This window comes from Ammospiza nelsoni, chromosome 6 (assembly GCF_027579445.1).
Source record: "Ammospiza nelsoni isolate bAmmNel1 chromosome 6, bAmmNel1.pri, whole genome shotgun sequence".
Lineage (NCBI taxonomy): Eukaryota > Metazoa > Chordata > Aves > Passeriformes > Passerellidae > Ammospiza > Ammospiza nelsoni.
The window spans coordinates 46,907,122-46,968,069 of record NC_080638.1 but is presented as its reverse complement, the minus strand read 5'-3'; the positions used below and the strand labels follow the sequence as shown (position 1 = coordinate 46,968,069).

Genomic DNA, 60,948 nt, shown 5'->3' with positions numbered 1-60,948 from the left:
GTTTCCCCGAAGGCCCCTGACAGCTTAGGGCAGCTTCGAGGAACATCCAGCCTCCTGCCCCCTCCCTGCAGCCTGGCCGCATCTCTCAGCCCCGCTGTGCCAGGCACTGCCTTGACGCCAAGTGTCTGTCCCTGTCCACAGTGCGGGTCGGGGACAGAAAGGGTGCAGGGGTCCCCTGGCTTTCGGGGTACCGTGTCTTGGTCCCCAGAGGCTGCGGGCGATCCCCTGCCCTTCCCCTCCCCCTGCGCTGCAGAGCCTCTGGATGCTGCCGTACTCCTGCCATGTGCTGCCGCCGCCGCTACTGCTGCTCGTAGCTTATCCGAGCGTGTCTCCGGCTGCAAACTCCGCCAAACAAGGCTGCATTCCCCTCCCGGGAAGGATTCCTCGTGAGTACCAGCCGGAGCCTGCCCCCTCCCTAGGCACCCGCACTGCCTCTTACAAAGGGACTCGCGGACTCTCCCCACCCCCTTTTTATGCCAGCGCAAAGAGGGGCTCCGTGAATTCCCTCCAAAGCTGTAGGGTGGCTCCCTCCTCCTCCTTCTCTTCTTCCTGCTCCGGCTCTCCTGGGCGAGCCAAGCTGCTGCTGCATTGAGCCGGGGTGGTCCCGGCCTCGCCCCTGCCTCGCCCCAGCCGCGCTGCTGCGGCTCCCGCCCCATGGCTGACTTTTGCTACCCCTCTAGAGCCCGGGGCTGAACCGAGGTGCGCTCATTTTTGGGGGATGGCTGGGGCCAGGGAGCTTGTGCACGTGTGGGAGGTGTCTCTGGGGCGTGGGGGGCTGGACGAGTCCCCGATCCCTGCAAGCCTGCGTTGTCTCCAGCCCGGGTCCCCCTCGGGTGGGCGCAGCAGAGGGGCCGCGCTGCAGCGGGGACCCCGCCACCCTGACATCTGCAGGTGGACGGGGCGAAACAGCTGCGGGAGCCTCCCCAGGAGCCAGCAGCGCCCTGGGCCCGCTGCCTACCTCAGTCTGCTCCGTTCCCGCTCCTCCAGATTCTCTCCTGTCCTCAGTCCATCCCTTATACGCCTCTCTGTGCTGGGGTGCCTGCAAACCCCTCCACTCCACTCCCCTGCCCGCCCCTCCCCACCTTCTTCGATTTATTTGTGTATTTCTTTCCTTGGCAACCACCAGTTTCCCTCTGTCAAACAGCGCAGGCTCCCTATAATTTGAAATTAATTTGTTTGACTGCAGCATCAGACAGGAAGGTTGGGAATTTATTTAATTCTTTTTACTCCGTTTGCAAAAAGGAAGCGATGAAATTTCCAATTGAGACGCCAAGAAAACAGGTGAACTGGGATCCTCAAGGTTGGTGATTCTCTATTACTATCATTACTCCTGTAATAACAATTATTATTATTGCTTGTGTCTATTGACTCGTAGCAGACTATGTGATTCCAAATGGGAGGAGGTGTTGGATGTTTGTCTGCTTTCCATGAGCTCTGCTCAGTCTTTCTTGCTCAGTTCTATAGCAGTGCATTAGAAAATGCTGCTGAGATGTCGGGTTGGGTGGCTGCATGGCTAAAACCTCTTCTAGATATAAGTTTTACAGTTTTATATTTGATATCTCTCTTGCCTCGCCCTCTCCCTTTTTCTTGAGTATTTTCAAGGCAAACTTGGCTGGCATGTCAGTGATCTCTGGCTCACAGCATTGTTTGTTTTATCAGTGGCTCCTTTGTTGTTTCTAGTGATCATTGTCTCTGCTAAATGGGTGGTACAGGAGTGGACACAGATGTGAGTGCTTGTTCAGGGCTCCTCGATGGCATGTGTTAGTTGGCAGGAGCAGAATGCCGCAGCAATATCACCTTTAGTGTGGACAGAGCTTTAGTCTAAATGGTATAAAATGACACATTAAATAAGGGAGCCCAAAGGGACCTTTACACTCTTTACTGTGTCCTATTAACAGCTGATCAGCCCAAGTGGACAGTTTGATTAACTACATTGGTACGTTTGGACTCAATCTTAGGAAATGTGTTTGTGTGATGGTGGAATGAGATTTACGCCAGTGCAGTGGTTTTCAATAAGATGATCCAAGTAGTATTTAAAAATAAACCATAGTCAAATACTCTCCTTGCCTGACATGGGGAGGAGGTTCATCTGCATCCTACAGAAGTGACTGAAAAAACTCTTTTGGTAATTTGTACGCTGGTGTGTCATATTTCTGTGCATTGGTACAGGAGTAGAACAACTTGAAGCCATTGCTCAGGTTTGCAGCAGAACTGCTGGCAGCCAGTTGCTGTACAGCAGTGCTTGCAGGAATTATGAAGTGATAACATGGGCTTTGATTACTCCTCTTTATTCCACAGGTTTGGTTTTAGTGGTCAATTTGCCTGTCATCCTCCATGCCATCACATTTACAAAATGAAACATTAGAAACAGTTTCTCATGTTATAGAATGAATACAGCAGAACAATCTGCTGTACACACAATTCAGGTTTACTTTAAGCCTTAGTATTTCTTTAATTAGGTGAAGGCTGAAATCTATACATCAGCCTCCTCCGCCCTCATCTTTCTAATGAACACATGGGTATTAGTGCTAACAGAGATTTGATTATTTAAATAACAATATATTCCTTATGCTAGGGTCTAAATTCTTTGTGGTGAAAACTTGGTCTACCCAGGTGCTTTTCTAAATGTGTGTTTGCTGCAGCTTAATTTAAATCCATTTTATGAATTGCAAAATGTCTTTTAATGAAAAAATCTTTTTCCTTCTTTTCTCTGACAAGGCGCATAGGAGGATGTATGATGGCATTCTGTGTGCAGCTTTTTGCTTGGCAATCAGCTTTAAAGCATATGGATCCAACAGGTGGTTGGCCACAATTTACTGATGTGATAAAATCAGAGTACTGTAGCAGTTAAAAGACCCAAACCCAGCAGGTTTCCACTCCACCCGCTAAAAACTTCAGAATCCTACCAGTTATTTCCCCTCAGTGTATTGACTTTGTTAGGTAGACAGGAAGGATGCTGATGTATTGCTAAGAAGGAAGCAAAAGAAGTTATTTTCTAATTCTCCAAGAGACTCAGAGAAAGTAGATAAGATTTGGCGTAATAGAAAAAAGGCAATTTGGCAAGAAAAAGCTGTCAAAGTCCCAATCCTTTAACCAACAGAGGAACAGTGCAGTGACATTGTACTCACATAGTCCCACTGAAGAATTATGAGTGTAGAAGACAATGTAGATCAGAATTCTGTTGTTTTTGAAACAAAAATATATTTACGTAGATATAAATGTTACCAATGATCTATGTGAAATAAGTAAAAACTCTAAAATGAATTTGATTTACAATCACAATTATAGTCTGTTTTCTGCACATACAAGAATGATGTTATGGTTTGCATCCTGTGTGGTATCTCTGGAATTAAGAGCTGAAGTAGCTTTCCTCAGATACAACAATCAATGTGTAGAAAGTTGGGGGTGAAGGGATGCAAAGAGCCCTAAGTATTAGAGCACAGCTCATGTACTAATACCAGGCTCATTTCAGAGCTTATTTTATAACAGTGCCCTGTTCTGTTTGTCAGCCAGAGAACATGCAGTTTCCATACTTTTGTCTGGTAACTCTTTGATAACTTGTGCTAACAGTATTTGGATCAACTGATGCTCCTGGCAAGCAAGATAGCAAGGGCATAAGTGAGGGCTATGGCATCTCAAAGACTGTTTAGACCTGATTATTGCAGGCAATATTTTCTAGAAACTATCCACATTTCTAAACGTTGGGATTCTTTCTTTGGAGATGTGGCTGGCTTAGAATTGATGATATTGCTGGTTTGAACCCAGGTCAGAATGATAGTAATTGAAATGAATTAATGCTCAACGCCATAGTGCTGACTGAACTATAAATATTTACATAGATAAATAGATTAGGTTTTGCTGGTGACTGTCTTCTGGCATAGAACTGGTATTCTCAGTTTGTATCAGATCAAAGATCAATATACCATAGGAAGACATTGTTGGCCACAAAGTCAACAAAGACTTGGAGAGTGGAGAGAAGGTGTTTAAAAGAATATAATTGACATGAAGAATGGTCTGACATACAGCTGATGGGACACTGATCTCTTAGCCATTAAACTGGTCCAAGCAGGGCTTGGAGATGAAACTGTGACTTTATCATATTGTGTATTAACTTCATGTGTCTTGGCCATAAAGTATATCTCTGTGTTGCATGTAAATGCTGAGTGTGTTTTATATATAAATCAAATATTTCATAAATCTGGAAGTGTTAAATCTGGATTCCTACAGTGAAGTCCTCATACTAAATCAGGCAATCAAACTATATGAACCCTTTAACAAACAGATCAAACTAAATCACAAAAATCATTGGGACTTGGCCTCAACAATCCAATGTGAAATATGCCCTAGAATTTGATATATATTGATTAAAATCCATGTAATTCATATTCAGTGAATGAATAGGTTAAGAAATGACTAAAAAAACCCCAAGCAGGTACTTCAAGAATGTTTTAGGGAGCACTGGACATGTTGAGTAGGAATAAATGTTATCACAGTACCTAGTCTTACATTTTAAAAAACAAGCTTGCTATTTTGTGTTACTGGTGGAATCAGCATGTATGTACTCAATCAGAAAACATTTGATCTGCCAATATCTTATTGTCACTTCTCACATTTGGTGCAAATCTCATCTATACTTTCCAGAATATAAGATTGGATTTATAGCAGCATATGAAGACTTCAGTTCTCATAATTGTTGTTCATATCTCTCCTTTCTTGCAATCCTCCTGATGTTTGTTATACCCACCTGTTTTCTGTGCTTGAATTAGCTCATGTCTTCGCACATGTATTTTTATATAGTACCTAAAACAAAGTGTGTCCCTCATCCTGTCTGAGACAGCTGGATGTTACAGAAATATAAATTTTTTTCCCCCTGAAAATTATCTGCTTAAAATTGGTGTTTCTTTGTAGGAAAAAAATATAGATGAGACAGCTTCAAATATGCTTAGAAATTATCCCCAAGTGTGACTATCTTTTAGGGTGAGGATGAGATGTCTTTTTCAAGGGAAGGATGTCTTGTGATTCTCATAGCAGGGAGCAAATGGAATTGAGTCTTGTTTGTTCCTTTGTGCCTGCAGTTTCTGCTCTCATTGTAGTGATATGGATTGTCAGAGCTTTTTGGATATCCAGCTCAATGTTCACCTCAACACTAAAGTTTTGGAACTCTGAAGTTTGCATTCAAGTTCCTGCATCCTTTCACAAATGCACTGTTTGCAGTTTGAAACTCTACAATCATGTATTTATTACCATCCTTATATTTAGCATGGGAGTTAATGGTCTGTGGGAAATAAAAACTGTGGTTGAGAGTCTGGAGTTCCTCTTCAAATTTTGCTACTGACTTACTGTTTAACCTTCAGGAAGCCACTTACCCTTTCTTGTCTTCCCTTTTTCCTAGACTGGAAAACAGGAATATTAATACATCCCTAATGCACAAGGGTGTTGTGAAATATAATTAACTTGTTTGGAGCAATCTAAAATCTGCTATTGAAAGAAGAGCTTATGCATTGCAATTAAATGCTAAAACAATTAGGAGGGAGCAAAACAGCCTGTCATCATACACAGATCACATCAATTAAGAAATAAGGTTGTCTCTGCACTTTACAACTAGAGGAAACTAGTATCATTTATGCCCCATTAGAAGTACCAAAATACCTTTGATATTCCCCAGCTGCTGCTTCAGAGAAGCTCAAATCTTCCATAGGTCGATCTTGGGATTTCTCAGATCTGATTCACCTCAAGTAGCAAAGGACACCTATGTGTGGGACAATGAGCTGAGTCTCAAATGCCTTCATGCAGGTATCAGGTATCAAGATTGGACCATCCCTTGATGACTGTTTGAAAAATCTTCAACATCCATACTCAGTACAAATTAAATTGATGCTGCTGGTGAAGTGTTACAAATTGCTGCAGTACCTGCTTTTTCTGTTCTTTTGTTTGAAGGGACCAATGAAGAAAGTAAAGTTGATTAGAAAGGCAGAGATGAGTAGAATAAAGGTGCTTGTTTTTGTCCTCTGTTTTCAAGGAGAGATGTAAAAAGGAGTAGAATGCAACTGTGAGTTAGACAATATCCTTCTGCACTAGCAAGTTTCTTGTTACTAGCTCAGTAGATGAAGGCTGTTCTGGGAAGATGTAATGTATGAAAAATTAGGTCTGATCCCTGCTAATGACCCATGGTCAGAGGGTCCTGACCCTGTGCTAATTGTGCCACAAAGTCATACTGGCTACTTACCCCCCCATCTGATAGACTGGGACTGCTGTGCCTGGTAAGTGTGGATTGTAGAACACTGCAGGGAGTTTATTTAAATGAGATATCTGAAGGAGGATATAAACTGGACAAAAAGGAGGACACCTGGAAGTGCAAGGTGTAGGCACAATAGTGCCAAATACAGTAAGGTGGAAAATTTGAAGAGTTTGGAAAAATAGAAGAGAATAAAAAAATCAGAACTTTACTGAAGGCTATGTGGAACCTGCCGAGAAGATGGATGAGTACTGTGGATGCCAGTGTAAGATAGAAAGATACAATTTAATTATGAGGAGAGAAAGAAAGACAGCAGACAGCTATTAGTTTTCTCATTGTTGTCTTTAGGGTGCCCTGGTAATGGTAAAATGAAGGATTCAGAAAAGTTAAATTAGTAGTAAGAAAGTGACAGAGCAAAAGACTTGACAGTAGCTTTCTCAGAGTAGTGAAGAAAGACTGAACTCTAGTCAAGGTAAGAAATATGGAGGGTAGGGTATCATTGAGACGTCATCTGTAGTGTGAGGAAAAGGGAATGAAAAAATCAAATGCCATAGGAAGCTGTAAGTCTAAGATAGGAAGAGCAATAGAGTTGTCATCAGTGGGAGAGGTTAGGACAGGCTTTTGATTTCAGTGAAGAATACCAATGCTCTTTTTTGCTGTGTACGTACAAGAGTAATCTGTTAATGGCTTTTGGACAGAAAAGTCCCTTGGGCAACTCTTGAAAAAACTGATGCTACCTGAAGTGATGGAGTTTGCTCTTAGGATGAAGATATATGATACCAGTTGTAATTGGGCAGGTTTTGGTTCAGCTTTTGGCATTTATGTGGATTTATGTAGCTAGTGTGTGGACTATATCAGCTTCAGACAGAAGAGTGCATATAGATGGCGATACAGTTTAATTCTTACCCTCCTTATTTTATCCAGAGCTAGGACTTCTACCGCTCACTTCAGTGTGAGCAAAATGCAATTTTTCATTTTTAAAGAACTGTGTTGTTGCTGCAGGCTACTAAGAGTAAGGGAGTGCCTGGAATTACTGGGAAAACAGAGGCCCTAGATTTTGTGCTCTAAATAGGATAAGCACCTGGAGTGCAGAAATGGGAAGGGAAAAATGAAGAGGTCAATATAAGAAAGGGATAAGCAACACACTAGTATTCAAGGTTGATTATTAAAGACCTCAGTGTGATGCAAGGGCCTAACCTTTATTTTATAATAATCTCAATGTAATAGCAAAGGCCAAAGCAGAGAATATGAATGCTGAATAGGTGTCTGTTTTTTATATAGAAGTTTTAGGTAAAAGAAGTGACATTCAGCAAAAGGCTAAATAATACCTTTAAAAATACCTTTTTCATAGGAATATTTCTGTTCTTTGTTTTCTGTAGGAGTTAAAAACATCCTGGGACCTGGCCTTTGTCAAACAGAGGCTGCTTATATCCCAGTTCCTGAGACATTGGTAATACTTCTGTAGTTTGTCTATTATGTAATGGGAAACCTGCTCTAAGATGAACGTGCTGACTTTCATAAATGATGTGCCATGCAGTTCTCACTGGTTACCCCAATGAGATAAAATAACAGGTGAGAACAGCATATATCCTACACCCTTGTACTTCACTGTGGTACTCCCAATCCTTTTTAGTCCGTGGATCACTATTATTCTCCAAGCTTACTTTCTGGACTGCTTTTCTCACAATCAAATATCAACTCAGAATATTCAAACAAAAATATACTTCAAAACTGAACTATGTATCTGTTATGACATTAGTGAGTCACAGAACTTAAGGACTGTTTCCTTGGTTTGGGAATGATGAAACCAATAATTCAGATATCATCTTTTTCTTTAATTGCTAATCAATCCATATGCTATTACAAATCTTACTATTGGCAAAATGTCTCAAGTACATGTGTTAATATGTGTTATCCAGTTGTCCTAAAATATGATGAGCATAGGAGAACATTGGTGCAATTTTGAGGTTAGGGTAGAAATTTCAATGTGGGTATATCATGGTGTTGGAAGTTGAAATAAAAGCTAGTAGGGTGATAGAATATGTTATCAAAATCTATATGAGAGAATAAAAAGATGGAAGAGAATGCACAAGCCTGGCTTAGTTTTATTTTTATGCTTTTAAAATGTAAAGGAAACATCCTGCTGGAAACTGGAGTTGTGACAAGAGGTGTGAGATATAGCATATATGAAAGGGATTGAAATATGCTGCACTTAGGATCTGGAGTCCTGAAAAGGACTAGTAATCTGTTGTAAAATCTGGGTGTGGTTCAATTTCTTTTGTGAAATCTAGACTTACTTATTTCCAGCATTTTGTGAGAGTTTACTATTTGAAATTTTAGAAGGTATTTGAAAAGATATAAAGACCTAACAGGGAGAGACAAAATAAGTTGCTTCAGGAAATATGGATTACAAAAGAGTGGGTTCAAAGTGTGACAGGGTCAAATCTGCTGACAGAAGTGCAGAAAATGCTGAATGAACAGAGTGTATCTGTGGTAAGGCTGAAAATGCAGTGAAAAGAAAATAAATGTGTAGACATAAAGATGAGTTTGTCTGCTTTCAACTAGAATTCGCTGTTTTGAAGCACATGTTATTTCTGACTTTTAGAAGTAAGCATATATCATAGTTCATATTTTAAAAATCCCTGAAATATCTTTGTGTTCTCTATTGGTGCCACAGACATGTATCAAGCTCTTCTGTGACTCAAACTAAATCACATTACAAATAATCTCATGGACATATTACAAAATATTTTTAGCTCATGAATTAAGTATCTGTCTTAAATGATGATCTGTTTATTTCACTAGTCTTTCATTGGAGAAACATGCTTAATGTGTCTTCCTTTTGTTCCTCTATTTTGTCCCCAAATGGATGCATTTAATAGAACTTTAAATTGCCTCAGTTCTTTTTCTAGTAATCTGTGTATTATGCAAGAATGTGTGATACTTTTTTTGCTGAAGACAATAGACTGTTTTGCTAGCAGAGGATGACAAAAAACAACACCCTAAAAAATCTTCTTGGAAAGCAATACAAGTTATTATGGTATCGCTGTCCTACAGGATCATCACAGTGCCTTAAGCACCAGGCTTTGAGTACCTAGGTTTGTTAGAGCCATATGTTCATATTTCACCAGGACTGACTCATCTTTTCTTCCCTGGGAAGAAAAAACAACATGCCACTGACTTTACTGGATTAGAATTTTGGATTTTGGCAACTTCAACTTGTGCCACTGAGTTTTTGAAGATTCAGTGATATGTTGTTGAAGGGTGTTTGAATGATTTCCTACTTGATACTGCAATATAATAATATTAGTGTGATTTGAAAACAGAAAATACATACTGGCAGCTTGTCCAGGGCTTTTAACCTCTCAAATTTAAGCTTTTCATCTTAGAGAAACAAAAGACAGTCACTAACTACTGTGTGTGAAAGACCTCATTGATTGAAAGAATTATGAAAGATGGTACTGCAGAAGCTCCGAGCTGAAATGAAGGAAGCAGCAGGAATATCTCAAAGATGTTCTTCTAGGTTAACCCAGATCTATCACTGATCACTTAAATGTTAACATTGCTAAGTTTGGATTGCACAGGAAAGCATTGGGCAGAGAGGCCTTGAGTAGCAGCAATCATGACAACTGCAGAAACCACCTCAGAGTCACCTCTTCATGATCCTACAGCCCGATTTGTCTTCATAGGAAATAGAGTCTGTTTATTGGGTTACAATGATGAGCTGACATGTGACTTGTGACCTGAATTTTTCATTGCTACCAGACATTTTTTTCTTGATTCAGTTTTCTAGAAATAGGCATCTGCTCATATTTAAGGGGCTTTAAGGTAGCTGACATATTTGTATAGGCCTGGTATACGTGATAATAGACATAAGGGTAGATAATAGACTTCTGCCCTTCTGGAGCACAGCTTAAGGCCAGTTAGATTATCCCATAACCTCACACTTGGTTGTCGTATAGGCAACTGAATTACACCATTTGAGTGTGACTTAGTTGGAGAATAAAACAGCTACATATAAGTAGGTATCTGAAATTCTAGGGTATTCTAAGTTTCTAAGGACCTTCTATGATTTAGGGAGCTACAGGCAAATCTGGTTATTGGAGCCATGAGAATTTTCAGTTAATGTCTGGTTTAGGGTCAGCAGATTCTCTCTGGGCTGCACTGATCGATTTGACCACATCTGTATTGACAGATTATTGGCATGTAATCCAAGTTACAGACAAGCAAAGAAATGAGACAAGGGTTGCTTCTGTTGACTAATACACTGAAAGTGTAAAAGAAAAATGTGTGTATTATAAAGAATATAGAATAAAAGGATATAAAAATGCCTATAAAAGGATATAAAAATGCCTATGCTGAATAAATATGTTTCAAGCAGCAACTTTTTATTCCTTGTGAAAAATGTTTTTGGCACAGATTAATCTTGTCCCATCTATTTTATATGTATTCTTCATCCTGTTCCAGAATAGGTTTTTAAAGTATTGGGAAGCTTTCATTCACTTTAACTAAGAGTATTAATGTATCTAAGAACTTACCACCACAAAAGAGATTGAATCCTCAGGTTATGCAAATAGTATAACTTCAGTTAACTAAGATTTCAGACCATTTCCACATGGAAAGATTCACTTTTATTGGTGTTGCACAGAAAATTTGAGAAATTATCACTTAATTGAAATGCTAATGAGGTTTGCTTGAATTGGAAGTATTTTTCTATAGTTCCTATGCAATAGTCAGACTGGGGGACATGCCACTAGCCTGATGTCCAGTCAGGGATGCTGCTAAAGTCCTCTTCTCATGACTGAGATGATAAATAAATTCCTTCACTCCACTGTAAGGCTGTACCTCTGGCAGACAGCCAGTGTTAATCATATTTCAATGTAGATAGTTTAGATAGCTTCTTTCTAGGAAGGCCAGCACGAATCTTTGCTTCTTGTCTCTGACACTTGATTGTTTTACCCCTAAGTTTCTTTTAACAAGAAAGTCCCTCCCTTTGTACACAGGCCTTCTTATGCTAAATTCCAAGACTTAGGTTTCCTTGACTATCTGGTCTGGCCATGAGACCATTGGCTGAATTTCTTTTCTGACTCTGTGAGACAGAATATTTGGAAGATTCCAGCAAAATCCCTGACCCTAGATCATCCTGTGAGTACTTTGAAAGGAACACACTGAAAACCTGTGATGGGAGATTCAGACTCTTCCTAAATGTTGCTGGAATCCTGGGACACTTCCTATTGAGGAAAACTAAACAACTTGTTTCATACAAAGCACATAATGGTGTAATGAGAAATTTTGGTTTAGGCTGTAAAAAGAAGTTTATGGATAAATAGCAGCATCATATTCAATCTGTCTGTTGTTCACTGAAGGGTGAAATCTGCAGAGAGCCAGAGAGCAGCTGTTTATTCTTTGGTGCTTGTACCATACTGACAAAAAATCAGTTTTTCTATATGTTACCTAGTGAGGAAAAACAATGGTATAGTAATTTCTTTTAACAGGAACTCTTTTTCATAAAGTCATCTCTACACCTCAAGATCTTGAGCCAAAAGCACTTGCTTCCTGTTTGGCAGAGCAGAGACCTGCGTGAACTAGAACACTCAATTTTAGCAGGAGCAAGAATTACCAATCTATTGCTAGGGAAACAAGTTTTAGCATGATCTATTGGTTTTAGTCTTATTTCAAGAAGAGAAAGGTGAGAATTTTTCATGGGTTTCTCTGTATTCAGTTTCTCTATAAATAGCCTCATAAAGCTGATAATAGCTCTGCTGCCAATGAGTGTGTTGGAACAAACACAGTCACCAATCTTGAAGCAGGATGGTTCCATATTTGGGACTTGCCCTGTCAATCACTTCTAATCTCCCCTCAGCACTTCCTGTTCCTCACTGTAATGCTCTTATGCTCAATTTTTCATTCTCCTGAAGTTCATTGTCACACATGGACATGGGCTCAGGTGTTGGGGGCTGTGGGAAGGGTAGTGCTGAGAAGAGGAACTGAACAGGGAGGTAGGGGTGTGCTACCTCCCACGCTGCCAGCACAGTTGGAAAGAAGTGAGGGACAAGAGCAGATGGATGGATTTGAAGCAGGGCAGGGTAGAAGAGAGGTCAGGAGAGAGAGAAGGCAAAAGCAAGGGAGACAAAATCCAAACAGCCCTCCAGCAGTGAGTGTACAATCCAGCACAAGACAAACCTCTATCAAGTATTCGTCTGGACTTGGCAGCTCTGTAAGTAGTGCTACAAATGGTGTCAGCAGCAGTGCATCTTCCTGCAAATGCCAGTGCTAGCTAGGATCCCCCTGAGGACTGCTGTCCTGAAGCCAAATGAGAAAAAACTCTGATGCTTTCAGCTATTCCTGGAGTTCATGTCCTGCCTTAGCACATCCATTCTTTTGACCAGTGAGCTGTCACGTATGCGTTAGAATAGTGCAGTGCCTGGGAGAGGGAGGAGGGAGGGGAAAGTATCCCATGACCATGACTTTTGCAGATTTTTTTTTAATGTCAGTGGATAAGTCCTGGCAGATACCTGCTCAAGCCAGCCTAGGGCTTCCTGTTGTTTCCCTGACATTTGCATAGCCTCAGTAGCAGGAGCTCTAAGGCTGTGTTTGCAGAGACTAACTCTTGGGCACTCTGTTTTCAGTTCACGAGCACGCTCAGACTGCAGTTCTGACAGAGGAGAGGCTGGTTCAGAATCTGGAAGTTCTTGTAAATAATCATCTAGAGCAGCTTACATGTGGTCATCATATAACCAACAAAAGAAATAATCTGGTTTATGGCTGTCCATTAATTTTGTAACAGATAGAACGGCATTCTGTAATGCATAGTGGAAAAGAGGACATCCGCTAAAAGAACTTAAAAAATTTGCTAATACATTGATGAAAAATTGTTGTACCTTCTTGATGCACATATGAAAAACAGCTTGTTTAATCAGCTTTTGAAATAACTCTTGAATTTAATTAATTTGCTGAGTTCTCAGTGGCAGTGTTTATGTGAGGCACACAGTGTTGTTTCTTTTCAGTGTCACAGGGGTTTATCTATTATTTGTGAAATGCTATGAGATTTGGCACAACTGATACAAAAAGGAATGTTGAGGTGTGATTGACTATCTTACATTGAAGGGGAGGAAAAGGATTTCAAGAGCATTTTCCTGCTAGGAGTTGAGATGATTGAAAAGATGAATTATTTTTATTTATTTATTTTTAATATACCTTTAACGTTTCAGTAGTTGGGGGGTTTTAACAGATTCTGGATGTTGAATATGAAAATATTAGCCTGTTTTTCTCTGTTACCCTTCACTGGTAGCTTTTCTTCTTGGATTCACAGGGATATGCAGGACATGAATAACACTGACAGTTACTGGCAGGTGATTTTATGCCCTGTTCTTAGATACTTCCAATAAAGCTCATTTCAATATATTGATGGCTGTTCCCATGCTTAGCTCTCCTTGTAGCTAGACTTTTTCCTAATATATATTCCCCTACTTCCTTGGTACAGATTAATCAGTTATTTCCTGCGCTGTTCTTAAGAGATCTAGGAAAGAATTTATCACTCTCTTTAGTTACTCAGTGTCTTATTTTTCTTATTTTTGTGAGATTACACTTCACCTTTTTACATATAATCTAAACAGCATTTTCATTTATGTTAAGCAAATACTTTGGAAGCTGCAATGGAAATTGATGTGGGATGTTGAGAAGATGACTGCATTGACTATTAATAAGAATGTATACAAAAACTAATTTAGGAACAAACTTATTGGCATAGTGAGATTTTCTGGTGTTTATATGATTAAGGGCACTTAGATTTTAGCCCTTCAGACTTCTTATTTTCCTAGACCGCCACTGTGAGTTTTTCCTGTCCCTGTTTTGAAAGCTCCTGTGAGATGCTTGCATTCTTCTGTGCTTTAAAACATTCACAATTAGAAATGACACTGTCTTTCAGAAATAGAATAAGCATGAAAATGGTATTCAGACCCTCCTCTCTCACTACACTTTCTTGACTAAAATTAAATTTGCTGATGCATACATTTTTCTATCTCTTTAGGGACAGTAGGTTCAGAATTGCTAAATTATAGAATAGCAGAGTTTTACAACAGCCTCACAAAGCACAGGGACATGGCATAGCTCAGGGGAATGATAATTGCATAGACTTTTAAATCTTTTGCATACTTTTTAAACTGATTACAACTAGATTAATAAGTAATCCAACCTGTCAGGTTTACCCAGCACCCAATTTCAAGCCATTTAACATCTACAAGAAGACTGAGGTTTTCTTACACTTTTTTAGGATTTTCAGATGCATCGCATTGTATTGGTACCTCATTGGTTACGTATGCATGGGCTTCCTGCCAACATGAAAAATTTAATCAATTTGACATTTAGCTTTATGTGAAAATGTATGCTGCTGGCATCCATTTTTCTTAAATGTGTGTAGAAAGTGAGTGAACTAAAATGCTTATGTTTGAGAAGGGAAAACTAGAATGAAAGGTAATAAAAAGTGAAAAAATCCAATCCACTCAACAAGACAAATGAATGTTTTTGCTCCAGATTGACCCAGCTCCAGTAGAGAAGGACAAAAATGCCTTATTGTTGGAAGGATGTTTGCTCCCTCTGTAGCTAACTCCTGTTCATCATTGTTCTTTAAATCCTGATCTATACATTGATGTTCTTAGTGCTTGGACTGACGACTTTTTCACAAAATCCATATGCAAGTAACTGGTGGGACTCAGAGGAAAAGCGTTGCTGAACAATACAGTCTGACTTGTGTCCTCATCTTTATTTGATTTGTAGCTAATTAAAATAGATCTGGGTGGTAAGAAATAAAGACAAAGGTTAAAATAACCTTTCCCTGCTTTACGTTTTCCTAGCAACTTTATTGCTTTGTTCCTGACTGTTCTTCATCCTCCCCACCTCACATGGTGCAGGGGGGATAGGGAGTGTGGGTTTTTGGTGGGTCCATCCCCTCTAGACTGCACCTTTCTCCTTATACTTTTTCCTTGCTCCTGCATGAGTCCATATCGTGGGGCTGCAGTCCTTTAGGACAGACCTCCTCCAGCATGGTCTCTCCACAGATAGCAGCACTTCAGGAAATATCAACCTGCCCTGGACTGGGATCCTCCACATACTGCAGTGTGAATATCTGCTCTGGTGTGATCCTCTCCATGAGCTCCAGGGAAATACCAAATCCATCATGATCTCTTCCAAATCTCACAGGCTGCAGGAAAAGATCTCCTACAGCTCCTGGAGTGCCTCTTTCTCTTTTGCTGACCTTGGTGTTTTTAGGATTCTTTCTCACACTTTTTTCCTCACGCTCCAAAGTCTGCACAATGTTTTCCTTTTCTAAAGTATGTTTTCACAGAAGTGCTACCAGCTTCCCTGATGGGCTCTGCTATTTTTTGTTGTGGGTCTGTGGGAATCAGTAGGAACTGTCTGTGTCCAGAAAGGGTCAGCCCCAGGCCTTCCACAGAGACCACCACTGTAGCCACCCTGCTCCCATCACCTTGTCACCTAAGCCAGGTATTTTTTTCTGTCAGGCACTTGCTGCACAGGTAAGTAGGAGCAGTATGTTCTGGTAGTAGGACAGTGGAAATTGGAGAAGATACCCTCAAGATTTGTTCTTTGGAAAAAAATGGTTTCAGATAGGAGTGATATTGTCCTTCAGTGGAAGGTAAAATTCATTCTCATTACTTACTGCATAGCTAAGTTCTTGTCTGACACTAAAGAAGCTCTTTGGGAAGAGACAAGAGGCTTAGGTTCTCCTTAGTTCTGATGATTTACAGTGCCACCAGCACCACCACTTTGTGAAGACTCTCATCATTGGAAAGCTCTTTCTAAAGAGATAGCTTAGCTCAGACATACTGATTTCTTAATTTCTACCATGTTCCAATTTAGGCTGCTTAGTTTTTTTTTTTTTTTTGCCTAAACTATAGTTTTCTAATGAAAAAGAATGAAAAACATTATAAAACAGTGCCTTTTTGTTTTCTCATAACAACTGTGTTCCAGATTAATTAAATAGCTGGGGTATTGCAAGAGCTATTAATTTGTAGGTTTCATTTATAACTGATACAGCAGCATTACGTAGATTTTTTTGTAAGCTTACCGAGAATCATTATTTTGAGCACTAGATGGGAATATATGACAAATGGTACAGAAATTACAGAACCCTTTTGGTATGACATACTTCCCAAAGCTGCTGCCAGGGATGACAAAACAATGGCCAGATACAATTCCCTCTGATACATAGTGCTGACATTTCTCTCCCATCAGAGACAAATCAGTATTTTTTTTACTATTATGAACTTTTATTCTATTTCACTAACATTACCCTATAATAGGAAGAAAACAGTGCCTTTATTCCTTATGCAGAATTGCAACCTGACTTACTCCCCCTTTTTCACCACCCCACTCAGGGAAAGGGGCAACTGGGAGGAATCAATGCTACTTTTCTTCTAACAGCACATCCAATCTATTTTGTTTAATGTGCATTGCCCTTTCTGCCTTTACCTGTCTCTCATACTCCATGTAATGCCTTGCTGCTGATGACTGCATTTGCAGCAGACAGCTGAGATGTTGCTGAAGTCAGCAGCACTAATGCTGCATTAGAGAATCCTCTTCAGGGAAAACAGTGTTAGATTTAACCCAGGGGGCTGTTGCTGCAGTGAAAAGCTCTATGCTCGGTGTTTTCCTAACAAACAATATGTCAAGCTTTGCTTTCATGAACAGTAAATGCAATAGTAATGCTCCTTACTTGAGTGGCAGTTCTCAGCAAAAGGCTGTAGAAGCAGTAGGGTGAAATTCCCCTTGTGTGGCAAGCTTGCCATGACTTCCACTGCTCAATTTGTGTGCCTTGGGGATAGGCAGAAGGACCAGGGCCAAGCTGGTGTAAAACATGTCAGCACTGATAACAGTTTTCTTGATCCATGACAGTATGAATCCCATGGTCCCCAGACGCAATTCTTTTTATTCTTATTCCTCAATCCAGAAAAACTGCCACAGGGATACCAGTGTTCTGTCCCATATGTGTAATCGTAGCCTGCAGGCAGGATTCTTCTCCCATTTCTTGATCACAGCTGTAATGTCACCTGTTAATTAGCCCACATCATGCAAAGATGCTGCACAAACACAAAGGCAAACATGATCATTTTCTACTGGGATTTTGTTCTAAACGCCAGACTTTCTAAACCAGTATCAGATTTTTGAATGCCCAGTTATAAAAATTCAACATTCACTGTGCTGGTTAAATGGATGGTCCCTACAAAACCTGTTAGAAAACACAACAGAAGATGAATAGGGGATGAGGGGGAGTGGAATAACAAGCAAATCAGGTAGTGGAAATTATTTACCATATCTTCAAAATGCAAAATTTTGATGGTTTAATAATTTTTTGGTAACACATGGATAGAAACTTCAGTGTTTGAATACTTTCACCTGCTTCCTGTTAGACCATCCAATTCCCTTCATTCACTGATCTGCATGCATTTTCTGTAAGTGACATATTCTTGAGATGTTCCTATAGGTGATAGTTTAATACACTGATTGCCTCCACTATTTCTCTAACATACTTCTTATACTTGCTATGATGTCCAAGCACAGCCCTGCTATCCTAACTCCAGCAGCCCTTATCTGAAAGAACCTGGGGAGTCTGTGGGAAAGATTTGAGATTGGAAGCAAATGCTAGATGCCCACATCCCCCAGGAATTTCTGTTTGGAGATGAGCAAGAGCCTTGGAGTGAAAGATTAATATTTTATCCACTGGTGGGCTGCTCATTTCCCTGCCTTCTATATTGTTCAGTCAGGAAGTCTTTTAATCTTAAATTCAGTGTGTGGCTATTTCAGAAGAGGAGCTGGGGGAGGAAAAACCCCTGTCCAGTTTAATTGAAATAAATGACTTTAAAATAATTATGGTCAGTGAGGTCCCTTCATCCCCCACTCCTTTATGGTCCCTTCTAAAGAAGGTGGATCCACCTACTCTTAGTGGTCAGTTCAGGGAAGCTGTAGTGGAGTTTGTTAACACCTCACAGACATTTCTGAGCTTTGGTGCATGAGTGCTCTGTCCTCCAACTTCATAACTTGACAAAAAAATCGTATTTCTATATTAGTTCAGGAAGGAATGCTGGCTTATTAAGTAGTGCTACAGGAAGGATGTAGAAGTGCCAATGACCCAATGTAGGATCTTGTAAAAGCTGTAGGGAAGACTATTTGCTCCTGAATTTTCTCAGTGAAACTGGACTACATGATGAGATTATTTTATATTCTAACTAAATTTCTAGTTTAATATAAACATAGAAAAGCTTCATGGGAAATTTTGGATGTTTGGCTATGAGCATGTCTGAAGAATGCATAATTTTCTTTCTTTGAAGAAACCTCCAGTTGTATTATGAGAATTTTGGGAAAAAAATGTTGGTACGTACCCTTAGACATGCATCAAAAAACCTTTTTACTTGAGCTATTTTATTTCCTTCCTTTGATGGCACCACTAAAATAGGAGATGAAATGTTGAGTTTCATTTTTGATCAACTAATATTTCAAGCTTAAAGCCTGGGCCTGAGTTTATGAATGTGTAAATGCATATGCCCTCTATGTAATTCTATGTTGAATCCTATGAAAGCAGCATTTTTATTAGATGTGTCATTAGTGTCTCATTGAAATGCACATACATTGCTGTGTGCCTGTGCAACACAGGAATGTGAAAGAAAATGAGGTACTAAATAAGACACTGTTATACCTGACTTACATTTTTTCACAATAGAAATTGTGACACCAATAACACAGAGAAGGGTGTGTTTATTTTAAAAAAAATTATTTGGTTTAAACTATTTAAGAAGCTCTCCTCCAAAAACCAGGTTTCTTTGTATCTTCTATCTTCTTAGCATATTGAGTAAGATGGTTGCCAGGACAGAGGTCACTGTGGCAATGCCACATTTTGATATTTTCACAGTCAAAAGTCAGTGAAGACTGAGGCAAAAAAGTTGTTGAGTACCCCAGCTTTCTCTTCATCTGCTGTCACCAGTTTGCCAATGTTGTTTATCAGGGGGCTTGTTTGACTTTCCCTTTCTGGTTAACATACAGGTAGAAGCCCTTCTTGTTATTATTGGTGTCCCTTGTGAGGTTAGGTTTCAGCTTTGCCGTAGCCTTCCTTACCCCATCCCTTCATCTCTGTACTTTTACCAGGTTATGTGTCCTTGTCTCCACTGTCTGTGCATTCATCTCCTTACCTTTAGTTCGACCAGCAGTTCCCTACTCTGTCTTAGCTACACCAGTCTCTTGTCTTCCTTGTCCAATGTCTTGCTCCTGGGGATTGCCAGGCTGCCTTCCTAGAGGAATTATTGCTTTCAGATATTTCCCTGGTGTTTCCCTGTGGCTTCTTTTAGGACTGCCCGGCTCATCTCCCTCAGACTGCCGGTATGGTCCAGGATGGCTGGCACAGTTCAGAGTCACTGCGAAGAGCTCTCCCTAGCACCCTGTCCCTCCATCTGTCTATTTTTATATCCTCTCACGTTTGCCAGGGACAAGCCTCACATTGCATCTCTACCCCCTCACATCTAGTGCAAAGCCTTGCCAGTGAGCCCCACTATTTCCTGAGCAAATACTCTCTTCCACCACTGAGAAGGGTGAATCCTGTCTGATGCCAGCATTCCTGGGGCTGTGTAGAGCCATTCCATTGCCAAAACCCCCAAAATTCTGATGATGACACCAGCCGTGGAGCCCCAGACTCAGTTTGCCCATTTCTTCCCAGGTTGCCGTCTTCAACTGTAACTAGAGAGCAGACCATAACCCCCACCCCAGATTGCCTCACCAAACGTCTGAAGGCCCTGAAGTCCTGTTTGATCACCCTTGGACCATGTAGGGGTCCATTTCCTCACCCCTTCGGTGGCAGAGCGGGACGAGCAGCAGTCTGAGGGCCGTGCCAGGCTGGAGGTGCCCCGGTGATGGCTGAGCCCCAGGCCTCAGGGCCGGTGCGCCCTGCCGTGGGCTAGGCCTGGTCAGCACCCTGGGCCCTTCCCAGGAGGGAATTGCCTGCAACTTTAACCAGTAAAGATGTACTCATCTTGATGAGGAGTGAGAGTTTTGCTTCCTCAATTGCCACCAATTTTAGCAGAAATTTGAGGCATTTAAGCTCCTGACACGTGAGACCTAGCAATGATGTACGCCAATAGAAGAACAGGTAATGTGATGATCTCAGATGTGAACAACTGCATAGATCCTAACATTGCAATTTCACTTGTAACGTTAATATCTTCAGTTGTTTAATTTTGAAGGTTATTAAAAAAATCAAGAATACACCTTTCTTTGCTCCTTGGCATCCTTTTACTGGGATAAGGCCTATTTTGAAACACTGGAGTGCTCCTTTGAGGGTTCTTGTACCTATGAGATTAGCTGTCAGCTAATATAGTGCATGCATATGAATGGATATCTATCATGGCTTTCACTGGGGCTGATTAAGTCTTCTTTGATATGATTTAACAAACATATGGATGAGGCTCTGTTTGGGGAAAAGCCTGTTCTGATAGCAGCTTGTTTTGAAAAAACATGAACAAATGAAGTAGGGATTGTTCTGCATTTATTGTAAACATGTCCTCTTCTCTTTTGCTCTATGATTGTCCTAAACTGTGGTGTAAACCATCTTTACAAATGCAAGAGTTTATGTAGCCCTTTAATTTTTCAAGCTTTAAGGTATAAACCTCTGCACATTGTTGAATTGCCAGTGTAGTTAATCCTTTCACTTTAGTAAAACTACCTGTTAAACTTCTGGAATTTTATGTAGCCCTTATTTTCAGAAATGGACTCTCCCAGGGAGCTTGTAGAAAAGTAAGCACTACTTTATCTTTTTGCAGTTGATGACAACATGATTTAAAGGTAAATGGCAGCACTTTTGTGAGAGTTCAGGTTCACAGAGACAGTGTTCCAAATAGAAATTAGGATTTATGACTTCTTACCATGTACTGAACTAACTAACTTAGTTTGCAAAGAGTAGGATATGATTTAACAAACATATGTGAACTAACTAAGTTAGTTAGTGCTGAACTAACCCCACTGTCTTGTAAAGAGTGGGATAGCTCCTAGATGGAGTATCTACAGTGTTCTTCCAATATCTAACTCCTGCTTAAAATCTCAGCAGTATTGACTGCAGCTGTGCTTTGTGCATTGGCTTTGTAAGACCATTTCTGTTACACATCAGTTGCTTAACTAGCTGCTTTAGCACAGTCTTCCTGTGAATTCATTTACATAACATAAAATACTTTAGGATCAACAGTTCTACATTCACTTAGGATAGCTATTACTAATAGAAGAAAATGAAAAACTGAAACAGTTCTCTTCTTTTTAGAGATAAGCAGGCTGAGCACAGTAATCCACTAAGCTCTTTAAGTGACAAAATATTTATAAGAACGTTTTGTGTTCTCTACTGTGAACTTCCCATCTTGTTCTTAAATTAGTACAACACATTCTCCTTAGAAGACAGAATCAAACAGGCCATGATTTTACTGTAAGGCTGTTACTAACACGTTGCCAGAAACATTATTTGAATAAGAAAAACTATTTTTACTAGCAGACAGAAAAAGGAAACTCACTAACACTGTTTTAATGGTACCAGCTCTTTGCTTCTGTCTTCTTGACTTCCTTGTGTTATATTAAAGGCAGGCACTGCTTGCCACTAAGAGGCTCACCCAGTTCTACACTGGATTATGCCAGTTGTGGTAAGGTGGATATCTGTTTAAAAAAATCGTAGCATTGTCACATGAACTCTGCTCTCTTCTTGCCATGTGAGCCTTGGATCCTGATGCTGAGTAATCTGAAGTGTGAAAAATCAGTCCTCAGCCTTGCAGATTTTGTGTTGGTTTACAATATACACAGTAGTTATGGGCTCTAACTAATTAAATGGTATGAATTTTATGGAATCTATGGAAGCTGTGCTACACTGAGTTACATCAGCTGAGCCACTTCTGTGAGTACTCAAATTTAGTTCACTAAGGAGATGCTGTGACTCAGGTTTAGGATACTTGTCTATGGAGAAAGGGTAGTTCTAACTGCTTCATGCAACCTCAATATTTTATGTTTCCTCTGCATACTTTTCTGGTGTTTCCTGTTGAAACTCACTGTATTTATTACAATAATACTTTCAGGAGACTTAGAGAATAAATATACTGAAATTCTACAAAAAATGTGACTTTTTTCTAATACTGTCACTCCTCTTCCTATTGTCACATAAAGTTCTTAATAGTCACATGAAATACATCTGGAGGTAAGAGAAAATATCCTTTTAAGTTTGATATTACTCCATCCTAGTTAATAAGTGTTGGGTACCATAAATACCTTTTGATGGTCAAACTGAACAGCTGTGCCACAGGGTGTTGCAAAACAAACAAAAAAGGAATCAACCACAAAGGCTTTTGCCCTGATCCTAGATCCTTTCTAATCTATTTGGTGTCTGGAACCTCTAAATCATATATGAAATGAAATATTAACTGTAAGTATAACTATAGATTTCTGTAGTTTATTGATTATCAAGTAAGCTGGAAGCTCTATCCTCCATGCAATGCTTCAGAGTTGTATTGCTTGCAGGAAAATACGACTCTAGTAAATGCCCAAGTCCTGAAATTATTCAGGATCATAAAATGGTTTCTGTTGGGAAAGAGTTGTGGCCCACCTCAGAATCAAGGTATAATCATGTTGTATGTTTAAATTTTAGAGAATGCAGTTACAATGCCACTCTGATGGGATGTTGTAAATCTCTCTGCTTTAATTTCTTAGTGAAACAGCACAGACACATTGTGAATAAGTTCAGAGAATGAACCTAAAGTAGCTGTATTTTAACTGTAATCTGATTTAGGTCTGATATGCGAAGAATTAATCTAGTTTCAAAGAAATAACAGGCCAGTGGCAGCTGCACCATGGTAAGATTACACAGGAATTTGGTTTAAAATGAATCCAGCATCTTCAAATCCCTTGTATCGGTGGATGCTGAGGAACCTGGCCTCAACTTGCTATTGGTAACACTAGCAACACAGGGTGGGGAAGTGTGATGATGGAACACCTGAAGTATTTGGAAGTGACTGAGCTTTGATTTACCTGCCTTGGTAGCTTGACACAGTGGTTGGGCTGTTAAGTCCAGCTGGAAGTCAGGACTGGTTAGCTCTGATGTATTGTAGAGGTCACCTGGGCTTTGCAGTGTCTCAGTCCCAAGGTGAGAGGTCCACGTTGTGCTTGGCGTGTAACTTTGACCTCAGACATCTCACATACTCTGACACATGATTTATACTAAACTTTGTGAAGTTTCCAGGCTTTAAGGACATTTTCATGAGTGATGCTTTTGTGAATCCAGATAAATTGTATGGGCCACTTTATGTTAGAGCCAGATAGCCCTGTGGTTTGCAAAGCATTTTCCATTTCTGTCAGTTCCAGGTCAGGTGATGATCAGTGTTCATTAGCAGTTCAATTTCTTAGTGCTATGAATACTGTTAGAATTATGATTTAAGTTTATAAATCATTGCCTGGGTCCTTCACCAAACACCACCATGTGTAATTTATATGCTAGCTGGTCAGAATTTCCATGTTCATTTTGCATAAATGGTTTTCTGCATATTTCTGAACTTTTTGCACATGTAACTGGCCTGTCCAGTTCTAGAGGTAATGGGTAAAGTTCTAGAGGTAATGGGCAAAGCAAACCCTTGAGGTGTCCATTGAGTAGAAATAGACAAAGAAGATACGGAACTTTCCAGATGAGAAGAATCATATCTATGTGAAGAACATGATTTATGTAAAAGTCTAGAAAATATTATTTAAGATTTTTTAAATGTAAATCAAGGTCATACCTTAAGAGCTTTGATTTTGAATAAGGTTTTTTGCTTTTTGTTTCAGCGGCTGTTCCCCCACCTGTTCCCCCAGCAGTGAGGGCTCGTGAGCCTGAGACCAAAACTATCAGGCATTACCCACCTTCAAAAATCGCCGTTTCCACCCAAACCTCTGTTGTTGCTGCCATGGAAGACACTTCTCAAAGCCGGCACGCAGTCATGGATTGGAGAGCAGTGGTGGCCATCTTTATTGTGGTGGTAGTTTACCTGGTGGTGGGAGGACTCGTCTTCCGTGCCCTGGAGCAGCCCTTTGAGAACAGGCAGAAGACCAGCATCGCGTCAGAGAAGGCTGTGTTTCTTCGGGAGCACCTTTGTGTCTCCGAGCCAGAGCTGGAGAAACTCATTCAGGTAGGCCATGTGAAGAAGATGGTACTTCTTGGAAGTTGGGAGAAACAGCTCAGTGGTTTATTGACCAGCTGAGTTGGTGGGGAGCAAAATTGTTCACAGAGACCTTGGAATGGGCAGTGTGAAGCAGGCTCTTTCCCAGTAATTTTAAGGTCTGAGAAGCAGAAACTATGTGTCCAAAAAGTTGTAAATATATATAACCATAGATTCATAGAATAAGCTTGGTTTGGAAGGAACCCATCAGGATCATGGAGTCCAAGTCCTGACCCTATGCAGGAGACTTGAGAGCATTATCCAAATGCTTCTTGGACTCTGTCAGGCTTGGGGCTGTGACCACTGCTCTGGATATCTTGATCCAGTGCCCAACCACTCTCTGTGTTAAAAGTTTTCTCCTGATATCTCTCCTGACTCAGATTCAGGTCATTTCCTTGAGTCCTGTCACTGCTCATGAGAATGAAGAAATTGGTACTTGTATTCACTAGAATTATGAAAGGTGTGCAAAGAAAAGCAGAACCTAATATCTGGAAAAAAATTTGAGAGAGGTGATAGATTTGCAAGACTTATGCCCTCATCTCTACAAATTTTCAAGTAGTCTTAAGTTCTTAATTCTTTCTTCAAAATTAAACACAGCAACCAGGAGGGCACATAGAACATGACAGGTGGGATTTTTGAAATAAATATTCAGCCAAGAATTCTGAACGTACAGGTTTACTGTTGTAATTTTTAAATAAATTAAGGAGGATGAAGTATACAAATCAAAAAATAACTGTCATTTAAAATCTTTGGAATTTTTAGTCTGATGTAGTATGAAAAGTTTTAGAATCAATTTTGAAGGAAACAATTATCGAATATGCAAGGATAAGTGGAAAATATATTAACATGCAAGAAAGGTCTGTCAGGGATAGATTTATCTATCTTTAATTGATTAAAACTCTAGACAAGGAAAGTAAAATGTATCTTACAAGACTTCAGTAGAGTTTCTTTTGGAATTCCACGTAGAAGCCTATCAGTTAGCCTGGATTTATGTAGTCCTGGAGAAAACAAAGATTAGATAAGAAATGCAACATACCTAAGGAATATATTCAAACTTCAGCCTCAGTATAGGTACATAGGTAGATCACTTCCAGGTTGACTGGTTCTTAAAGTCCTTTGTGGTATAGGTAGAAATATTGAAGGAATGGACTTTGAAAGTTGTTACTTTTGATTAAACCAGAAAAAAACTGCTGGCCTTGGTCCTTAGAAAATGCTGTTGTGGAAAAGTGAATAAATGTCAATTTATAATAAATGTCCTAATGTCATTTTTTTGATAGAAATGTCATTTTTTTGATAGAAATCTGCTTGGAAAAATAATTGCAGAGGGAGATAATAATTATTGGATTAGAATGATCTGTGAAGAGGAATTAATAGAGCTAGGCAAAAAAAGGACAAGAATTTTCTCTTCCTACCAAATTCCTATCCTTGATAACAAGTAGAGAAGATACATCTTTGACTGTCTCATCACTTGAGAGGGATATTACCCTTATCCTTGAAAAATATTTTTCTTCTTTCTACTTGGGATCTTACTGGAAAAATTACAGAAACATGAACAAATGAAGCAGATAAAAACCTTTCTTCATGGAGAAACCAGAAACAGTCTGTTTTGCTCTTCTCTCCTCACCAGCTGCACTGGCTTCCAGCTATCTTGTTGCTTATGTAAGTGGAATTGATGAAGTGTACTTCAGACTGAGATGCAAGTTGGTTTCACTCTCTTTGGGAATACAGGACTCAATTGTCCCAGTATCACCACAAATGCTGGGCTTCTGCTCTGGGATTTGCCTTCAGTCCCATGCAGATCGTGTCACCACACCATGTCTTTTTTCTTCCAGAAGGATTTTACTGTATTGATACCAAAGGGGCTGAGAGTAAAACACACATCTATGCAAGGATGGAGAGAAAACCAGAAAACTGTGATCAAAAATACATGTTTTTAAAAACAAATAATATCAAGTAGTTTTATTTACTTCAGTACTTTTGTCATTCTCTTCACTCCTACCTGTTTGCTTTAGCATTATTTGAACATCCAAAAGACAATTTCTGCCCTTTGAGGTATTTCAAATTATTGTCTTCCCTGAAATGGGTGGCATTTCAAAAGAAAAAGTACAATAGGTTGGTAGTCATTCAGTAAAGAAGATTGGACGTTCAATTTATAAACTACACTGAAAAAAATACTGTGTACTTTTGTACTGTACTTGTAGCTCCTCTGGAGAAGGAAAAAGAGATGGGGAAAGGAGCAAGTGTCAAACAGCTTTGGGTACTCTGATGACCTCTCACTCTCAACAATATTTCAACTATAGAAGTAGCTGAAACTACTAGTTTAAAATATCTTAAATATGTGAGGTTTGTTAGCAAAGTGTTTAGCACTCTGGAAATTAGCTTTTTTCCTACTCTGAGATAACCTGAGGATGCCTCTCTTCAGGTCATTGCTGGAAAACCAATCTGAAGTTTCAGATGGGAAACTTGTAAAATTTCGTGGTCTGTGTGAACTGGGAGAGTCTTGCCAGTAATAGTATCATTGTTTAAATTTTGTGTCAGTTTCCATCTAGCACGATAGTTCTGTGTGGGAGGACTTGTGGTGGTAGTAGTAAGGCATCCTTTTCTCATGCATGAGCTGAAATTGGTTGTTTAAATTCTGTTAACTGCAGGCTGCCGGCTGCTTTGTTTTGCTGCTCTCTTTTTGTCCTCCATCGCTGTATGCAAAATACAATGTATTAAAAGACAGCATTGGGATAGTTGGATATTTATAAATGAATGATGTCAGTGAAGATTTAAAGAAAAAATGAATTTTTTCTGGATGAGAAGGGAGTGTGAGAATCTCAAAGCTATCTAAGGCAACCGTATACTCCTTCACTTCAGGGGTTCGTGCTTGGCCCTGAAAGACTTGCTAAACTGTGTAAACTCAAGTGTAATTTAAGTGTAATTAGCTTGCTGACATTCACATACTCATGGGGAGGGCGGACAGCATTCTTTGGCAGAAGTAACCAGGGTAGCTGACAGTGTGTCATGGCCTATATAAACGGGCAACCTGTCTGTTGTGCTGATTTATGCTGTTCTGCATAAACCAACAAATGATCTCTGCTTTCACACCACCTGCAATATGCCAGCAAATGGTACAGAAACCCTTTCAAAGGGTTTGGTCTGAAACACATCCATTCCCTATATCCCTGATTCTTGAGGTATGGACATGTGCTGAGGAGCCCTGGCTTTCTGCCCACATGAAATGAAACTGGTCCAGCCTGGAGCTTGCTTGTGCTATAGTTTCACAATCAACTTAGCCTGGCATGTAGTAGCTCTACTTCTAAAAAAGGCTGTGCCATACTGATGTCTTTAGATGTAGCTGTCTCTGTTCTTGCCCATATACCTCTTCTCCCACTCCTTTCCCTTTTGTGAGGCAATGTGATGAATAACTAAAGGCTGGGAAGCAGATTAGCTAAAACTTGCCCAGGCTAAAAAAACAGTAGAGGAACATTTATGACCATGAAGTGAGTTGGAAATACAGGCAAAAAATGAGTGAGAAAAATGGAAGTGGAAGTAAGAATGTGGTAAATAAAGCATTGGTGGAAAGAGATTAATGAGGAGGAAAGTTTATCCTGCAGGCTAGGGAGAGAAGGTGTTAAATGGATGTTTAAAAGTCAGTGCTAAATCCATAAGAGAATGTGAGGTTTTAGAGAAGATTAAGAGATAACTCGTAGGCATGACCAGGTAAGAAGTGGGGCAATGGCAAAATAGAATGGCTAAACTTGCTTTGCACATGGACAGTATATGAAAAGGTGAAATAGAAAACCACCCTGACAATTCATAAATCATGGAAAAGAGAACTAATTAAAGAAATGCAATAAGAAAAGTCAAATCTGTGTTGATAGGTGGAAACTCCATTTTGAACATGCCAAAGAAACAGAGGATGCAAGAAGTAGCACTTTGCTTCACTTGTTGAGCCCAGCAATAAGTTCACTGAAACTGCCGAGGCTAAAGATTGGTGGCAATATTTAGGAGGAGGAGCAAATAACAGAAAGAGAAGTAGAAGGTCTGGCAGTAGTGTGAGCAGCTGATAACAGCAACATGAAGTGAGGCTGGACCAGAATGGGAGAAAAGCAAAGAGTTGGAAATTTTAGGAGGAAGAAAAAAAGAATCTTGGTTCCTCTGCAGTGGTTTTATCAAAATTAGACTTGGGAACATTTGAAAGGGAGAAAGGGAGACATTGCTGCTGCTGTTCAAGAGTGAGGTCTGAATTTCTCTGTGATGAAGAAGACCTTGTATGAGATCTAAAAGCAACTTGAAAATACCTGCTGAAGGGCATCTCAAAAGTCATCTTAGAGCAATTCAGGTGAGTATACTGGATGCTGATGAGAGATTTATTTCTGTACTTCATAGGCTGATGTGTTCAGCTCTGTCTTCCTTTGGACTGTGAGGCTGCAATGAACAGTGAATGTGTATGTCCCCATGATACAATATGGTGCATTTTTAGAAATTCCCAACAAACATTCAGGAGGCTGATACGTCTGCCTGGTTTGATTCAGTATTATGTGGGACACAGGACAGTGACCAGGAAGCAGTGTAGCTACCTCAGCTTCTATCCAGAATATACTTCATTCAAGCACTGTCTGGGAGCCTGTGTATCATGTTGTATTTGTGGACATGAGATCATGTGTAGTGTGGCAACTGGGAAGCTTGAGCTGATCACAAAGTTTATTTATGATGTTTCCATAGATACCTTATTTGTTAATTTCAAACAGGGTATATATAGGCCATATTTATTTCTTTTGTTTGCATAAAATATAAATTACTTAATCAATTACTGATTGCCTTGGAATTTAAATTCTTGGCTGACTAGCTTCAGTTGATTTCACAAACACTATTTGTATTTACCACCTTTCTAGCTGCTTCTAACATAACTGTCCCCAATGAGGAATTTTTCCTTTGGCAGTAGTGGCTACAAGAACAATATTTATGGAAGAATTTATGGTGTTGGTCCTTTACTTCCCAATTGCTTTGTATCTTTTGTCATTTGTTTATGCATTTTATCTTTCTTCTACCTTAATGGGTATTCAGTTCAGTCGTGTGTTCAACTTATGTGTACAGAAGAGGCTATTATACTATGAACAAATATTAAAAACTTAAATTGAGGCTGTTTCCACGGTCCTAGAAGTTTCCCTTTGGAGCCTATACCGACTGGCATAGGATACAGTAAGGCATGCATGATGCTGATTCTTTGTGTTTTCTTTGCAGCATGCTGTTGAGGCTGAGGACTCAGGAGTCAATCCCGTTGGAAATTTCTCTAACAAGAGCAGTCACTGGGACCTTGGAGGTGCCTTTTTCTTTGCTGGAACAGTCATCACTACCATAGGTATGTTTATTGTTTATTTTTTAAAAAGACACAGTCACACTGAGACATAGATAATGAAATAAATTTGAGGAAGGTAGGCAACAAGGAAATAAAGTAGCTGAAGTGTATTTCTCTGTTAGCAGAAGACATGACTCCAGCATGTGTCAAGGGCACTGAGTCTTTTAGTAGGTGTCAGAAGTTGTCTACATAATTAGGGTAGAGTGGAAATGCTGAGCTGAAAACAGGTAAAACTCATGCAGGCTTTATAACTGTTCTTGATATAGATTGAAGCAATCTACAAGCAATTGCTTTAGAACAAGCAATTCTTTTAATATCCTCCTCCTTTCCATAACTGGAAATATATTCTGATAACTACTACACACTTTTAAAAATTCTTACTTGCTTTCATACTAACAATTGAAAGGAATTACACAAATGATACATTGTATAAAAACCTCCCTTTTTTCTTTCTAGAATTCATGGCCTTGATTATGGACACATTTCTCTGTATTAAATGAAGAGTACACTGAACTGCTCCATTCACTTTTCTTGAACCACTTATTTTAACAAGATAATTATTCAGGCCCTTATCATCTCTCTCCCTATGCATTGTGTCCAATATATTTAGTATTAGATCTCTGAATGTTGGTCTTAGATATACTAAGGGTTTTAATCCCTCCTCTATAAGCCAGTTCCTCTTAAGAAGGATGTTCAACAAGCTTGGATTTCAGAAGATGGTCTGAAGGAAAAAGAAAATAAACCAACGGCATTGTTGATATAGTTAATCTGTAGACAATTATACAGTAGTTTTATAATTTTAAGCTTGATTTCAGTGCTGCCATAACAATCAGATCAAGAGATCTAATTATTTGGAAATCACTGGCAAATTGTTGATTTTTATTTGCATTTTCTATGAGTATTACTCTGCTTTCAATATTGTATAAATTGCTTCTCCACATTACAGCTGTGGTGCACACACTGGTGACTGTACAGACAAATAACTTGATAATCACATAACCCTTCAATAAAGTATGAGAATCTGACTAAATTCTGCAGGCTCTTAAAACAGGTAATACAATAACAACAAAAAGAATCCTGTGGCAGTTGAAGACTTGCTGTGGTGATCATCTCTAACAGTAGAGTTAGAGATGTCTTTGGCTCTGCCTTTGCTGTCAGAGTGAGGGGGAAAGAGTGATTGTATAGAGTGTTTCTCTATATTAACCTACATTACCACGTATTTTTGATGGTAGCATGAAACCAGAGGGTGGCAAGAAAGAAAAGATTTCTGATTCGTATGTAAGAAAACACCCTCCTTAATATTTGTTTGCTCAATAGACCCAAATGACAGGCTTTTAAATTACTCATTAAATAAATGCCATTATGTAGGCATAGTTCATGCAGGCATATTCATTGACATCTGCTATTTAAATAATTTTGAAAAGACCTTGTATTTTTGCCCATATTTATTGAAATTCTCCATGAATGAGATTTTTATAAATCTCATTCTGCATAAAATCTGTGTATTGTGTCAGGGCATGAACATGGTTTTGGTTTATGCACCAGAAGGCCTGTTAGGCCTCCTCTTAGGCAGAAACTCAGATTACCTGGTCAACCTCAGTCCAGTGGTCTATGGAGCCTGGACTTTCTTGGAATTTTAGGAGACATCTGGGATGATAGATGCAGTCTGAAAAGGACAGTAGGTTATGGGACATGCATTATTGTGTGTCAGCATAGTTCTTTCAGCATCCCATGACAGAGAGGTATATCTGGTGCCAGTGATGCCAATCCAGTAGGAATAGGACTTGACACTTTCATAGATTTCCTCCTCTCTGGATGCTTTATTGATGCCTTAAGATTTAGCTTTCATATTTTCCAGATTCTTTACTGCATTAGTATGTAACTCTGAACTTCATTTAAAGTGCTAGCAAGTTCCCTTCACAATTCAGTTAGGCAAAACAATCCTTTTCCATCCTGAGAACCAAGGACACCCTTGCAGCTTCAGGCCCAAAAAATATAAACAACAGTGAATTAAGGAGAGCAATTTGGAAAGATAGGACTTCATAACCTGAAGCTGTAATTGGACAATTAACCCCAGTATTAAATGGACCAAAACTTATAAAAGTGTGAAAACTCCTGACTCAGGGTCCATCTTGGGTGTAGCCATGGCCAGGCTCTTGTACTGCCCAAGGTGTATCCTTTGAAGGCCTTTTAATAAATACTTTATTCCTTTGACATGGTCTAGCCTCTGTTCTAGGTAGCCTCTCAAGGCATCATTATTGCATCAGTGGTTTGTGATTATATGGTAATTTTTAAGTAATTATGTATAGTGAAAATCAAAATCTCTATGACATTTCAATTAAAATAGCTGATCTTAAATTAAAAAGGTGCAAATATGACTGTCACAATTCTTGGGGTTTTTTCTCTTTAACATTTTAACAGAAATACCATGTCTACTGGAGTCATAATGCTTTATTGAAAAGAGTTCAAGGGCAGATTTGCGTGGTGTGGGTACAGTTTGGAGGCTGCAGTGTAATTAGTCAGTGTGATGAGGGGCTGAGGAAAGTACGAGCTAACCACTGAAAATGAGCCTTGTTCACTGAAAATGAGCCTTGTCAGGTGAATCACACTCCTGTCAGGAAGCCAGTGGCACAGGCCAAGGGGAGCAACAGCATGCAGGCACCAGGCCAACATGGAGGGATTTTTGTGCTGTGGCAACAGCTAGGTTAATTAAGCAAACAGCAATTTTAGAGATACAGAATCTATAGAAAATATGGGTAGCTAAGGCTTCAAGAAAAATGGAATAACAGAGGGTGGTTTACCCAGGAAATGACATCATGCCATTGAAAGTCTATGGATAGGAATTATAGATGAAACAAAAATATGCCTGCAGGAAGACTAGTTTTTTAAAACGGATTAGTTTGTTTTCTAAAAAGCCATGTATAAGTTCTGAGAGTCTGACAATTGTTTTTCTCCTCAGGGTATGGGAAGATTGCCCCAAGAACTGTTGGTGGCAAGGTTTTCTGCATCTTGTATGCCCTATTTGGGATTCCGCTGTTTGGCTTCTTGCTAGCTGGGATTGGAGACCAGCTTGGAACCATCTTTGGGAAGAGTATTGCAAAGGTGGAAACGGTTTTCAGAGTAAGTTCACTGACATTTTTTTGCTTGTGTTGTATAGCCTGGTCTTAATTTTGTTGCTATTACCTGCAGCATATTTTTTACATGTTGGACACATGTAAAATGTGTCTTAATTTTGTTGCTATTACCTGCAGCATTTTTTACATGTTGGACACCATGAAACATGTTGAGATGTTAGTTAACATCTGTAAGGATCTGTGGAGAGAAACAGACTTCTCTAGATGATGATGCAGGGGGTATAGGTCAGACTCTGAATCTCCTTATTGAGGGTGTTGCTGGAGAATGTATCTCCTAAGTTAGTTTCCTGACAAGGAATTGTTGTAAAACAGTCTTCAAAACACTGCAAGAGCTTTAGATATATACATCTATTCACTGAAAATGGAAAGAAGGTAATTGTTCACTCAAGGAACAGGGATGTGGTCCTGATTGTGTTACTGATACAGCCAAAAAGAAAAGCAGGAAAGCAGGAAAGCAGGGTTGCTGTTGTGAATGTAAACCTGGGAAGAGAGATGGTTGAGTGATGTGCCTTCACTGCAGGGCAACAGATGTGTTGGTGTAGATCTGCAGCTCAACCACAAAAACTGCTGCAATGCCTCTGGCTGAAATCATGATCATTCTCTGCCCTGCCTACCAGGAAGACATCCTATCTTAAATTTTTGTGTAGACTTGCTCATGTATAATTTCCTTTTATTTTGCCAGTACCCTCTGGTTTTGAGTTTGAATTGCTGTAAGCAGTTCTTTTGCAAGCAGCGCCACAGACCTGGCAAATGCTGTTTTGCTAACTTGCTAATGGTTCACTTCAGGGATTCTCTCTTTGAGGCAGAACTTCTAGAGGTGACCTGTGTGATACTTCCCTTGGAAGTGGCTAATTGAAGATAAGTCTGTCCAGGGATGGAGTGGACGAGAAGCTGTCCAAGCTGGTTAGTTTAATAGACATCTATTTCTAAAACATTCCCACAGATGAGAGCAAATTGATTGTAACTGTTTTTGGAAGGAAGTAATTAAGTATTAGACTGAAGAATGAACACTTTCCATTTTGATTAAATGACTTTTAGGTGTCCCAGACCAGACATAAATAGTGTATCAGAATAAATGTAGAAAAGTGACTAGTGATTATTGGTGAGTAAGCATGTACATTCCTGTCTGGAGAGCACTTCAAAAGGCTTATATTTTCATTTAATAAAAAGAATCTTATTGAAAAGTGTCTCAGTTCAGTTTGGTGAAAACACAACTAAGATCCCTAATTTTTTTTGTCCACCTTTTTATTACACCTGCTTCACTTCAGTGGAATCTCTGAACATTACAGCCTGCTTCTGCCCAAGAAAAATTACAGTCTTGAAGTCATGATATGGACTGAGAGTCAGGAAATCTAATTGTCAGCTGAGTGTTGTATTTCTGAGTGACATGGACAAGACATTAAACTGTTGATATGATAGTTTATGATTAAAATAACCAGAGAATCACAGAATAACTGGGGTTGGAAGGGATGTCTTGAGATCATCTACTCCAGCCTCCCTGCTAAAGCATAATCCATACTCAAAGTATTTTAAGATTCACAGATGAGTGCTGATAGTAATGCTTCATCCAGAATATATCCAGTTGGAACATAATGTGAGTTCTTTTGGTATTCAAAGTATTCCTTAATTTTCTTGAGTCAATTGCAGTTGCTTGTTTCTTAGAGCCATCCAAAGTATTGGTTTTCCTTCTTGGTATTTTGTCAGCTTCAAAGGAATTTGGAGATTGTGGTCTTCTTGTTTAGCCAAGATGTGTGTTTATTCCTTTTCTTTTGATTGTCATAAATCCATTACATCTACTATTTTGTGGTTTGGTGAACAGGGCTATACATAATTTCCTTCATTACTCTTACTAATAAGTTTCAGCTATTTCAAATATTTCTGACAGAGTTTAGAATTTACATGCATCTTAGTAAATAGTCTTAATACCAGTGGTTTCACTTCAGGTGATTATTTAGCATTTGACATATGCAGAATATAATAATCATGATAATTTCAGTAATTGTTTACTTTATTATCACATTATATTTACATTGTTAGGTTTCATAAATGTTTTTACCTAATCAGATGAAACCTCAAGTAGAGTAAGAGTTCTTGATTTAATGCTGAGCACTGAGCAAATTTTAACTCAATGTGTAACTCTTGTTTCTAATTTTATAAATGTCTCCTTAATGAACTGAAATTCAGCATATTTGTGGGTGTAAAACAACCTGTTACCACCTGTAAAGAGAGGACATAAGAATTAGGAGAGTAGTTATTCAAGAAACTAAAATGAGCAAATATAGGCTAAAAAGACATTGAAAAACATAATAACATGTTGGGTGGTGTGCCTGACAAATCTGGAAGTAGCTGAGAAGTCAATGAGTGCATCAGTGCTCTAGAGAGCAATATCTATCTGTATTATTTGTCCTCGCAGGCAATTTGGGACGGTCCAGTTTCTTGTGGAAAGAATGGGAAGAAACTTAGCATGTGTGTAATGCATCAAATTTCCATGTTCATCTGCCTTAGCACTCTGCTCCTGTATGATCCAGTTGCCTCTGTTTATGGCCTTCACTCTTAGGAATGTTGCAGGGCTGGTGTCAGGGCAGTGAGAGTTCTGGAAATCCTTACAACTATGTCATTGCCTGAACAGGCTGAAGGGACTTGAGGGCAGCTTGATCTTGCATTGTGGTTAGGATCATTTTTGAAGCTAGGTAGGATGCAGTATGCACACACCGACACGTGGGAAGGACAGGAAGAATTTTCTGTTGTCACTGCAGTCCTTTCACCAAAAGCATTTCCTTAACAGGTTTCTGGCTCCATCCAACATTGTATCTGTGAGCATGGAGTGCATGCCACACTAGGGACAGCTTGCCTACGGCATTCCTCAGCATATCTGGAAAGATGAAAGGAGGATTCCTCCCAGAGGACTTGTGCTAGTGCATTTCTGCTGCCTCTGACATGACCTGTGCAGAGCTCCACAAACCTTACCTTAATTAACACCACAAATTAGACCTTAGGAATACCACATTTAGCTACTGCAGTAATCAGCATTCTGTGGGAATTTTAAGAACAATCTGAACTACATAAAGTGAGAAAGAGATCTGATCTTATCAAGTACACACTACCCCAACAGTATTGACAGAATATTTCAGCGGAGGAGCTGGGCACATGCCACCACTCATCTTCTAATCCAATTATTTCAGTGTGTAACTAGCCAGGAAAACAACTACTCATTTATGAGTAGGTAGGGCTGGAGGTATTTCATTGCAAAATAATGCTTTGTAAAAAATAGGATTTTTCATGTACCATTTTAGGAAACGGAGGCACTGGCAGGATGATGCTATCCCAAACACCATGCATTGAATAGTTAATGCCATCTGTCCTACTGGAATGGTTATATTTGGTGCCAGTAAATAAGCATCAACCAGGTCAGAGATGTAAACCAAAGCTTCCCCCACAAAAGCCCTGTCTTCTCAGCTCCTGGTTATTTCTGTATGTTCCATATTCAATAATCTAGAGCAGAACCTGGGTCCCAGTCTGTTTTCACATGCATGCAAGTGTGATTCCCCAGAAAATGAGTATGTACAAGGCCAGACACAACAGAAATGAAATATGCATTTCAAGGTGACATAATGCCATAAAAGTTGTATTTTTAGCTTTCACAGGTTGTTCATAAGATCCCTCATGTATGCATGTTTCTATAATAAACAGTAGAACAAAGCCCCATTCTCTTGGCATGCTCTGTACACACAGTGTCTGCAAGCATCTAAAGATAGAAAGCACTCCATAGACAGAGCACACTGTCACAGAACACAGCAGCTGCCATTATCATGAGTTAAATATAGGCCAATTCAGACTGGCTTTTTTCAAACCTTGAACGAGTGTTTAGACTCTCACCAGAAGTAGACAGGTTTAGCATAACCCAAATGATCTTCACTTATCTTGTAGTTTAGTACAGATGCAGGAATTCAGCGGGGGCACAGTGAGCTTCTGAGAGCACTCCAGGATTTTCTGGCTTCTGAAGTGAGGCCACTGTGAGAGGTTCCTGGCCTTGGTTGCTGTTTCACTCCTCTGGTTTCCAGCAGGACACAGAGGACAGGTCTGGCAACACAACTGGTTAGACTGTGAATGGCAGCACTGGGATGTGAGCAAGCAGCCAGAGACATGAGTGGTGGCAAGGCTGCACCACTGACAACACACTGCTTTGTGCAGAAAGGCAATGCCTCTGCAAGCACCTTGTGCTGCACTGAACCAGGGACTTGTCACAACAAACACATCTGCTGCTTCACTTTCAGGTTTTCAGCTCAGGTTTTGCTCTAGTTTTCAGAGACATGCTCTGAAAGTGATCTACACTTAATATTTTTCTGAAAGATAACAGTACACATCACCTAACCTTGGTATTCTCCTAGGAAAATTACTTATTTGGCAAATAGGGATGGGGCTGGTGTAGTCACAATGAACTGGTGGGAAGATTTAACACCTGTCAGAGCTCTACCTTTCCTAAACTTTATAGTTTGTCTTTCTGAATGCATCTGATCAACTCTAGCTACTATTTCACTTAAAGATTCAAGTTCTTTTTAGAGATTTTTGGCTTCTCTGATCTCTTACTGCAAAAGTGACAGGATTTCCTTCCCTGAAAGTGAAAGGAAAACACAATCTGGGGAAAAAACTTAGTATAAGATGGTAACTGTGTAGAGGAGCAGCACTTAAAAATGCAGTCTTTCTTCATAGTCTCCCCTCTGTTCATGGATTTGCTCTGTTGAAGACAATCTCTTTTATTTTGTTTAATTACATCACGTTACTAGCCAGCATCACTGTGTTATTACATTAGCTGCTAAAAATCACTGGGCATATTAATAATTTATCTTTTTTTTTTAATATAGTGTTATTCACTGCTAATTTCTGTAAAGAAAAAGCAAAATTAAAAAAACATATAATTTATATATGAAATTTTTATATAATATGTATAAAATTATATACTTTTAATCAAATAAGTTCCACAGAGTAACTGTCTGATGCAGTGATCTATCTGCCATCTGCTGGCATCCTGTCTGAACAGAGCTGTCAGGACAGGGTGTGAAATTCAACCTACTGTTGCACATTCACATTATTATTCCAAAATTATACAAGGTTTATGAGCTGAAAGTTCAGGGTTCAGACCTCAAACTAACAATTTGCTAAGTCATTTCCACCAAAAAAAGGCAAAGAAATAAAAAAAAAAAAATCAGTGATTAGAAAGGCAATTAACAAACCCAGAACAAATGCATGTAAACAATCTCAGCTCATGATCTGTTCTTTTGCCTGTCACACCTTAAAGGTCCTTCTAAGAGTCCCATTTCCTGAGCAGGGTTAAAATAGGGGTGCTTGTAGGCTTGATGGTGAGGGTTGTGTCTTCAGGTGGTGATTCCTCATCAACCAGAGTCAAATTTGTCTCTGAATTCTGTTTTAGGTTAAACCACTGTCTTCCATATGTTGGGTTTATTCTTTGGATCGCTTACCCCTTCCATCATATCTGAGCTGCAGAAAAGTATCTTTTTCTGCACAGACCTAAGTTAGTAAGCTAGTACTAAAAAATCAATTGGAACACTATGAATCCCAGATTTTGATATTTTAAGCCCTCTAACTTGGTATTTAATTTGCTTAGTGATGCTTACAGCTATTCCATTTCAAGGGATGGAACTTCAGTGTAGCAGACATTTTGCTACTTTTGTTCTTATCCTCTGGTCATTGATGGTGAGTATGTTATACCAGGAATGGCAAGATCCGATCCATTCAGATAAAGGGAAGCTATGTGGAACAATCTTTTTTAACCCAGTTTTGCACTCTTTGAGTGGGGGAATATAGGTACAACTCAGACATGCGTTGAAGGAGGGAAGAGAGGAGCAACACATTACAAATTTGGCCTCTGTAAAATTGCTGGTCAATGCCATCAGCTGTTGTCCTTTGCTCCAGTGTTTGAGAAAAGCCTATGTATACATGGATTCCTCTTATTCAATTTGGTTTTTTGCTTCTTTTTTTTCCCTTGGGCTGAATACTGCTCAGCCATAACAGAGGTTTAGGATCATAATTTTTATTTCTGTAATAAGCAACATGCATAAATTAGTGGGTCCATATCAGAAATCCCTCTGTGTGCTTTCTAGTGAGATGAAGAAGATGGAAAAGGGTATATAAAGTCTAGAAAATGTCTGAGCCAGTGTTTCTATATTTTCATGACACAGTACTCACATTGTAACTGCAGCAAGATCCATGCAGAGATTTACAAAAATGACATTAGAGAAAGCTACTGCTCTGTGAGAAGCTTGTTGCATAGTCCATCTGGGTCTAGACAAACACCCTACAGAAATGTGGTTTTATGGGGAAAATTGATGTTAAAAATAACATAAATCCCTCTTTACTCTGACCTGTGTCTCGTATGAGTTCAGGTTTGTGTCTCCCAAGCCTAATAATAAATGTGACTGCTCACAGCTTTCAATATCTGTCTCTCCTCTGGTACTGACTACAGTTAAAAAACAGAGGATGGATTCAGCACTTTCTTGTGCAGCCATAGCAGCATTCCTTATAAAACATGAGAATTAAAATAACACTCAGGCACCAAGAGGTTAGAATGTAGGGGAAGGCCATATCTGGTAGAATGGTTCAACCTCCTTTTCATAACCCATGTAATGAGTTATCTGAAATCTCATCTATATTTTAATATATATTATAACTCTGCTGCTTCTTTTCAAGGAGTGCTGTCTTCTTCACTGCTGTGGTGAGTAGGTCCTGGCTGGCAGGAAGCACCCACACGGCCATTGGCTCACTCACCTGCAATGATGGAGAGAACATGGGAAGAACAATGGAATGTTCTCTAAATAACCTCATGGGTCAAAGTAAAGACAGCAAAGTCACTTACCATGGACTCTCACAGCAAAGCAAACTTGACTGTTAGACTTTAAATTAATTTATTGACAATTAGCATAAAAAAATTAATTACTGAGTTGAGTGTTTGGAAACAAAATCCCCACAAACATTCAAAATGCCTTTCTTCCCCATCTTTCAAGCTCAGCTTCACTCCAGACACCTCTCCTCCACCCATGTTGTTTATGTGGGTCACCTTCAGTCTGGAGGTGCAGCCAATGGCAGGGGTCAGAACACAGTGGTTTCTCTGCTGTTCTGAACTCTTTTCCTCTGTTCCTTTGCTGATCCTCCATGGGCTGCAGACCCTGCAGTACCAGCACTGTCATGGAGAAGCTCCCGCTCACCTGCCCTTGTTATTCCCTTGTTCTCTCCCTTGTCTTCTGCCTGTCCAGCATTCCTGCCCTTTCTGAAACACACTTTCCCAGAGGTGCCACCATGTCATCTCAGTGGCTCAGCTGTGCCCTGAGGTGGGTCTATTGGAGCTGACCGGAGCCAGCAATGTCAGAGAAGAGAGAAGAACAAAATATTGTTATATTTTTCTTAGGTGCTATGTCCAAGTCAGCTATATTTAAAATACATTTAGTTTCAGTCTCATTTTGAACATGAAGGAGCTTGGACAAGTTACAATGAAATCCACAGTGACTGTTTCAGGCAGCAAAGAGGTTGATGTGACCAAATCACTGATGACCAAGGCAGTGCTGTGCCAGTCTTTCCATATAGCCTGTTGAGAAGGGCATCACACCTCACTGTGTGTGCCAGGCTCTGGACCAGGCCTGGCTTGCATTTGGCTGAGCTGAAAGACAAGCAGTGTGAGCTGTGACTGCCTGCACCATCCACAATAGCTTTGCAAACATATTTTGACTAAGGACATATCAAATGTTTGTGAGCTGATATATGTGATATTCTGGTTTATGGCTTTGGTACAAAGACTGTCATTCCTAGTGTTAAAATATTTTGGTCTAGAGAAAGTGATTTAGAAGACAAGCTGTTTAATTAGTGCATGGGCAGAGATAAGCTGTTCTGAAAATAGTTGGCAGCATGGGGAAGGGCAAAAAGTTAGGAGTAAGTGAAGGGAACAAAAGAAATACTAAAGAAAAGTGGTTTGTTCAAAATATGTTTTCTCTGCTCCAAAATACAGAACCTTTTGGAGAGATGAGGACAGCATTTTCCATGCAGGTGTATTACATTATCGCTACAAATATGCCAGTGGTCATCTAGCAAAAAAGGTAGCCAGCTTGCCTGGAGCCTTGGGGAGATTTGTCAGGAATTCAGAAAAGTTTGGAAGACAGAAAAACCATCTGAGCTCACTGTGAAGCAGGAAGTGTTCCAGTGCTATTTCTGGTTACTAGTACTGTATACTGGAGGAGCTTTCTATGAAATGACGGGTGAAACTACAGAATCATGGAATAATCTTATATGAAATATGCTGTTCATGGAAATATATATATGTTCTCCATATTTAGCATTTCGTCTAGTCTGATAAATGACTATAGCTTCTTTTGACCCCCAACTTAATGCCTCCTGCTCCTTTTTCATAGGAATATATATCAACTGTGTGGTTTCAGTTTGCAAACTTAAAAACACTGTTTGGTGCTTTTATTGTCAACCCTCAGGTCAGAAAAATTGTACCTCAGTTAATTCAGCTGAAGAAAGCAGAAAATATAAAATAATCCACTACATTGGCTTTGATCTATTGGGCCAGAGAGAGAAAAAAGAAAGTAAAAAACTCCAGGTTTATTTTAGCTCCAAAACTATTTTAGACCAAAACTACTAAAATTGCTGTATATATAATACAAAATGAGGAAAAAGTGAAGCTGCAGTTATTGATGGAAAAGATGGATAAGAACTAAATTCCACTGATAAGGGTGTGTTCATTACTCTGTCTGTCTTTATCCCTCTTGGCACTAGAGTAGATTGACAGGAGGTTGTTAGAATTCATGTAAGCAAGTAATGTATGTAAAGTACTTCATGTAAGCATCAGTAATGTTTGGCCAGTTTAGCACTTAGCCACCTCAAGAATAAAATCAGCACTGTCTGTGGAAAATAGGAATGACCCTGATGGGTGCACAGAAAACTCTCAGTTCTTAGATACTTAGATTATTTCTTTGATGTTTTCCACATTAGTTCTAGGTGGATTTAAATTGGTCTCATTAGCCAGCACTAATTTATTTATATTTGAGGAATGTCTTACAAATTATCTGCTTCATCACTGTGGAAAGAACTTGTGGGTAAACAAACTTAAAAAGAAAAAGAGTGGAAAACATCTCTTGTAAAGGTGTTTTAATTTTACCAAAACAACTATAAGATAAGCTATCTTTCCTGGAGGAAGAGGTTTGTTGTTTTTTCTTTTAGACCCTATTAAAAATTATGTATTCATGCCACAAGATGGGTTCAGATGATTTCTTAGCCTGGCAGAAGTTGCTCAGCTATTTGACAAGGTTTTGCTCCAAGCTGAAAATACTGTATAAAAGAGAAATTTGTGTGAACTTATTCAGACTTCTCAACCCTTAGTGTTATAAAATGTGATTATTTATTTATTTATTGTAGTAATGACTTGGTGTAACACTGCAGTGGATTGAATTTTTGTAGTACGTCATTATTACAATGTACATATTTCATTACAATTCAGTACAATTATGCCTTAGCATTTTTATTCATCTGTAGCAGTTAGACTCTACTGTGAAGTTCCTCTGAACGCATGCCTAACAGTAAAACGACCCTCCTTTTCATGTCAGTCCTGCATTTCATGTGTTATTGTTCATTAAGTAATTCTTTTTCTAAGTCCTGCTTTTGTGCTCTTTTCAGCAGCTCTAAAAATGCTGTGCCTGATTCACCATTGCTTTCTACCTTCATTTGTACCCTCAGCTGCTTTTGTGTCAGTGACAAAGGTGCACAATAACCATGAGTCAGGCCTTTTACAGATCCTTTCATTAACACTGTTACCATTTTTACTTAAAAAAACCAAAAACCTTTGGCTGAGTTTATCACTCACAGACAAGGGGATGTCCTGAACATTTGTTACTCCTTTGAAGGCCAGTCTTTTCATTCCTGCCTCTCTCATGAGACAATTCTGACACATACTGAAATGAATTTTAATTTTTGCTGTGTGGGGACTGGGGGAAGAGTTATTATGCACTACTTTGATGCCAGGCAGCTCCAAATTACTTTTTGTTCAAGGATATCCAAGAGGCACTTGTCTCCTAACTTCCACAAGGCAAGGTTTCTGACATTTCATTTTTACATTTCAGGAAACTGAAGCATTTAGTAGAAGTAAACAAGTTACCTTGGTCAAACTAGAAATTAAACCTCAATGAAAAAAGGCAGGGGTGCCAGTGTAGGACACTATGTAACACCCATGTGATCTGTTCTTTTCCTTTCACTACTCATCGAATAAATCTGAAATCCTGCCATTGTGAGGGTGTGTCCATACCTCTTAAAGAAGATAGATTGTCCTTTGGTATTTTAGCAAAATACTCAAAATGGCTCTTTGGAAAAAGAGGCAATAAGGAATGAATTCAGATTTTTTTTTTTTTTTTAATATTGTTGCTTTTCCCCTTTGTACTTGGTAGTTTCTTCCATATCTTATATTTGGCATTATATTACTAATCTTATTGAACTATTCTATTCATCCAGACACAGAAAATAAACACACACCCAAATGAAATATTAAGCATAGGGATCATCTTAAACAGTTTCAGAACTAAAAGTATGAAATATATTCATGCTACCTGGTTCTGAAAGCATTCCAAATCAGAGGAGTACTTAACGAGGGTCTGACACTGCATCTCTAAAAGAAATGCTCCCATTTTAGGGTAGCACAGTATTGCTCACAAGCTGGTTAGATATTAACCAGTTCAGGCAATATCCCTTCTGTATATTACAAAGATAACTTCTGAGATCTTATTTCCTGTCTAGGCAGTGCCTTAATCCGAAATGAAATCTCATTCCTGGGTTAAGGGATATGCTTTATTTGAAAAACTAATTTGGAAATATGATTTACAGTGACCTCCGCATTGCTTTTTCAGAATAAATAGAGAATTTACACTACCATTGAAATGAATCAACAGTAAGGTTTCTAGTAATTTACAGGTTTCTCATGAAACTTTATTGGGTGCTGAGTTTATTCACAGCAGAGAAAATCTGAAATAAATCTGCCAGAGTCAATTGTGTTAATCCAGGCTTGCATCAATATTAACAGAAACAAAATCTAAGTGTATATTAAATAAATTGAGAGTTTATATGATTTAGGAGTGTAAAATACAATTACACTTGCTATATTTGAATTCAGTTTATAGAAGCCAGTAACACATACTCTTTGTTCAAGAGCTTTCCAGTGTGGATTTACATAGGTAATTTTATCTCAGGCTGTTTGGTACTTGACATAAATCCTTTTTTTCTGGAGTAAACCAATAATACAGTTTTCTATTTTTGAAAAGGAGATTTAACCTTCATATTTGTGAATGAAAGCTGGAAAACCTGAGTCTAGAAAACCCAAAGCATGAATTATTTCTACATAAAATTGCACCTTTTCAATGAGGGAAAAGGGGTTTATTTTAATTTTAACCTTGGTCCTGTTTGTTGAATGCTTGGTGCTGGTGAGGCAATGTGGGTGTACACATACTTGTATGGAGGTGTGAATGTGCACTTTTTCTTAGGCGTTGAACCTGATATGGAGCATATTGATGCCTTTCTGAAGCTTTGGAATGTTTTTCCAGGTGGTGTTTGTGGTAGATTAGTCACTTCCTAGTGCATAGAAAATGGGAATCATGATAAACCGGGGCCAGACATGGGGATTTACTATTAACTGGACAGGACTCTCACTAACAGGGAGAGAGGGTTGTATTCCACCCAACAAGCTCACAAAAGGCAGAAAGAGACATACCAGGTGACACCAGCATAATCAGTGTGTCATTCACAAAGAATGCAGTTCCAGAAACCCACTCAAACATTTTTTTTCCTGTTGTTTCCTTTTTCTAGAATAAACAAGTGAGTCAAACAAAGATCCGGGTGATCTCCACCATCGCATTCATCCTGGCAGGCTGCATTGTCTTTGTGACCATTCCTGCAGTTATCTTCAAACACATCGAGGGATGGACAGCCTTGGAGTCCATTTACTTTGTAGTTGTCACTCTGACCACTATTGGCTTTGGTGACTTTGTAGCAGGTGAGCAGCTTTGAGCCAAGATGCTCTGCACAAGGGCCTTGGCTCTTAGAGTTTGCTTTCTGGTATAGAGAGGAGGCTCTTCACAATGTGTTATGTTCCAGTGAAACCATGCCAGGTGTTTCTGTTGGGATTACTGTGCAGTACAACACTACACCAGGCTGATTTAGGGTCCAGGTGCCTTGCCATATGTAGATTGTGAGCCTTCAGCAGTGTAGATAACGGGAGCCTGGAAAGTCCTGATTATCCTTTATCATGCAATGAATTATGCAAAAGTAAAATTGCTTTCCCATTGAATTAAAGATTTGTATTAGTCCATTAGTGCTCAGTCTGAGGCTGACTGCAGGAGCAAGCAGCCCAAATGATGAATGGAAGAAGCTTCTACAAAGGACAACTGAGCCATAGGTCTGTAGAATTCTCTGGTCAGATGCAGTAGTGGGCTGCTACCACAGGAGCTGCAGCATTTCAAAACCTGCATTCTGTTTCCTAACCTTGGCAGAAATGTTGACATTGCAGTTGACCTGTTAAGGAAAACTCTTGTAGGAGAGACAGACTAATGGGGTATGTATCTCAGTACTTGGGGGAGACTCTCCAAGATTAATACGGTAGAAGCAGGAACTATAAATGTCTACCCATATACAATTTCCAAAGAGGGAATTGAGATAGCTGGCTGGAGAGATAAGAGAGACATTTTTTTTTTCACACAGCTGCTTTGCTAACAAAAAGGTGGTTAAAATAAGTGAATTTTTTCCCATCAGTGCATGACCTCTACTCCTCATTCCTGTCAGTAGTCCTAATTAAAGGGATTAAGTTGTCTGTGTTACAAACAGTCAGATTGTGCTTCTTAGTCCCTATAAACAGAATGAGTTAAAAACATCAAATAAAACTACAAAATTTTCTTTGTTGAAGGACAGTAGACAAGTCTTTTTTGTAGAGAATACTCTAATCTTCCTTTTTTTATGACATACTGGCATAGAATACATGAATTATTGAGGAAAAAAAGTCACTGAACAAAGAAAGACCCAGATATAAAAAAGAAAGTTTTAGGACCATTCAGTTACAGAAATGATTGTGTGAGCTTTGTGCATTTTAACCACTTAGATGTGTAAAGGAATTAACTGATATTCTTTGAGGTATCACAGTGTGAAATAAAAATAATTTACAATATTTTTCTTAATAATACAACAGTTCAGTATTGTTTAATAATCTGATAGTAACAAAAAGCTGTGAATATTAAATTGTTCTATATGCACATGATTAGGAGAACATAATCCACAGCTGGGTGGCTACTAACAAGCATGATTTTCCAAAAATCATATGGAAGACCCTGAATAAGAAAACTTCAGAGGCATTTTCATTATAAGAGTTTAAGGCAGGTGATCACCAGGAGATTTGGCGTTTATTGCTGGTTTTGAGAGAGATTTTCTGCCCCTTTTATTTTCTGTCACTTTAATCTCTCAGTATCTCTGTTCCTTCAATAGCAAATCAGAAATACTCTACCTTAATGGTTAAAGCAGTGTCAATGGAGCTATGCTGGCTTATTCCCCTAGAACAAATCCCAGCTCTTGGGAATCTGGGAGGTGTTTGTACTACAGTTGGAAATAAAATTGTGCATGGAGCCTGAAAAAACACAGTGTCTGATAGGCTGAAAAAAGTGGTCTCATGCTTTCTCAGTCACCTGATTACTCTGCAAGATAGATCCAGACAATCTGTTTCCTAGTGAGCTTCCTCAGGGACATGTATGATCAGAAGAGGCTTCTTGTACCATAGCAACAGCAGTCCCTACCTCCTATTGTTTCAGACTCTTAAAGACTGGAAAGAAAGAGTGTGATTCATGCAGTCTATGGGGAGAGATTAACATCCAAACCAATGTCTGGGTCCCTGCCAAGTCTCAAATGTCTGACCTTCCATGGGGGTGTTCTGACAGGCTTTTTGTCTTATTATCAGAATTACAGTGCTGTTGACAAGAGTTAGGAAATACTATTAGGCATTTTTCAGAATTGTAGATATTTTGTAATGATTTTGTCACCTCATGATTTGTAAGCATAATTATATGCTTATTTCAGGAGGAGATGCTAACATCGCATACATGGAGTGGTACAAACCCTTAGTGTGGTTCTGGATCCTGGTTGGCCTTGCCTACTTTGCTGCCGTTCTGAGTATGATTGGAGACTGGTTAAGAGTCCTGTCCAAGAAGACACAAGAAGAGGTATGATCAGTAATTTCTCAGCAGTTTTTCATTTTACATGAGAGATTTAAGAGCCTGATTCCTGCTTGTCTAAATAAGGATGCTGCTCTTCATGACCAGTGCTAAATATGACCTGTGGTTTACTATTTGCCTTTTGTATACAGTTAGCTCTGATCTTTAGCTCCTTCACAAAGGAAGAGAAAAAAGCCAAGGAAGCAACCAAGGCTGTTGCACCTCTATCAGTACTCAAAAATATACAGAACATGTCGTAGGAAGGGGACCAGGACACCAGCTGGTTCATCACACGTCCAGTTTATTGAAGAAAGCATCAAACACTTATACAGCAAATAATAATAAGCTTATGATTATTCTGTAAGCCAAGCAATCTATTGGTTAAACTATACCATGAACTCTTCCTCATTCCTTAGGGGTTACATCTCTCTTTTCTCATGTCTCTTTCACTATTTGTTATCATACTATGGCTAGGCCCAAGGACACACTATCTAGCAGGTGCAGGACTTGGAGTTAGCCACGGTTTTGTACTTTTCCAGTCTCTATTCAGCCAAACTCCCAACACTTCCCCTGTTTTTTTTTGTTTTTGTTTTTTTTTTTTTTTTTTTTTTTTGGTTTTATTTTTTTTGGTTTTTTTTTAGAAGAAGTAAAGTTCTATGGGCTAACTGTGTCACACTCTTTGCAACACAAAAATAGGCAAGTCTAAAAACTAAACAATATTCTCAGCTAGCAAGGTTTCTCTCTTACAAGGGATTTAAGCTAGGGAAACAAACTAAAAAGGCTATCACTATTTATAGGATATGCTCTACAACAGATACAAAAAGAATTCTATGTGCTACAAGGCTCAAACAAAACTCAGGTGTGCTAATACAACCTACAAAAATAAGCTAAAGGAACAACATGTGCACAGGTTTTATCTGCGTTGATTGTCTGGTAAGTTTGCTTTCTATTCTCAAACAGCAGATATACTTCAAACAGGAATGGCTCTACTCACAAATGCTTCTGATTGTCCTTTTCAACTAGAGTTTCTCTGATGTTCACAACAACACTTTACACACAAGTCATAAAATAAACGTCTATCATAAAAGCATAAATCTATCTAACATCACTTAATAGTATTTAGACCTAATATACTTAAAATATTTAAACTCAACAGAACTTAACAGATTTTTAAATCAACAGAACTTATACGTAAAATCACTTGAATCTAACAAAACTTAATTAGAACTTAACTGACTTTAAATTCTACATAACTTAAACCTAATATAATTTAAACTTAACAGAATCTAACTTTATTTAAACTAAATAACACTTAAACTTAACAAAAATTAAACTGAACAGCACTTAAACTTAACAGAAAATAAACTTAACAAAACTTAACCTTAATAGTATTCAACATTTAATGGCACTTAATAGATAATTTAACTTAAACTACTTAGTAACAAATAAAACTTACTATAGAAATAGAATATAGCATTTACTATAACTTAATTACAGGCCTGATTCTAAAATACTAAACTAAAACAATTTTCTTCACGTGTTTGCTGCAGCATTTTTATACTTGAATGCACTTAAACATAAGGAGTTTTTTCAAGATATACCTGTGGAAAAATTCTTTTAAATTCAGTGCTTGCTTTTACTTTTACCACGTCTAAACAAGGCTCAAAAAATACAAAAAGCATATTCATTACATATTACTTATACAATCTTTTTAACACATCTTTAACATTTTTAAATTTTTCAAAATACAATTTCAGAGTTTGATGTTCTACTGACTGAGTTATTTGGGCTTCTGATATTTAAAGTCTCTTTTACAGTCTCTGCTAGGAAAAACAAAAGGGTCTTTTTAACTTAGGTGAGAAACGTCTTGATAGTAATGGTCCTTGGTGTCGCTTGTTTATTTTCACTGGTTTCTTAATTGCAGTAGGGATCTTTTGTTGACAAAAGTCACATTTATTACGGCTGTTAGGTCTAAAACTGAAGCTTCGGAGCGGGCGACCACCCCCCGCGCTGGGCTCTTTGTTTCACAAGTCTCGCCGGCAGGCTGAATCACTGCGTGCGCTGGAGCCATGGCCGCACAGGTCGCTCCCCGCGCGGCTGCCTCTGCTACCGCCGCTGCAGCGCAGCATTTCAGGCGGTCGCTCGCCGCGGCTGCTCCCCACGGCGCAGCGCCCGTGCCGAGTTCGGAGGGGCACAGCCCCGCAGGCGCCCCGAGCCGCGGCTGCTGCTTTGCATTCAGAGACATGCTGAAGCAGTGTATTGTACACCACCCGCCATGGCTTGCTGGGTTTCTTTGCTGTCTTATAATCTTCTAACACTGCTTCCCACAGTATATCCCCAAATTTTCTCCATTCCGAGAGTTCATAGACTGTATGCGGGTTAAGGAAAACTTCTTTAGCATAGCTGTAGGCTAATAACTCTGGTAGCTCCTTTTTTATATCTATCCCCTTTAGTCCTCGCCTTTCTAAATACACGGCAGATAAATTATGTGCTGCTTGCCTATTCATACCTATTTCGTGAGCGCGCTCTTTGCAGCTTTCCAGGCTCCAGCAGACACGTATGGCTCGAGTCGCCGATGTGAACCCCGAGGGTGCTTCAAAATTCTGGCACCATCCCGGCTGCAAGCAGGACCCAACTCCAACTTCCTCGACCGTGGCGTGTTCTCCCCATTTTTCTTTTAGTGCCAGACGAGGGGTCAGCGTTCGGGGTCAAGCATTTGTCGTAGGAAGGGGACCAGGACACCAGCTGGTTCATCACAGGTCCAGTTTATTAAAGAAAGCATCAAACACTTATACAGCAAATAATAATAAGCTTATGAATATTCTGAATATTGGTTAAACTATACCATGAACTCTTCCTCATTCCTTAGGGGTTACATCTCTCTTTTCTCATGTCTCTTTAACTATTTGTTATCATACTATGGCTAGGCCCAAGGACACACTATCTAGCAGGTGCAGGACTTGGAGTTAGCCACAGTTTTGTACTTTTCCAGTCTCTATTCAGCCAAACTCCCAACAAGAACACATCAGTAGGATTGCAATTATGGAATGAGAGGCCAGCCTTTACTCTGAAACTAGCTATGAAATCGTACTAAAAATTTCAGTGTCCTCACCTTAAAAATTAGGAGATTTTCCTGTGTTTTCCTATGCCAGGGAATGCGGTTTTGAATAGAAGTTTAGATCCAGGTCCCTTACTGTGTACTCTGTTTTTAAAAGTTGAAGAAACTGAGTAGTCAGCATCAAGGAGAGCATGACTAAATTCACTCAGAACGTGCCCTCTCTGATTCAAAGAGGATGCTGGTGTATTTCCTATTTTTCTATTTTTCTCTTTCTATTTTCCACACTCAAATAAGTGCAGAAAATAAAAAGGCAATTGCCATGCCTCTAGAGCTGAAGCCTGTGGTGGAGGATGTTAGTAATATAATTTCAAATTTTAAGGCAACCCTGCTTTTCTAGGAAAGTTTACCTGGACGGGTAAACCAAATAGCAAAATTTGGCAGGGGGGTAGTGCTGTTTCTAATTTTTGAAGGGATCTGCACCACCCAAGGCCTGGTGCATCCCCCATGCATCTCCATTAATAAAGGGGACTGCAGAGAGCATGGCTGTTCCGTTGATCAGCAGGCAGCTACAGGGAGGAGTCTGGTCTCCCACACAGATGCCTTCTGTCACAGTGCTAAATGGACACCTGCACATCTGGCCTGCAGAAAAAAAGATAACTCCTTGTGGGTTATGGGATGCAAAAACTTGAGTTCAGGCTGCAGCAGCACAAACAACTCATTGACTGTGTGGGCTCCTGCAGACACTGTACTCCTAAATCTGTTCTTTAGCTGAACTTTGAGAAAGCCCTGTTTTAATTGAAATATTGCTTGGTCATTTATCTTGATTTTTCTCATTTTGGAAAGCATATTTATTGAGTACAGCCATTGCTTGGTGCTTTATTATTAACTATTATTCCAGCCTCCAGTGCAAAGGAGTAAAACAGAGAAAGACAGCAGGACATTCATATGGTCTTAGTACCCATACAGAATTTGTGTTGAAAACTCCTCCAGATGGTTTGACAGTGTGGTACTCGGACAGTTGGGCAATGGAAATCTCCATAAAAGACAGCTACATTTGTCCCTGAAAATGAACCCTAGACTGGGGGTGTCAGAGGGCCACTTGAAATTAGCTAATGGGCATTAAGGATTAACTGCTCTGTGACTCTGTGGCTCTAAACAGAACCTTCAGTGGGACTAAACATCTGCATCCATGAGCAATACAGGAAAACACATTTCTGTACTGCTGCACTGGTTGTTGTGTTGTTCTGAAGTGTATTGGTTTAACTGTATGTGATTAACTTTGCCCACTCTTGACCATCTATTACTGACATTATGAGTCAGGAATTTTGTTCTTAATCAAGGATGGATTAGCATGAACATATCCCACCATGTAACACAGCTATAAAATGTGTGAGGTGGCAAAGTGACACAGGCAGATGAATTCTATGTCACAAAAGCCATCAGCTGGTATGTTTAGAGTTTGCCCAGTGTAAGCCCTTTACTACTGAAGTTTGGGACCAGATGGATGCAGTGGAGATGGGACCTCTTCCCAGTTTCACGCCACAGAATAAAGTGCTTGTGTTACTGTTCTACAGGAAAGATTTTTTTTTAAAAAAAATAAATTAATTTCTCTTTCCTCCTGTTGTGAAGGTTGGAGAAATAAAAGCCCACGCAGCAGAGTGGAAAGCAAACGTGACAGCCGAGTTCAGAGAGACGCGGCGGCGGCTGAGCGTGGAGATCCACGACAAGCTGCAGCGGGCAGCCACCATCCGGAGCATGGAGCGCCGGCGCCTGGGCCTGGAGCAGCGGGCCCACTCCTTGGACATGCTCTCTCCAGAGAAACGCTCCGTCTTTGCTACCTTGGAGACAGGACGCTTCAAGGCCTCCTCTCAGGAAAGCATCAACAACAGGCCCAACAACCTGCGCCTGAAAGGGTCAGAGAAGCTCAACAAGCACGGGCAGGGGGCATCTGAGGACAACATCATCAACAAATTTGGATCGTCCGCTAAGATGACCAAAAGGAAAAACAAGGACATCAAAAAGACCATGCCTGAGGATATGCATAAAATTTATGAGACCTTCAGAAACTATTCTGATAGAATACTGGATGAAGAAAAAAAGGAAGAGGAGACAGAGAAGATGCGTAATTCCAAGAATACTTCTAGCACTGCAGTTCTGACCAACTCTATCCTGCAGCACTCAGACCTGGAAAATGGAGTGATTTCCAATGAAGCCAAAGAAAGGATGCAGAAAAACAAAGTGTTACTTCAAGAGAGAAGTTAAATGTAAAAGATGTTTGACTTGAATTAACAATGTTGGTGTTTTTATATCCATATATATTGAGACACGTGCCTTATGCAGACTCCTTATTCAGTCTGAATTATATATCATCCAAGATTATTTCACTGTGCCATAAAGACTCAAGCTTGCTCTGCCAAAACACATCAGGAACACAGCACTGCAGAATGGCAACAGAAAGCTACGCACATGGAAATTTCAGCCTGTATAAGATTACCAGGGCAAGACACAAAGGAAGGGCTTGGACCATGGCAGTATCACCAGAGGGCTCCTACCATGGTGTGATATTAGACAAAGGGCAGCTATGCAAGAAGGGCCTATGAAAGGGATGAAAAACACTGTATCTTTGTAATGGAGTACGCATCCATAAAGCCTTTCCCTGGTGATTAAAAAAGGAGAAATTATTGGAGTGAACTAGACACTTTCAGTGAGGCTTAGTTTACGTTTTGGCACGTGATCCAAGCTAGATTTTGGTTTTTTTTTCTATACTGGAGTCAGATGCATTACCTTTCTAAATGCCAAAAGAATGTCCATGGACACAGCTAGCAGCTGAGTGCTGGTTGGAAAATCAACATAGACATAAGTAAGGATTGGATTGCTCTTTTCAGTAAAAAAAAAAAAAAGAAAAAAAGAAAAAAAAAGAAAAAACAAAACAAAAAAAGCTCTGTGGGTATTTATCTTAAGCAATGAAAAAAACCATAAAAAAGAAAATAAACAAATGGATTTTTTTTTCTCATGTGGGAAAATTCAATGTAAAGTCACAGCAAGAATGTGCATATGAAGAAAATACAACATTTCATGTTATGTTGTTTAAAAGAAGAGAAACATCAATTTAATGATATTTGGCTAAAAGTATAAAACAGTGGGCCAAGTTTTTTTTTTTTTTAAGAATTTCATATTCACACTTTCCACCACTGAAAAAGCCCCTTCTATTTTAATGCTGTAAGACTATAAGGACAGAAGGGAAGCTGTAGCTTTTGCATGTCAGCAAACTGCTGTTCTCTAGCTGAATCTGAATTTTTAAAAATAGACATAAAAGCATATATGTGATTCAAATGAGGGCCAGAGCTACCATAGAATCTCAGGGCTCTCTGTTCCCTTTTGCTGGGTTTGGTTTAGACATAAGCTGCTGTCATAGTCTCAGAAAATAAAAAAGAAAAAACAAAAAAGAAATTTAGGAAAAAAATATTGTGGTAATCTTTTAAGTGCTTATAGCTTTAAGTGCCATTAATGCTGTCATATTTTTTTAACTTTTTAAACAAGTATTTTGAATTATTTTGTTCATTTTCTTTCAAGTACAATCTTTGTTGGAAACTTGCTATCACTTTTATTGATAAGAACTAAACATGAGCTCTCTGCATTTCTAGACTAAAGTGAAATGTAACTAAACTGTGGGCATTTTTAAAAATCCTTTGTGCGGTCTGGGCATATGAATATGAAACATAGAATTGTGTTTTCAAAGAAAATGATGCAAAATAATTAATGGGAATTGTAAGCATACTAAATTTTTATAGTGTCAGCCTGTGGGCTACTGGGTGGGCCATTGCAGATAAAAGATTATGCATGCTGGAAATGAGATACACATGATTGTACCAGCAATTTTTTCCCCAAGTTTTCACAAAATCCTAACTATTCTTGCAATTCAAACTGTAGGCTTATAGGTAAGGTAAGCATGGATGTTGATTGCAGAGACTCATGCAAGCTAGTCAAACATGCAGGCATCCACAGGTCATGCAGACACAGACTTTTGGAATTGCATGCTGATGTCTATACACAAAACTGCATGTATGATTCTCTGATACTTTCTGAGATTTTATGTCAATAAGACAACTCAAAACCAAACTGGCCACCAGAATTCAAGATTGCCATGGCTATGAATGGAAGCATGGCACTGTGTATGCAAATTTTGAGTATACATATTTGCATATCTAATAACTCTGCTGAAATTGCAGGAGGGAGCCAAATTCCACTAGTGCATAGGAATAAAGAAGTTTTTAGTTTGTTCTGTCTGCTGGTTACTTCTCTTGAAATATCATATTTATAATTTCATTATCTGTCTGAAAATCAAGGAAGAAAAAGCAATGTTTGAAAAATTTCAAGTCGTTTGGGGTTGCTCTAACTCAATATGATCCAAGATAATTTGTATTCTGCTTACTTCACCAGTGAATCTCTTAAGGTGCAGGGCTGCGCTCTGGCTTCACCTTACCAGAGACAGGGCAGTAATCTCAGACCCTGGAGAAGGTTCCACTCAACTCAAGAGCTGCCATGGCTTCTGGAGACCTTTGTGCCAGACAGACCTGTGCTGGGTTTCACAAACACGGGGGCTGGTGACCATCTCAGGATCCCATGCTCCTCAAGCCCCAGGCAGACACCAGCAAGGTGCAGGTCTCCTCAAGCTCTGGAGCTCTTTAACCCACCTGTTACTGCTGGTTTTGGGCAGGCCTTGAGTTCCACATATGAGCAAAGTTCTGAAGTCTTATCCATGAGCATCACTAATTCTGTAGTGTCAGGATAGTATATCTGGATATAGCAAGGTTGTTCAGATCTGGTGTTTTATTGGTAGGAGGTTAGAAGTGAAAGCTACAGTTTAGATTTGTGTTTGAATTTCAGAAAAGGTTCAGAAGTGCTAAGATGCATAATTCGGGTCTGAGAATTGCAGTAATTCCTTGTTACATCATCCTGTGCTTTGCAACTGTGAAGGATCTGACACCAAAAACATCTCATCTGACTCTGAAAGCATGCAATCCATTCAGTTTTGCAAATAATTCTCATTGGTTACCAAATGCCAAGATCAGTATCACGCATGCAGTGTTATCTGTTCTTCAGATGAGTTCTCACAAGAAATGCTTGCCTGCAATAGAAGAGTTCTGCACATTCACACAGACATCTGTAAGGATATGGGAGATGCACTTTCCATATATGAAATATAAAGTTTAGCCATTGCCAGGGGATTTCTTCAGATTGAGGTCAGGAAAAGTAAAGTCTGACTTGTAGGAATTGTCTGTATGAACAGGGAATTGGACAACAGGAAAATCACAGAAAACAAATCAACGTGGAAAAGTGAAGAGGCAAAATTTGTTGGGCAAACTCAGAACTGTTTGCTCTGATGCAAGAGAAGGACAATGACATATTGGCATAGTTTTAATCTTAACTTTCTGAGTTGTCAATCTGTCCCCTGTCCATATTCTACATGATGGTGTGTGTGTATCATTCTAGTTTCTGTTTGGCCATGCCATGCAGCAGCCCCTGGCTGACATTTTATCAGCTGTTTCTTCAGCATCCCCTGGTTTGGGATATAATAGTTCAGGGACAAAAGGTGATGCTCAATAAACTCTCAGTGAGATACTGAGCAGAGCATTTGATGACCTTTTATATGAAAACAAAATGTTCTCTTTCATTCCTATCCATTTCTTTGTCTGTGAAACTTGCTGAGAAAGTTGGCAGGCTATGACAGGAGTAAATATTTTCTGCTAGATGGTTGTCTATTAAATACCTCAATATATATAATTTTTATTATAATGTGGGTAGTGCAAATGGTGTATTTCATAGGGGGCCAGACAGAAATATCTGGACACCTAAGATGACATTTTAATGAGCTAAATTGCTTTTACCCTTTTTAAGGGCATCCCTTGGTTTTAATTGTCTGCAACAGCTTGAGAGAGAATCAGTTTAAACATCAAGTGTTTTTATGGCTAAAATTCTCATCTTCTGGCATTTAGTAACACCTATAAAAAAACTTGTAATGTTATTTCTAGTGAGGCTATTCCACCATTATAGAAATTTTTTAGCAAAAGTAGTCTGACCCACATCCAAAACTTCTTTCTCTAAATTAGTTTATCAGCTTATTTCCCAGCAGCCTGAAAATAAGGCTGGGTTACTGAAGGGTGAGTTACTGACTTTAACTCTCTGATCCTGCCCTGAGCATAACATGACTTGACATGGGAATTGGGACCTGAAAGAGCAAGGAAACATGGATTTTCTGTAGCTGCAGCCCTCACACACAGAGTATGACTCAGTTGCTGCATCCCTGTAGCTTTCAGCTCTACAGTCCCACTTTCCCCCTCTTTGTGCAGGAGAATTCTGCTATACCCCTTTGGGGATCCTTCTGAACCATTAACCATCATAAGCATTGCTGAACTTGTGCTGCTACTGGTTTTCAAAAGATTCATAATTTCATTACTACTTAATAGGGAACATTATTTCTAATAAATCCTAGAACTAATAGTAAATAAAATACAATAATCCCCCCCCCAGTGATTTATATTAATGTAACCTGACTTGGATTGTGGCCATGAAATTATAAATCACCCGAGCTTCTGCTGCCTGGCTTTAGGATGTTGCTAGTACCAGTCTGCTTCCTCTAAAGCCATTAATGGACTATGCCAGAGACTTTCTACAAAAATCTCTAACCCATAATAAATGAAATTATGTCTGAGTTCAGGTTATTAAAACCTTGTCCTTAAAAGCCCTTCATTGAAGTATTTGTATTTATGCTGTACATGGGCTGTTTGTTTGCTAGCTTTGGTTTTCTCAGGGGTTTATTTGTGTTGTCAGGTTGCATGATGTGTGCTACTCTCACTTATCCCATCGTCCACTAGAAATAAATTACAGGCAAAGACCAAGCATCATGTTATGTTGTGTACTAACCTAGAGCAGGAAGTCTCCTACTAAACAAATATGAATTTGAAAGGTGACTGTTTCAGTCCTTCCTGTACATTTACTTTTGTCTAATCTAGGCCAAAATCTGCCCCTGTATGTCTCTGCAGTAAAGTGAAGCTGCCTTGTTATTTTTAAGCTTTTTATAGCAAAGGCCTGCTGTTATAATTAATCTCTACTGTGCAACTTGTACTTACTGGAATGGCATTATATCAATACTAAACACAAATAAGCTGAGCTTCAGAAGCAGTTCCCTAGGCATTTAAATATCAATGAAAACACCAGGCAAATTGACACAAATCTGTGGAACTCAAAAAAAAAGGCTTGTAGATTAATGTATGAAACTGGTTGGCTAAAATATATCACCAAAAAAAAAAGTAGATCTGAAAATTCCTTTGGGTTGCTGAAATTTTCCCAAGGTCCCCATCTCCTTTGCTATCAGTAACAGTTACTGTCCTTAATACCATTGTTAAACTGTACTGTGTTTTTTCCTTCTGCCACTGTAGTTCATAACATTGTTAGTCTCTGTTGACTTGTGCTGTTGAAATCATGGAGGAAGCAGTTGCAAAAGCTAATTTGGAGTTGTCCTGGTGTAGCCAGTGCATAATCTGTGGGCTGGATCATGCTGGGATGGGAAGGTCACCTAAAGGCAAGCCTTATCCACCCCACTGGTGAGTTCTTAGGAACCAGCTGAAGAATGGCCCCATGCTAGCACCCCTCTCGTGGCTCACATAACTGGCTCTTGCACTCAGGTTTACTGGTGACGCCTCCTCGCTCCATGCAGGTGGATGCAAACCTCTTGTGCTCCCTCCTCTCTGGGTGCAGGTCATGCCTGAGCTAAGCCTTATCAGCAGGAAATGACAGGGCTGCTGCTCTGGGGGAAAGTGGACATTGCTACAGCTTTTATCCTGTTGAGGCAAAGAGGATCTGCTTTCCCTCGCTGATCTTCAGAGCAAAGCAAAGGCAGGTGATACTTGGCATGTGGGAATACTTTTGTCTCCCGAATACATTCTATCCCCAAAGTTCTTTTTATTGTGAGAGCTGGATGCTCTCAAGAGGAAAGCTTATGGTGCGTGCTGTGAGATGTAAGCTGAACATACCAGTTTTCAGCCTGGTACTATTTTTCAAACCACCTTTCAAACCATTTAGCAGTTTCTCAGATCCTGGATTCATATAGTAACTTTAATTAGAAAAAAAGCAGATTTTGTGTCTAGATCATATCTTCCCAACAATTTAAATTTATTCAGGGCAGTGTATCAATGTAGTTTTAGAGTGATTCTTTTACAAGTTCTAATAGAACTTGATCTAGATCTTGGACAGTACTGAGAAACCACTATTAGTCATTTTCAGCTTTGTATTTAAAAAAGAAGTTTCTTAAAATTTGGGGAAACATTTTTTTGAGATGCTGTTCTAAAATTTTTACCTGATCAACTTCAAATTATACTATAAACAATCAGTAAAACCACTTGCAAGGATATTCTATCTACTTTCTTGTCTCTGTCCTTCTTTCACTCTTTCTGTAAGATTCAATGGTGCTTTAGGAAGGCAATCTCAGAAAAATGAAAATTTCAGAAATGTCATTACCAGAGTGCAGAGCAGAATGTGCTTGTACCAACTTGATAAGTTTTGCTGCTATTGTCCTTATTTTATGATGTAATGTTTTGAAAGAATAAAAAAAATTGCAACAAAGACCATCCAGATGAAAATATTTTCCTTGTTGTTCTTTTTTCTTCTCTTTCTGTTGTCTTATCATCCAGCAATGGTAGAGGAACTATAATAAATCTCTTTTGTGCATCTCTAGAAAACAGTGCGTGCTGGTAATATCACTCTTGCTGGAACTTTGAGCTTGTTTTTGCCCCTTCTGCCTTTTCTCCTTGGTTATGATCCAACTTCCCATATTTCCTGGGTGTCTAATTTGGGAAGCCATGGTGCTGGACTGATTTCAAAAGAGAGACACAAATTTCCAGCCATACTTCTATTCATACTTAACCATTTCTGCATTTAGTGACCAGTCAATTGGGAAGCATGAATCAGAACTCGGAGAAGGCTCTGTCTCTCTTTCCTAGTTTCTTTACATAGAAACTATTTGCTAGAATGACTGGAAGAAGTATGGATGGAGAAATGAGGTGAAGCTTTTTGACCTTGGGAAGCACAGACAAGGCTGGAGTTGTCTTTTACTGTGAATTCTTTTGTCTTCTTGCAGCTTTTTTAATGTCTGTGTTGACTATTTTCGATGTTGGGCCTCAGATTCCCTTACTGCCTTGTTTTTCCTTTAGCTTGGGAAATTGCAACACAGGCCAGTCCACTCTGAAGGTGCAAACTCTTGAGTTATGGTTCCTTTTGTCAGCATATTGGGGTGATAAAAATTTGCAGTAATCATGGTTCATAGTTCTGCATAGTGTGTATAGAAATCCCTCATGGCTCAGCCTTTGCTTTACTTTGAGAATAAAAAAAACAACCCAACAAACCTTCTCTGGATTGAGCAAAACAATCTCCCTTGTATTTGTGCTACTTTTTATATGCTGTTTGTTCTACTCAGTCCATACTGATTCTGGCCACTTGTTGTGTGTTAACTGTGCAAGTCAATGCATATTTCTCCAAAGGTCACCTCCATCTCCAAAACTCTCTCTCTCTTCCCTTATGAGTGTCTTAATTGGACCTACTTTAGCTACCCTGTATCACTCTTATTTTTAATGAAAAAATGGTTATTTGCATTTTCAAGTTTATGCACATTCTGCCTGTCCGCTTGATTTCTAGGTCCAGACTTTATCAAGCTACAGCTGTTTTCTCTGTCTTTGTGACCTATTGCCTGGGATACAGAGATGGTACTTAAGTTTCTGGAGTCCTCCAGCAAACTGAACTATTGAGCAAACTCACCCAAGTCACTTTTCCAAGAGGTGATTGAGAAAGACAAAGAAAAGAAGAAGAAATTCCAACAAGCCAGCAAAAACCAAAGGGTGGACGTGTGAAAAATTGTGAAATACCATTTTTTTTCCTCCAAAATCTGTATGCAGGATGCTGAGGTGTGCAGTAAGATTCTTGCTGAAAAATTATTTTCTCTGTACAGTCTGCTGTTTTGCATAATACCAACTATTTTTGAAACAAATTCTTACATGGTATAAAACCAATTAAAGTTGCTTTAAAAACAATAAATTAGTTTATAATAATAAAGCAACATAGTAAAAGTGAATAGCACATTTTTTGGCCTGGCACTTGTCACAGCTTTCTAGCAAAGCTTTAGATCATTTCCACAGGGCACCCTGGAGACTCCCCACTGTAGGAGGCTGCCTCTGGGTCATCCCTTCCTTTCATTCTGGCACAAGGTGCTGATGTTTTTCTTGATGGAGAACTCTTTTGACAGTGCCATTTCTGAAGCAGAGCAATGTAAATGTCATTACCAAACCCAATTTAAACAGGATGGATGGACACCATTGGTTTGACTTGAAGCAATTAGCTAAATGGACCTGTGCAGCTATTACTCTCTAAGTACAATTATCTGACTGGGAAGAATAAAGCTGTAAATTAAGATTGTATTACGTTCCAAAGCATGTGGTGCCTGTGAATCTTGGTTGTGCACATGAAGACCTTGCTTCCCCTGTGCATGAATATCTGGGCAGAAAAAGACACCAAAAATTCCACAAAGGACAGAGGCTGGGCCTGCACATCTCTTCTTCCTACAAGGGTTTGTGGGGAAAAAAATACCCAGTGCATTCCAGGGCACAAGCTGGGAACATTGTGATTGAAAAAGAACCAAAACAGCACATAAACTGAGGCTGTTTGGCAAAGAGTCATTAA

At 39.3% G+C, this 60,948-nt stretch overlaps 1 protein-coding gene across 1 annotated transcript; it reads left to right on the top strand.

Annotated features, from left to right (window-relative positions):
* Positions 1-297: 297 nt before the first annotated feature.
* Positions 298-52,482, top strand: KCNK10 (potassium two pore domain channel subfamily K member 10). The gene is made up of 8 exons (XM_059474787.1): positions 298-386; positions 1,243-1,300; positions 24,077-24,417; positions 29,677-29,794; positions 32,751-32,911; positions 44,779-44,965; positions 47,029-47,171; positions 51,850-52,482. Exons 2-8 carry the CDS (start codon positions 1,249-1,251, stop codon positions 52,480-52,482), a joined length of 1,635 nt encoding a protein of 544 aa, XP_059330770.1. The 5' UTR covers positions 298-386; positions 1,243-1,248.
* The last annotated feature ends 8,466 nt before the right edge of the window (positions 52,483-60,948 follow it).

Excerpts from the sequence above, each read along its gene's own strand:
- KCNK10 (XM_059474787.1), top strand. The coding sequence starts at position 1,249 with ATGAAATTTCCAATTGAGACGCCAAGAAAACAGGTGAACTGGGATCCT. Across the intron at positions 1,301-24,076 it reads GGTGAACTGGGATCCTCAAG|CGGCTGTTCCCCCACCTGTT; the intron begins GTTGGTGATTCT and ends TTTTTGTTTCAG. Across the intron at positions 32,912-44,778 it reads AGGTGGAAACGGTTTTCAGA|AATAAACAAGTGAGTCAAAC; the intron begins GTAAGTTCACTG and ends TCCTTTTTCTAG.